Raw genomic sequence first — 71775 nt, forward strand, 5'->3', positions numbered from 1 at the left:
GTGCCCGCTTAGCAAAGAAGCCAGCCAATGCAGGCTAGTGATAACATTCAGAACTCATAGCGTTTTTGATACCCATGTAACTTCTCCATGGTTGTTCCTTTTGTCTTATCAAGTCTGTTTCTCCTCAGGGTAAAATGCTAAGGTCCTGAGGGCCTGGATTGGGCACAGTGGATTGTCACATGCCCTTTTCTGAGTTCATACGTTGAGAACATCATGATGTGTCATGTGAGGTTCCTGAGACAGTTAAGAGACATTTCAATGCTGAAATTGTCTTTTGGTCAGTTCACTGTAGAGGGGGCCATGAAATAAATGATTGCAAATGTAAAATCTAAGCAACAGGAAAGAATGGTGATGGTCAGATATTTTGGGAGGAATGATGGTATATGCCCAAGTGAGCAAGCCAGATGTGGTGTCCACCCACCTGGAGAGCAAGTGTGTGTGTGTGTGTGTGTGTGTGTGTGTGTGTGTGTGTGTGTGTGTGTGTGTGTGTGTATGTGTGTGTGCTGGAAGAGGGAGCAGACAAAAGCAGGCAAATAGATACATGAATAAAAATTAAGAAAAGAGTCATGGAGATAAGGGGCAAGAGGCTGTGCTAGAGAATGAGAGGGAGGGAACCAACTATTTCAGCTAGTTGGTCACGAGGAAAAAATGTTTAAGAGACTTAAAGGATGAGGATCCGGGCTGTGAAGATCAGTGAGCAATTCTGCATGATAAAGGGAGGGACAGCATTGCAGACAAAAGGAATTACCTTCAAAGTCTAAGCAGGCTGGGGCTGGGAGGGAAAGCCTGGGGAAGATGGCATGTTGTTTAGTAGGTCAGTAAGGGGCCCACTCACACAGGATCTTAAGTGACTGTGTGTCCTGGTTTGCCTGGCATAGGGTTTAGATGATAAATTTTATGGTTACCTTACTTATAGGCTATGGTGAACAACATGAATGTTAAGAATATGAATTTTATCCTAACTACAATGGAGAGCCATGTGTTTTGGGGAGAAGATAAACCTTGATTAGGACAATTGATTGGGCCACAAAATAACAGAAGGTTTTACATAACCAGCCGGACTGTTTCAGAGTTTATCAAATTCTTGACAGTGAGGTATTGAAGTTCCCAGCAATTATTATATTGATTTCTAATTCCTCCTTCAGATGTGTTAGTATTGGATTAATATATTTAGGTGCTCTGATGTTGAGTGCATGTATATTTATGATTATATCCTCTTAATGAGTTGACCCTTTATCATACAATGACTTTCTTTGTCTCTTGTTACAGCTTTTGAGTTAAAGTCTATTTTCTCTGATATAAGTGTAGCCCTGCTCTCTTTTGGTTCCAACTTGTGTGGAGATACCTTTTTCCATTTCTTCAATTTGAGCCTATGTGTTTCCTTAAAGCTGGAATGAATCTTTTGTAGGCAGCATATAGTTAGGTCTTTTTTTTTTTTTAAATCCGTTCAGCCACTCTGTGCCTTATGATTTGAGAATTTAATCCATTTACATTAGAGTAATTATTGAAAGTAAGGACTTACAAATGCCATCTAATTTTTTCTGGCTATTTTGTAGTTCCCTGTTTCTTTCCTCCTCTTTTTCTCCCTTCCTTTGTTTTTTTTAAATTTACTTATTTAACTTTTTTTTTAATTTTAATTTTTGGTTGTGTTGGGTCTTCATTGCTGCGCACGGACTTTCTCTAGTTGTGGCGAGCAGGGGCTACTCTTCATTCCAGTGCGTGGGCTTCTCATTGAAGTGGCTTCTCTTGTTGTGGAGCACGGGCTCCAGGCATGTGGGCTTCAGTAGTTGTGGGATGCGGGCTAGAGCACAGGTTTAGTAGTTGTGGCGCATGGGCTTAGTTGCTCCGCGGCATGTGGGATCTTCCTGGACCAGGGCTCGAACCCGTGTCCCCTGCATTGGCAGGCGGATTCTTAACCACTGTGCCACTAGGGAAGTCCCTTCCTTCCTTTGTGAATTGATGATTTTCTATAGTGGTATGCTTTGATTCCCTTCTCTTTATCTTTTGTGTATCTACTGTTGGTTTTTGCTTTGTGGCTACCATGAGGCTTACATAAAACATTTTATCAACACAGTGGTCTATTTTAAGCTGATAACAACTTAACTTTGAGTGCATACAAAAACTCTATCTTTTTACTTCCCCTCTTTTATGTTTCTGATGTCACAATTTACCTCTTTTTATGTTGTGTATTCATTAATAAATTATTATAGGTAAGTTATTTCTAATACTTTCATCCTTTAACCTTTATACTAGAGGTAATTGGTTAACCCACCACCATATTTTATATTATAGTATTCTGAATTTGAATATATACTTACCTTTATTGGTGTGTTGTATATTTTCATATGTTTTCGCATTACTAAACAGCATCCTTTCATTTCAGCTTGAAGAATGCCTTTCAGCATTTCTCATAAGGCAGGTCTAGTGGTAATGAACTCCCTTAGTTTTTGTTTGTCCGGAAAAGTCTTTATCGCTGCTTCATTTATGAAGGATGACTTGGCTGGATAGTGTATTCTTGATTGATATATTTTTTTCTTTCAGCACTTTGAATATATCATTCTATTCTCTCCTGACCTGTAAGGTTTCTGTGGAGAAATCCGCTGATAGCCTTCTGGTGGTTCCCTTGTAAGTTACAAGCTTTTCTCTTGCTATTTTAAGATGCTCTATTTGTCTTTGATTTTTGACAGTTTTATTATAATGTGTCCTAGAGAAGAGCTCTTTGAGTTTGTTTGGGGACTTATGAGCTCCATGAACTTGGGATGTCTAAATCTCTCCCCAGGTTTGGTAAGTTTTTAGCCATTTTTTCCTTAATAAGCTGGGGGTGCCCATGGCCAGTTGGAGGGGATCTATCTGTCTGCAAGACATCCCCAGTAGATCATGGGTGAGCTTCTTGATGGAGTCTGTGATGTAGTTAGTAGGGTCTGCATCATTTTAATGCCCACTGAGAGTCCTATCTGCCACTCTTCCTGCCACTTCCTACCCCAGTTGTGAGCTCACAATTCTGTACTCTGGATGGAGTGAGAGAGAAATGGACCTCTTTGGCAGCATCCTGCACAGCTGGGGAAAATGGGTGCTCACTCACATACTCTCATTTTCCCCTGTGGAAGAAATCACAGGCCAAGAAGGTATCTCCTGGCCCTGAGCTTTGCTGCTTTGGGTGATGCACTAAAGTCAAACTGTTCCTCTTACCTTCCCCAATGCATCCAATCTCATTTATTTTTGCTCTAATGTTGTGCTGGAACTTCTCTGCTGGACTCCTGGACTTCAGCAAAAGCTCTCTTGTCCATGGGTAACTGCCTAAGACAGTGTTCTCCAGGGGCTCCTAGACCACAGCCAAGAGGGGGTGCAGCCAGCTCACAGTCCATTGAGGGTCCGCGGCTGCAACTGAAGTCTGTATGTCTATTACCCAATGCACAGATGGGCGAGACTCCACCCAGGTTCCTTGGTGTATGGTGCTGGATCCCACAGCTCCCACAAAGGCACTTTTTTCCATGGATGGATGCCAAATTGTTATTGTTGAAGAGGGGATATGAGTGAGGAACTTCTTATTTGGGCATCTTGCTGATGTCACTCCCCAGGTGTTGGTTTCAAAAGCTGTTTTCTTAGGCTGCTGGTTAAAAAAAGATGCCATATCCTATGACCAAAATTCTTGCTTTCTTGGAAAGATAGCTTTTTTTCTTTTTACAGGCTCCGAACGCACAGGCTCAGCAGCCATGGCTCACGGGCCCAGCCGCTCCGTGGCATGTGGGATCTTCCCGGACCGGGGCACGAACCCGTGTTCCCTACATCGGCAGGCGGACTCTCAACCACTGCGCCACCTGGGAATCCCCTCTTCTTTTTTTTTTTGAGAGGTGGCTTTTGAGACCTAATCCCTTCCCCAAATCAAAAAACTCCAAATCAAAAAACCTTAAAGAAGACACCAAAGGCAAAAATACTCCCGCTTAACATTTTCTAAGGAACTGGCTGATGTAATAAACACTGTGGTCCTGACCACAGCAACTTGACTAAAATTCAAGTGGAGCAAAGTGAATGACCTGGTAGTGGAAACTTCTTGTGGTTCTGTTGCTGAACCAAGTTTGGTTTGCCTGATGGGCTGAGATGCCAAAGTTTGCAGCAAAGAGAGGGTTTTACTCGCAAGACAGCCAAGCTAGGAGACAGGAAAGCAAATTTCAGACCCACTTCCCTGAAAGCAGGGGGCTTGTGGTATTTATGGGATAAAGAATAAAGAAGCAGGGCGGTCTGAGGCTTGGGTAGCATGGGAAGAGGTGATTGGAAAAAGGTGTGGGAACTGTGGTTCTGCATAGGCGTTAACTAAACTACAGGGCTCGGCACCTTCACGAATGGAGGTGCTTGGCATGATCTGAAGGTGGAGTTTTCGGCTCTCTGATGTCAAAAGGTCAGTGAGTGGACGCCCTTGCATACCCAGTTGGAGGGTCGGTGGTCCTATCCAGTCTTCACCAGCTCAGCTTGAACTAGACACAGCTGGAAAACAACTCAGGCAAACATCTTACCGTTTAGGCTACCGGCCCCTAGAGGACACGAAAGTCTTTTGTAGCAACAATTGAAATGACCTTGATTAGTGAAGGCAGGTGAAACGATTTGACTAAAGATTACCCAGGGATTCAGTAACATGTCAGAGGGTTGGAGGTTGGGTAAAGTTTAAACACCTGAGAAAAGAACAAGGCACATTCTCTCCCATCACCTCCTTCACGCCTGTGAACCCATTTACTGAGTGCATCATACTCTTGACAAGTGTAATCACTGGAAGTGAGGACCCTGCCCAGGAGGGGAGAAAGAGGAAAAACTGCTTTGGAAGGAATTGAAATAAATTAAATAAATTAAAATTTATAAATAGTTGTTTGCCATCTGCAAGCAGTATGTACACACACTATTTTCAGCGCTTCAGTGAAACAGAAGAGAAATACTGACCCCATCTGGAGACTTCCATGTTTCTTCTGGCTTCCCTCCCCTGGGCTTTATTTATAACCCTTCTTCAGGGACTTTTAATCCCCCTAGGTCCTCCCTGTGGAGCTTCCTAAATCTACCCAAATTAACTCCACTCTCTTATGGACTCTACAGCTGAAGCCTTTAGGGGATGGTGTTTGGGATGCCTACAGAAGTCTCCCCCTCCTTTGTAAGGCTCAAAGTCACCTGCCCTTCAAAAACTTCCACCCAACAGATAATTCTTTTTTCCTTTCTAGTGTCCTGGTACATAGATATTAAGATGGAGACCTCTTCAGGGTCAACCCACTGGACCACTTGAGAGGGGCCACATTCACAATTTCATTCTACAGCTTTCCCCACCTACCTTTGGAGAATATGATGGAATTACTGGGATTATGTCAATCAAGTAGCCCTGCTCTTATATTTAAAAAATGAAAAAACCTGACTTAGAAAGTAGTGTTTTTCTTAAATTGGAAAAAATCTGCATTTTAAGATAGTTACCAAAAATAATACAAATAGCTAAGATTTATTGAAGATTTGTCATATGCCAGACACTGTGCTAACCTTAACTCACTTCAAATTTCTAATTCTCACAGCAACCCTGTAATATAGATATTTATCCCCATTTTACAGATGAGGAAACTGAGATTTAGGGATGTTAAATAGTTAAATTATTTGCCCAAAGTCACATAGCTAGTAATCAGTATAGCAGGAATTCCAAACCCAGTTTCTCTTTTCCCTGAGCCAGGCCTCTTACTCAGTCAGTATATACTCTATTAAAATACAAGAGGGTCCTAATTTCTCAGCCCTCTCCTAGCTCCACACACATACAACACACACATGCACAAGTTATTTTATTGGCCAGGATTTTAAAGGCCATCCTCTCTAATAATAATTTTCATTTCTTCCGAGGCTCAATCAGGTTAATATAAATGGCTAATATCTATAAATAGAACGTCCCGCTTCCATTTAAAAACGTCCTCCAGCTCCACTAGAGAACACTTCTTTCTATTTTTCCCCCTTAATTAATCTTTCTTTAAATCATGGCACTGGTTTGAGTTCTCAAGCCTGTTGTCCTCTTAACTTCACCCTTCCTCCAAAGAAAACCCACAAGCCACTCACTGAGGATTGCAGAGAGAATAAAAACAAAAGAAGGCAAGAATTGTCTAAATTTAAAGTGCTGGAAAATCCAACATTTTATTTACTACATTTTGGTGACTACATAAATGCTGAAACATTTTAACACTGAAAAGCATGATGGCATCATCACTTGCTTTTTTTTCTTTTTTTCTTTTTTGCTTAGCAAACACAGCTGATGATATTGCACGGCATAAAGTGAGAACAGTAGCGAAGCTTAAAACAAATGAAAGAAACCTTAATGCGGTACAGGAGATACTCATAAACCAGAATAACGCCTAATTCATTACACTTTTTGTTGCTACACACAAAAATACAGAAGAAGCATTGGACAGAGAGAAAGAGAGACAAAATATCAGCAAACAACCATAACTGGGTACAATAATCATTTAGTCTGAAATGTAGATGCAACATAGAAACTACCACTGCTTTCTAATTGACAAAGAAAATGACAGCAACATTTGTCTTTTATCAAAAATCTTCTAAGCCCCTCATGGTTAGGTTTTAAAATTATTATTTAATTATGTATTTACCTTTTTTTTTCTTTTTTTCATTGCTAAGGAAGAACTCCCTCTGCTCTTGGAAGATTTTCTACTCTACTGATCTTTTTTTTAATTTAATTTTTTTTTTTTTTTTTTACCTGATGATTGTCTTAGGCACCCTCCTTACATAATAAACCATCAAGCTGACTTGAACAGGGAAACTGAGTCACACTCAAACAATAGCTAAGGTCAAAGGTACTGAAAATAGAAGAGGGGGAAAGGACAGGTCTAAGTGAGTGACAGATGGGCTGACTTCAGAAGGGACAGGAAACACAGGGAGATATGAAGATAACTACCGAAGCAAGTGGAAGACAATGTTTTAAAGTTTATTTTGTTAAAAAATACTTGTCATTTGGTTTAGATGGCAAATGTAAAATGAACCCACAATGATTATGTAATAAATGCAGAACATACCACGAAAAAATCGAGACTCACACAGACACAGAAAATACGACCTTGTGAATATAACTCTGTTCAGCGTTTCATTGCTGATGGTAAAAGTCTACTCCCTCAACCATTTTCCTGGGCTTTCTATAATTCACTGCACAGCATTTGTATTAAAAACAAGTAATTAATCAATGCTTACCAACAGAGCACTGAATGATCCTGCAACTCAGAGCAGATTTATTGCCCTATTAAAATACATAACGAGTATAAAAATGTTTCTAAGAAAATGTAACATTTGACCCAAAGTCTAAACCCTCCCTTTCCTTCCCCACCCCAAACACCCCTGCAAAAGAAAATAAGGTAAAATTCTTGTATTGGGAGAAAAAGTATTTACATCTATGGATTTATGCCATGTACTTGAAGCAACTTATTTTAGCAAAACAAAACGAAATAGTGGGCACCGGGTGTTCTGAGGATGCCCTAGTCAGCTGAGAATTCTTCATGTGTGCTGATCTGAAGCAGGGCCAAGTATCTGAACAGCCTCAATTAAGGGGGCCTGGGGCAGGGACCATCTTTAGTGTGGACAAGAAAACTAGTGGGAAGATGAAGAGTGAGAACTGAAATAAGTCTGAAGTTCATTCACCCCTGGGACTCTGACATTTGAGAATTCTTCTAATTCTGGGTGTGGGGAGGTGGTTTGGGGTGAGAAGGGAGTAATTGTGGGTAGTAGATTCCAAGAAAAAAACGTGGGGAGGAATACATAGCTTTGAAACATCTTTCTTAAACTTGATTGCTCATTGGGGCTCAGCAATCGTGTTTTGCTTCTTCCGTGGGTTGGCTAGACAGGCAGGGGCCAGGTCAGCTGCCCCTTACGCTTGACTTTCTCTGTATGGTACGGAACCGTGATACTCTCTTAGCTCTGTGAAAGGAACTGTGTCTCCATGCCCTGTCCCCTGCCTTGAAGCAGTTCAGAAACTTGGTGAAACTTAAGAGGATTTCCAAATTCAAGTTAGCTTGTCTCTTTGGGTTTTTACACTTTTTACTTCTCACACCCGGGGGAATGGTTAAAAAAAAAAAAAAAGTAGCAAAGCTTCTCACAAATGCCGGTGCTTTGAAACATTAAACAAGTCTTAAATTCTTTGGAATTTCAGGTCTAACCTGCAAAGGAATCTTTTCTTAAAAAAAAAAACTTAATAAATTAAAGGAAGAACAAGAATAATGCCTTTCTTCTAAGTGACAAAAAAAAAAAAGACTACCTCAAAACATCCATTTTGGCATGTACAAATTTTTTGAGGGGGGGGCCTGGCAGTGTTCACAACACACATTGAAGTGCCTGCTAAGAAGAGCTAAAGATACACCCTGCAGTTAAGAGAAGCTCTTGCCTTCAGCTTATCTTAGCATCGAGAACAAAAAGATTGTAACGTAAAGCTTTGGCCATTTCCATTCTACTATATACATTTTAAAAACAACACAGTCATAAATTAATGCAGTGATTAAATAAGCTCATATAAAGTGTAATTTAAATTAAAAAAAAATCACAGCACATTATAGAGAAAAATAGGAACCAGTTTCACAAAAAAGAGATTATACATACTTTTTTTACCCTGTGGAAACAAATTTACTACGAAACACAAAACTTCATAAGTAACCATCAAAATGAAAATCATTTCTTATTCCATTCTTGCATTTTTACACAACCCTTAACCCACCTGGGGAACATTTCCAGAAATTAAGTCTTCCTTGAGCAACAGAGCAGTTCTTCTGAGAAAATAAACCCCAAACCGAAGTGGGGGGCGGGGGACATCCCCAACATACAAACTACAAAATAAATAAGAATTATAAAGTTTTTTTAAAAGTAACCTTAACAGTTATCAAACTAGTGAGTTCTGCCTTATCACATAGACTCTCTATACAACATAACCCTAAAACTTTCTTACTATGAGGTATTTGGAGGAATTGGTAAAAGTGATGCACGGCCTGCCTGGCGAAGGGACTCGGTGAAGTGGGGGGAAATCTGAGAGGGAGCAAGGAGGAGGAGCTTTGGTCTATCAGCAAGAAATTGGGGGAAAAAAAAGTCATCCTTTGGTATCAAAGAAAGTTTCATTGCATGGTTGCACGGAAAAAGCACCACGGTGAATAATTATTCCTTTTTTTTTTTTTTTTTCATTAGTGGCCTTTCTAAGAGGCTGAGGTATTCAAAGAGTATAAGGTGAGAGAGGTCAACAGCGGTTTAACACTTTGGTTCAAGCAAGGCACTCGTCCTAGGAGTTTACAAAGGTTGCAACATGTTTGCCTAGAGATTTACAAGTAGAGCTACCAGTAATAAGAGTAGTATCTCCTAACGTTGTTGTTATTATTATCGTATTATTATTATTAAGAATGAAGACAAGATTACACACTGAGTGAAGAGTGAGGCGGGGAGAAGAGGCGGGGGGAGGAGAAGGGGCGGAGTTCCCTCTGCAGAACAAGGCCGTGCATGAAAATATCTTTGGTATTCTTTGGTATCATCAATGTGATTAAAATCACCAATGGAAATCGAGTGAGGTAGCGTCTTTGGTTCACACTATAAATAGTAGATCTTTACACTTTTTTTTTTTTTTTTAATACACATGGAAGTAGCTATTTCTTACCTTCTGCTTCTTTGTCCTTACTATTCAGGAAATAGTTACCAAATGTACTGTAAAGCTAACCACACCACAAGAATAATCCAGAAGGCCAGTCGCATCTCAAAACGGCCTCCGGTGTTTGAACGCACCCTAAACAACTAGATAGGAAAGGGAGAAGTGCTTTCTCTTTGTTTGCTAAATGCATAGTTTTCATCCTTTATGTACAAAGAAGGGAGAACCTTTCTTAGGGAAAATGTCTTTATAGCTCATGTGAAAATGTCCTAGGACTCTTTGGTATAGCAAAGTTTGCATTTAACCTGCAAAGACCGGTCGTTCACCTGGGGTAGCAATGGGAGTGGCATGAATCCAAAAACAGCACAGAGATTTTACTTTTTTTCCTGGAAAATTATGCTTTTGAGGGGCAGAGTGAGTGACATGTTCAGTTAGAACTTCTAAATTTCCCCACACATTTTCTTTGGGTTTGGGGGTCTGTTCCAGCTGCACCCAGGAACTGGAATACTTCAGTGTCTGACATGCAGAATCCTTTTACCTGAACATTTACTGATGTCTGGGCTTTTGGAATGTCCAGACATCACACCTCCCACTCTTTCTCTTGGCCCCCTTTCAGGGAAGCTTCCGGTCATGAGAGGACCTGAATGATTTATGGCCCAAACCAGTCTAACTTCCATTCTACCAAAAAAACCCAAAATGTGTTATTTGGAGTGCAGTTTTGGAATAAACAGGCATACAAAGAAAAGAGTGAGATATCTTTTTAGGTGAATTTTGCTAAAGGATTGAGAAACGATGCATGAACAAATGGCACGGGATCTGCTCTGTAGAGTGTGGTAGGTGAAGAAACCTGAGTCATAAATTAACGCTAGACTAAACAAGAATAGAAGCATTTTCTATGTGCCAAGTCAGAAGCAATAAAGAGTCACTCATACATGATGTAATACATGTATTGCTTGTGAGAAGCTGAGTTTGTCCACTAGGATTTCTAAAAAGCAAAGGTTGTGGGTATGCTTAAACAGTCAAGTAAAAAAAACTGCTTTTCAGGCTCTGATTTGTGCATCTGTTTATGAGAAAATATATCTCTAGGCCCTGAAGTTGCATAATGGGTGCAAATTCAATGCTGGTATGAAAATTATCTTTGGTGTTAGCAAGTAGGATCACTGGTTATTTTTCAAAAAGAAAAAAAAACATTATGGGGACTTCCCTGGTGGTCCAGTGGTTAGGACTCCATGCTTCCACTGCAGGGGGCAGGGGTTTGATCCCTGGTTGGGGAACTAAGATCCTGAATTCTGGGAGGCGCAGCCAAAAAAAAAAAAAAACATTATGGTGGGAAGATTAAAAATGTAGCAATATTCTTTGAGACTGTGTCTACACAGTACCAAAATAATTGGTTGAAAATGTAAATCACAGATTAATCTGAGGGGGTTATATAGGAAAAACAATGCAAAAGACATGGTTGTCTGAATTCAACTTTTGTTTTTCCTGGGGTATTGAATTTGGTAAGATTGTGTGTAGACACAACTTGAATTTCCCTGCATTTAAAATGCTCATGTTTTAAATAAATAAGGCTTTCCTCCCTCCTACATGATAAATACATTATACAGCTGTACCCTGGCCCCTTCCTTTCCTGGAGAGAGAGAAAAAGTTCATCAGTTTTTTTCTTTTTCATTTATGTCATTGACAAGATTACATTTTTAGCAAATCTCGAAGGGTGGCCATTTAAATGATCTCTTTTAATAGCTGAACTATAATTGTGCCATATTTAGAAGGGAAAATTTAAAGATGGAATTTGGGGCGAGATTAAAAATAATACTAAGACAAATGTACTATTTGTAGTAGTGCATTTTGCCTTGCATATCATATCAAGGCATATGCCTTGCATATCAAGGCAAATGCACTATTTCATCAAAGGAGAAGTATGTCTTGGTTTCCTTTTCTCATCCCACAGCAGACATGAAGGAGACACAGATGGCCTGTGGGTTTAGCCTCATCTCTCCAGGTGCCTGCTGCTTCTAGACCTGGACAAGATGCTGAGACTTGATCCTAAGGAGTTAGGTTTTGTGTCAAAATAGTTTAATTTTTTTCTTTAGCATTTTAACAAATCTCAATAAACAGCTTACTGTTGAGATAATATTTAATTTTATATTTCTAGTTAGGTGTGGTGATTAAGAGCACCCAATTCTTTACCTATTAGTACAAAAGGCATCTACTTACGTGAGTTACAGTTCAACTGAATCCAGAGAGAATTTTCCTGGGAATCAAGCAATTCACTTGGGTACTACCAAAACAACTGTACTACTATTATTATTTTTTTTGCCTTGATTTCTATAGCCCTGGTTAAGTGATTTGGAAAAATAGAAATTTAAAATTTTCTATTTGTAAGTTCAGGTCTAGTTTTTAATCTGTCCCTGTTAGAGAGTGGAATCTATGTTATAAAATTTCCAGCTTAATGTGGTAGCAAGAAAGAATGTAGTATTCTTTAGAGGCTATGCTTAGTGAAATAAATAGCTTAATACCTATGGAACCCAAGGTCTTGTCTTCCACTAGAGCTCTTGCTTTTTCTATGCAGTTCCACCATTTCTCTGTTGCACTTGCTATTTTTATTGGTGTCCAAGTCACAAAATGTCTGGGGTTGGCAATAAAATCAGTTGATTATATTTTCAGGATATAATGAACTGCATAGTTCATTTTAATAATAATGTTGGTCTGCTTACTTTGTGTGTTTGTAAAGTATTTCAAATAGGTATTTGGTGTCAAATGCATAAAGCAAACTTAAGTCGAATTAACCTAAGTATGGGGTCCTTTATTCAGTGGCCTTTTACTGAAGAGCATTACTTTGAACAAATTTTCTAATTTAGTTACCTGTCCTGTTAAACTTAGTTTTCTGAGTTTACAAATCAGTCCTACTTCAGAAGAATCCCTAGGTTTTCTCAGCTATGAACAGACCATGGAATCATGTCTATATGTTTACTTAAGTGACATTTATGGATCTCGAAAGGGAGGGAGCCATCTGGATGTATATGTATACTGCATTGACCTCTCTGTTATGATATTGCTTCCCTGAAGCTACATTCTTTCTTGCCAGTTCTGCAAAGTAATATTTCAAATGCTTCAGGAGTCATAAATAATAGTCATGATTCTACGTGGTATGTGTATTACAGCTAGATCAGTTCATACGTATAACTTTACATAGTATCTTGTGTAAAAATAGCTTTGGTTATTAAAATCATTGCAATAAAATACCTGCACTATAATATTGTGTTCTTTGGTACCTAGGTGATTTTGTTTTTTAATGGATGGACTCTTGTTTCATTTCTTAAAAAATATCTGAACAGTCCTTAACAAACAAAGAGAATGCACTGGTTTAGGTGTCATTCAAATTTCTTTGCTGAGTTTGAATCTGCATTTAGGTCGCGGGCCTGCAGGTTCAAACGCTAGGCTAGACGAGCAAAATCACTCCTAAGCCAATGAACTCAGACAACCCCACACTATGTTGGTTGCACCCCTACAGCACAACCCTTCCTGAAGACCAGCCCTGCCTAAGTCCCTAACCACTGGTGGTGGTGGAGGTGGTGGTGGTGATGGTGGTGGTGGTGGAGGTGGTGGTCGTGTGTGTGTGTATGTGTGTATATTCGTGCACATACCCACACACAGTACTGAGACACCATACACCTTCGTGGCGCAGTGGAGTGGATGAGAAAGTCTGATCTTAAAGATGTCCACTCAATGGCTCAAAATCACTATGCTCCAAACCACGAAACAGCCAAGCACAGCGAGGATGATCATGGACTAAAGCTGTAAGATCCAGTGGTGTCTTCCCGCTAGTAATTTTTCTTGCCAAGTCATCACCTGGCTGAAGTGTGTGTCTCCAAACAATGTCCGAATGCAGGTGAGCTAAGTCTTTGGTTTCTTTGGACTATAAATAACACTTTATTTTCTTCAAATATTTCTAAGTATAAACCTGCTATCTTGAGGTCCTGGTCTTTAAAAATTTTTTTTTTTTTTCATTTAAAGCTTTTCCACCGAGGTTTCAGTTCGTGGTTATTCCTTCATGCTTTGGTACAAGTGCTTGATGAAGAAGATGAGTTGCCCGAATTGGAGCTGCCCTCGTCCTGCCACTTGTCCAGACTCCTCCTCCTTGCGTTCATGAAGAAGTTGCTGACGGTGCTCAGCTCCAACCCCAGCTGCTGGGAAATGGTGATTTGCAATTCTTTGGATGGACGCTTATTTTCCTTGAATATTGCATGTAGAGTTCGACGCTGGACATCTGTGAAGACCAACCTGGGCTTTTTGGGTGTGTTGCCTCTATCTTTCCCGTGTTCTTGCTCTTTCCTTTTGCATGCTGCAAAGAAGCACAGAGGGTGTTAGAAGAGACTGCCTGGGAGAATCGAGAGTAGAAAGGCACAGCCCATAACATCTGCTGACCTCTGACTTTAGCACCATCGTGGTCTGCGAGGGAAGTGTACCAAAAGCATGGAGAGTGAGAAGAAGGTGGAGTTCTGTGAGTCCTGGGCATGGGTCCTGGCTTTGATGAGTATCTGTATTTTGTTGGTGGTAAATCAATTAACCGACACCTGGGCCTTGATTTCTCATCTGCAGAATGTTGGGTTTTAGACAAATGAACTTATTGTTTGAATTTTTATATCACTATCTGTAAAGTGGATATAAGAACATCTACCTTGCTGGGTGTGCTAAGCATATATGAAATAATATGTAAAAGATAATGTTAACTAAAGTGCTTTACAAATGCAAAGTTTTATCACCTAGACGTGGTTGTAGCCCTCAAAGGATTTACGGTCTGCTGCTAGTGGAATACTAAGAGCTTACGTGAGGGTGTAAAAACCAAATAAAAAGGAATTGCATTTGCTCCCTTTCTGATTTTTTGTGTTTCCTAAGAAACTGTATGTAAGAAAACTCTGTACAGAGTGTCCTACCATGCCCATCAAACAGTTTTCCACTGATTCTTCAGTGGAACCAGGACTTGGGGAGCTGTGGTGAAACCCACTTCCTCGACACTGAGGCAAAACCTGTGACATTAGCCTCATTCACCTTTGGGGTCTCCGTGTGCCTCTCTTTTGTTCTTCACGAGAGTCTTACTCTTGGAGTCCCCCTCTTCCCTCACCTCATCTCCACTGAGAAGGCCCATTCCCTACGCACGCCTTTTGGTCCTGTATCATGAAGCTGCCTCTAGGCTGCTAGAGCTATTCTGGTGCATCATCTCAGTGTGGTCCTCACGTCCGCAGGGTTTGGTGCTGGATCAGGGTCTCCTCACCTCAGGTGCTGTACTCCTCTTTCTCGCCTAATGTAGATCACTAGCTTCCACCTGCCAAAGGGGCACTGAATTGCTAATGACTCCCTCCCACTCCCCGTCCCCAATCTCCACCATCAATGGATCCCTGCCAGTCATCCCCAAATAACCATGCAACTCAAGTAAGAACAGTGCTCTGGTTAGCTACTACGCCCTAACTCCAATTAGCTTCCTGTCCCGCAGCTCCCCTGTGTAGGGGTTCTGGAGCAGCCGTGGCTACCGTCACACCTGGCTGGCTACACTCTGATGTGCGCTCCAACCACAGCGAAAGGCAAACAGGGCAGGGCGTCTTCCTGGCGGAGGTAGGGACTGTCGCTCTTTCATGTCGCCTCCAGCTGGCTGCCCTGCCTACTGCTCTCTCCTGCTCCGCCCCCACCCCCCACCCCGTCCTTTTGTATCCCAGGTTCTCAATTCCTCCTTAGATGGTTCACCAGCTCTGGCTAGATTCAGCCTCTGTACTCTCCCCAGGTAGCCCTGCTCTTCAGCCTGCCCCTACCTTTCATTCCCAGTTGCTCCACATCGTGGATTCCCCTAAGGCCTTAGGTGCCCGTTAGCACAAATTAGCTAGGCAATCAGAGCAGCTAAAAAGCTAAGGGGTAAAGGTTGAAGAAGCCTCCAGTCTTTGGAGTTCAATCTAGGAGTCTCCAGGTTTTGTTTTTTTGTTTGTTTTTTTTTTTTGCCGTACGCGTGCCTCTCACCGCTGCGGCCTCTCTCGCCGCGGAGCACAGGCTCCAGACGCGCAGGCCCAGCGGCCATGGCCCACGGGCCCAGCCGCTCCGCGGCATGTGGGATACTCCCGGACCGGGGCATGAACCCGCGTCCCCTGAATCGGTAGGCGGACCCTCAACCACTGCGCCACCAGGGAAGCCCTCCAGGTTTTTTTAATCATGTGCTATTTAGTAAAAAATGTTTTGAGTATTACATTGCCTTACATTATTTCTTTATAAATGATATGCATGTGTTACTATACTACTGTATTATTATACAGTAGTATAATTAAAAAGCATACACAAAATATAGAAAATTTTAAAGGGGTAAAATAACATAAATAGATATAGAAATTCTCTTCTACAGGTGCATCAGCTTGCCCAGGCCCCAGAGTGCATTTGCCTAACTCCAGGGACCACAGGTCCAATATATCAGGAAATATAAGAATAAGAATTTCAGAATGGACATGAGGGGAGACCTCAGTCATAAAAGAGAGATTTTTAGGCTAGTCAGGTCTCCTTTATAACACATTCCATAGATCATTGGCTATGCCCTTTGCCCACCATGATGGAAAGCATCAACATAATGGGAAAGATTTATTAAACACCCAGCTCCCTCAGAGCATTGAGCTATATATACTAAACTAGGTGAGAGTCCCCAAATACAGTCCCTCCCCACCAGGAACCCATAGCCTTCACTGGGCAACTAGATTAAGTCCCTGAAAATAAAAGCTGACTAGGCTGAAGTCAAGCCTAGTTAGTTTGAGTCAGCCCATGTAGACACAGCTTTATATAATACTGATACACATGGCTGGTTGATTCATTCACTTACATTCAAAGATGAATATAACACAAGCCTTTCTGTTAAGGAGGTCAGTCTAGTGGTTATGTAAGCAAATAATTGCAAAAGCATGAAAAGAGTATATGGGATATTATCTCTGCTTCAGGATATTAAGGAAGGCATCACACAAGAGGGGTGCTTACACTAGGCCCTAAAGGATGAATAGGAGTTTGCTAGTGAGAAAAGTGGGAAAAACTCATTCCCAGCAGGGGGAACAGCATTCGTGAAGGACTGATAAGTAGTAGTAGATTGGTAGTGGGGCAAGAGTACACGCAAGCACATACATACTTCACAGGTAGACAGAGATCAAATTTGAACTATCTTGTAGGTAAGGTTTTGAGTAAGAGTGTCGTGTGATTAAATGTGGGGTTAGAAAAACCCCTCTGGTGGTGGTGTGGGGGATGAATTGGAAAGCATGAAGATTCAGGACCAGTGCGCTGTGTATGCCATTCTGACCCCCTTCAGGACTAAGGCACTCACTCATTCTTGTACCTGCTGGAAGAGGCTGGTGGCTCTCAGCTGAGGTCCATACTGGGAATTGCCCTTGGCCAAAGGTTATGCCACCCTGGGGTGCAGTTGGGGGACTAGCCACACCCAGTGGGGGATGGGGGGAGTAGGGGCTGGGAGTATGGATGGTGGAGGCTGAAGAAAGTAGGGATGTGTTGGTTTAAGGCTCCCCCACCCCAAACCCTTGCATCAAGTGGGGACAACTCTGAAGGGTTATCTAGTTCCAGAGCACCCTGTAGGATTGGTTGAGGCTATTTTTACAGCTACATCAAAGTTCAAATCCATCTGCCTGGTCTTACTTCCTCCACTCCCCCTACAGGGGTTAATCTCCATAGCCCTCTTCGATAACCTTCCTGCATGCAAGCCTCAGAGTCTGTTTCTCAGAAAACCTGACCTAAGACAGAAGCCAACTAGAAAATCAGTGTAACGAGGACCCCAAGATAGACAATGGCAGTTGAAGATGGAAAATAGGAAGCAAATGTAAGAGCTTCTTGGAAGGTAGAATCAAGAGGAATCAGTATTAACAACCTGGCTGGGAGGCTGGAGTTCGGAACATCTCCTAGGTTTCTGATTGGATGGTAGTAATAAGGCCATTAGGGAATGCAGATGGAGAAATGAGTTTTATGAGAGCAGTAATCACTTCTATGTGGGACAAATCCATTTGAAATGCGTGTTGGACATCCTATTAAAGATCTCCAGTAGGGGGTTGTCCAGCTGACGGCAGGATATATGGGGCCTGGAGCTCAGGGAAGAGATCTGGGTTAGGAATACAGACTGGGAAGTCATTAGGGACCTAGATGGAAAATTGCACAGAACACATACCTATGGAAAAATAAATAACTGAGCATCGGGTGCAGACTCAACTTATTTATCATTCAAAAGGCAGAACAGGAACTTCCCTGGTGGTCCAGTGGTTAAGACTTCGCTTTCCAATGCAAGGGGTGAGGGTTCGATCCCTGATCGGGGGGCTAAGATCCCAAATGCCTCACAGCCAAAAAGCCAAAACATAAAACAGAAGCAATATTGTAACAAATTCAACAAAGACTTTAAAAATGGTCCACATCAAAATAAATCTTTAAAAAAAAGGCAGAACTAAGGGAAATCACAAAGAGATATCTACTTTCTACATAACTAGGGTATCTGAATGACTTCAGTGTGGTCCTTAGCATTTGGCAGGACTGAGTGGGCTGAAGCTACTCCAGAGCCACCCTTTCCCAAACGGCATCAGAGGCATGATATTGCCTCAAATAGGAGTTACTTGAAAAGATGGTTTGCAGGCCAAGTACATTTAGAAAAACCTACTATATAGCCTCTTCCTCAAAACGCGTAATACGTGGGCTTCCCTGGTGGTGCAGTGGTTGAGAGTCCGCCTGCTGATGCAGGGTACGCGGGTTCGCGCCCCGGTCCGGGAAGATCCCACGTACCGCGGAGCGGCTGGGCCCGTGAGCCATGGCCACTGAGCCTGCGCGTCCGGAGCCTGTGCTCCGCAACGGGAGAGGCCACAGTAGTGAGCGGCCCGCATACCGCAAAAAAAAAAAAAAAAAAAAAAAAGAAGAAAAGTGTAATATGTGTTTAACAAATATAATTTTGTTTCCCAAATTTATTTAATTCCAGAACCTTGTTTGGTAGAGACTGTCTATCAGTGTCTCATATAATACTAATGTTGTGGAGATGCAGTTTGGAAGTTCCTGACCCGAGCTCTCAATGTTAGAACCTGGAAAGTGGGATTCTCCTGGAGCAAGGAGCCTGTCTCTCCAGGGCAGGCTGGCATAGTGCCTGGCTATAAGGGAAGCTCAGTACCCATATGGGTGCTGGATGGGGTGGTGTCTGTGACTAAATGTGTGTGGTTTTACCTGGAAAGAACTTTGTGCAGAAGTTGGAGTGGCTGAATAAGGAAGCAGAGATATCTGTAGAATGGAGAGTGGACTAAAGCTTGTTGACAGTCAGTGGGTAACCTCAACAAGGTGCCCAGGAGAAGCAACCCACAGAAATAAAATCATGCTTCTAGAAGCTTCTACAGAATTATAGTTGTGAGACCTGTTAAGAGAATATAAATGCTTTGGCATTCCCATGGAATTCATTTCAAGGTAGAGATTACCCATTATAAGGTAGGAAATCAGCAACTGGTCCACACAAGTGTGCAGTGGAGAGAGAGAGAGAGAGTGGGAGCAAAGTCTGACAACAGGAACTGCTGCTTAGGGAACAGCATTGCATGTGTTTTATGGGTAAGTTATACTTTTTTGTGTGGGTGTACAGTTTTCATTAAAGATAGAATAGTTATTATAGAACTGGATTAAAGGGAAGAAGATTCCTGTTGCACGTGTAAGGTAGTACTGAAGAGGAAGAAGACCCGTCATGAGTCACCTCCATGAAGGTGGGCAAGCAGATATGTTTGCAGGATGCAGTGGCAAAGTGTAGTGGGGCTGTCTCAGGTGACTTTGATCTTCTCTGGGAATGAGGTCACCTACAGTCAGTACTATATGGGAGACAGAAGCAGACGTGGAATACGGTAAAAGGCAGAGAATGATTTTGTGCACCACAAGAATAAAAGATTATAAAGAATTTTTTTTTTAAAAAAAGCAATGCATGAAGCTGTGGGCAAAGGACAAGCTTTCATCTCAGGCATGACTGGGGTCTATGCTTTGCCCATAGTTGGCAGGACAGAGCCAAGGGTATTTCAAGAAATATGAATTCTGCAGGATGTTGAAAGGCATTCCATGAATATTGAGTTTCAAGGTCAGGCAGTTTGGGAAATGCTGAGTTAATTAATGATTAAGCAAGCTTCTTTAATGCAGGACTTCTCAGAGCCTTTAATATGCTAATGTGCACTGATACTTTCTAGCGTATTGGGTCTCCCAAACTTATTTGATTAAGCAACTCTTTATTCAGGGAATTTCTCTCAGGAATGGTGTTGCTTAGAACAGTGTCTCTCAAAATGTGGTTGCCAGACCTATGTTGGTCTGTAAACTGTTACTGACCTGCGGCAAGATCAGAAAATTGAGAATAAGCAATTATAAAGTTTTGTGGCAGTTTGACATTGCTCCAACATTCTGATTATTGTTTTAGTAATACATTTTTTATTGTATTATCAAAACTATTGGTCCAGAACAGATGGAAATTGGAAACAAACAACTACTCCTTCACTGTTTAAGAAGCCCTGTCTTAGAATACACTTTATAAAACATGATATACAGTAACATCCTAGAATCGGCTGTCAGCCAAGCATTTGTATATCAACTTATATTCATTTTCCTGATTTAACGTCACAAAGCACATTACAACATCTAAACTGCTGATTGAACTATGCAAAAGTCTGCCAAGAATTTGTCTGGGAACAAGCAGGCACATTGCTCTACACCTGAAAACAACACAACGTTGTACATCAACTATAGTTCAATAACAATTACCAAAAAAAGATCTGTTGTACCAAATTAAAAAAAAATAAGTAGGCACAGACATGTGGGCCTGGGAGACATTTATAAAGCCAGACGGACTTACAATACAACTTCTTAGATGAACCTGGGCTCACAGGACACAAGCTCAAGGCCCAGCTCTGTGGCCACTGATAGATGTGTGATCTTGGGCAAGCCCATCGCCTTCTGGAGCCTTAGTTTACCCAGCTGCAAAACAGAGGACAATGGCCTTCCTTCCTCACAGGATTATAATAAGCGTTAAATAAGATAAGCTATGCTGAAGTGATTGTTAAAACTATAAACGCTTAAGAAGTGTTTTAGATGTTTGCAAATTAATTTTCAGATCCTTCCTTTTTTCTTTGGTCAAGATGCAAGTATAAACATTGAATTTACACAGCAGGCTCAGGTCTTTGCTCTGTCTCTAGCCTGTGGTATAAACTTGGACACATGACTTGATCTGTTTTTCTGCATCCTTTCAATGAGCAGGCAGTATTCTAAGGCCCCGGCAGGCTTGAAAGCCCTGTGAGTCAATGAATACACCCCTGTAGTGTCTTTCCTGGTTTCCAAAGTCTAATATTATCTCAGTTAAAAAATTTCCAAGGTAACCTTACTCTGTCTTTTAGAATATATAGCCACTATGTTGACTATTCCATTTCGCCTTCTCCATCCTTATGGCTTCTCAAAAAGAGCAGGTAATGGCTCTGCATGGACACCAGCCAGTCCTGCAAATAATCCAGATCCACGTTCACCTGAATGAAGGTGATCAAACACAAACTCACATTCCTCACAGTTGTTTCGACCTCATAAGCTTTAGAGATTAAAACAATAACAACAGCAACTACCACAGACCCTGTGAACAGTTATGCATTTGCCCTCCTAGGACTCTGAGCCATTAAACAATAGGTACTCTATATTTTTACTAGTTTCTACTTTTTCATTAAAAATGTAGGAAAATTTGCTTAACTTGCTTCCTGAGGTTCTTGGCATATTTGTCCCAGAGTTGGCTGCTTCACATAGGATGGAATTGTGGATTAGAAGAGGCTGTCTTCCTGGGGGCAGTAGTGTATGTTTCAACATGCCCTTATGGAAGGAACGCCAAGGGTCCAGGTAGAATGAGGGTGTACGTTATATTCCCAGTCTATGAGGGAGGAAGGTTCTGTAAAAACACTGCTCTAGTTGTCAAAAGTTTAGGGTTCTGGCTCTGTCATTAATTAGGTGAATGGCTGGGTTAAACCCGTTAACCAGGCTGGGTCCAGCTTCCTCAACTGTATAATGAAGGGACTTGACTAAATAACTTACAACCCCTTCTAGGTGCAGCTCTATGACTTGACGTATGTAAAGTCAACATGACTCCAGAGGGAAGATGTACAGTTCAGATTTCTATGTCATAAATGGGCACTCAGAGAAGTGTGAGCGTTGAACGGTTCACTCTAGCTGGCCCCTCCCGGGCCCCCTCCCCCCTTTTGTAAGGCCATCCCTGTGCCACCACCTCCTTCTCCCTCCTGGCAGGCAGTGGGGAGAGAAGACTTTTGGGGCGGAACACTTGCAGGTGAGGTAGGAAAGGGAACAAGACCTGTGTGCTTAGTAAACAATACTACCAGGTAAGACCCGAAAATTGAACTTCATAAACTGTAATCACAATTTCACTGATCTTAGTTATACTGAAGAGGAATATGGAGAAATGTGTGTGTGTGGTGGATGCACAGACAAGTGACCGAGGAGCCACAGTATCTGCTAGAATATGATGGGGATGCAGCCAGATGAATGGTAATCCATGGGTCTGTCACTGTAGAGACATTATTTAATTTTAGCAACAGCTCTGTGAGGCATCGAATCTAATAGGAAATTTGGGAATTTAACCTGAGGAGAGGACAGTTTGGGCCTCAGGGTCTGGATGGTGAATCCTAGAGAGGCAGGATGAAAGGCCTGCGCGGGCAGGGCTGAGACAGAGCCAGGCCTGGGTGATTCAAATCACATTTATTTGGTGGTCTGACTCTAAGGGACTGAGGAAGGAGACTGTATGCCTGCAGCTTCCCCAATCACATGTGGCTTCTACCCTGAGAGTCCTTGCACTATGGCCGTGTACTTCCTCCATACAACTGCTCCAGGGTCTGCTGTCCTAATGTGATTGAGGCGAGGTGGGCCAGGGAGCAGTAAGGGAAAGGGCTGGGATTCCAGGGCATGGTGAAACTGCCCTGTCATCTCAAGGGGCCTGCTAGCGACGCAGTGTCTTCCCCCTGAAGGCCGGTGCCAGTGCTGAAAACTGCAACCTGCAGGGCCAAGGGCTCTTGAACAGGTAAGCCTGTGATGTCCCAAGTCACTCAGGGGAGGTCCGGCCTGGATTTGGAGGAGGCGGGTCCAGGCAGCTGCTAGGGCCCTCAGCTCCTTTGCTGCTCCAGTGCCTCCAGGGAAGGTAGGGTGCACTGGGAAGGCAAAAAGCACACTCTGAAATTCTACCCAGATTCCTGACCGACTTGGTAGTAACATTCCTGCACACCCAGCTCCAGGGAGCTTGGGGCTTCGGGGACAGAGAAAAAGAATAAAAAAGCAGCGGGGCCAGAATAGGCAAATCCGTAGGGACAGAAAGAAGTTGGTGGTTGCCTGTGGCTGAGTACGTAGTGGGGGGAAATGGGTGGGACTGCTAACGGGTATGGGGTTTCTTTTGGGGGAGGTGATAAAAAGGTTCTAAAATTGATTGTGGTGACGGTTGCACAGCTCTGTGCGTATATTAAAAACCACTGACTTATACTCTTTAAATGGGTAAATTGTATGGTATGTAAATTACTTCTTAGTAAAACTATTTAAGAAAGAAGTAGCTGGGCGTGCATACAGGGTGAGCCCTCTGCTCTCACTTCCCACTTGCCACTGAGAGGAAACCTCTTCTGGACTGGGGCAGGGACAAGGGGGGGGTTGCTGTTCACGTCTACTGAGCCCCCAAACACTGTCTCTTGACAGCTGAAACTGCTTTTCAAAGTAAACTCTACAAGACAATACATGTTCGTGGAGGAACAAGCATACAAATAAAACAGATTTCAGTAAAACAAGAATGGAGGAACCATGGAAGTGAACGTGGCAGGTTCCCAAGTCCATTTTACAGGCCAGCACCCATCCTGTGGAGATCACAGAGCCAGTGGGTGGGCTGCCACAGCTTCAGGATTAGAGCTCAGACTCCAGGAGTGCTGGGTCATAGTGTTATCTGCTTTGCCTTGACTTACTGTGCTGTCCTGTGCATATTTTTATAAGCCAGGCCCCCAGTTGTTTTGTCAGCTCTTAAGCAGCAAATTTGGAGAACACAGTATAAAGTACAATTTGAAAAGCTACTCCAGTGAGTTCTAACTGATATGGCCACGGGCAGCCTTTACATGGGAAGGGAACTCCTGCACAGACTATCTGGAAACGGTGATGCCCAGGAGAGGGAGGTGGGGCCGATACAACCTGCTGGACACAAGCTAGCTTTTCTGGTATCTGTGACTTTGTGGGTAGCTCAAGCACCTATGGAAACTCATCTGGGCATGAGTGTGAAAGACCTAATAAAAACATGCAAAGAGCAGACGTTCTTAGTCAAGAATGATCACTAGAACTCACCCCTGTACCTTGCTTTATGGTACTTAAATCACCTCCATTAAACCTTCCCACGTGATCCCCACAAAACTCAGGTGAGGTAGAAATGGGTATGATGTCTTTTTCTGTAGGCGAAGAAACAATGTCAAAGAGGTCAGGAGACTCGCCTATGGGCACGCAGCTGGCTCATTGGGTGACCTCCAACTCCACTGTGCCCTGGAGGCAGATGCCAGCATGGTGGACACATCGTGAAAACTTTCCCTAGGATGGTTACACAGGCAGGAGTAGCTGGTGAGGGGAGCCCGGGAACCCAGAGCCACAGTGCGTGGGGTAGGAGCAGGTAGCCGGCCAGGCAGCAGGCCTGTGGTCAGCCAGAAGGCTCTGGCTGAAAGGTTGGCAGTTGGCCCATCCAGGAAATCGGGCTGCATGAAGGGAGCTCAGGCCGGGAAGGGCACGGAAGACCCACGCTGGCCTGGGAGGGGGACCAGAGTGAGTCTAGTTTCAGTAGGGGGACAGAGGAGCACTAGACGCTGTCTCCGTGTGGATATCGGCTCTGAGAGGAAGCAAAAGAAAACTGAGCTGACCCAAAGGAGAAGGAAAGATGGGGAGCAGCTAAAGCCAAGAGCGGTCTGCTGCATCACACACAGGCTGGAAGAGTCGCCCGAACCTCTCACAACCCCACCCTGTTTGCTTCTATAACTGAGCTGTCCAGGACAGTGACCTGCCTTCCCTCCCATCTGCTGCCTGGAGTCCTTCTGGAGACAGCATATAACATATTTCCATCAATCTCTCTTCTCTAGGGACAGCTCCACAGCTGTAGCCCAAGAGGTAGGGCTACTGGACTTTATGATCAAAGGAGGGCAGAGGCTGCCTGGGCCTGGGGGGGATGGAAGAGGATCAGCTGAAATGTACAGCTGCTTCCCCTGTGCTAAGCCACACACATGTATCACCTTATGATGTCACTCAACAACTGTGGGAAGCAGGTGCTATTACAGCTGTAGGCTACTTCCCTGGGCAGCCCCACTGCTCACAGGTGCCCACGATCTGCACTTCTTCTGATCTCCACCCACCTGTCTGCCTAACCTGGCTTTAGACTGAGCATTTATTTAAGAATAAAATCGTGGTGGTGGTTAAAAAAAAAGTTTACGTTTGTTTACAAATGCGCAGCCTGAGGCTCAGAGGTTAAGGGATTGGCCCAAGGTCACCCTAATAGTAAATGGTGGATCTGAGAAAAGTGCCAGGGCAGGGTCCAGTGACAGTGTGGAGGTGATGGTGTGGAGAAGGCGATGGTGTGGAGGTGATGGTGTGGAGGAGGCGATGGTGTGGAGGAGGCGATGGTGTGGAGGAGGCGATGGTGTGGTGGTGGTGATGATGTGGAGGAGGCGATGGTGTGGAGGAGGCGATGGTGTGGAGGAGGCGATGGTGTGGTGATGGTGATGGTGTGGAGGAGGCGATGGTGTGGTGGTGGTGATGGTGTGGAGGTGATGGTGTGGAGGAGGTGATGGTGTGGAGGTGACGGTGTGGAGGAGGTGATGGTGTGGTGGTGGTGATGGTGTGGAGGTGACGGTGTGGAGGAGGCGATGGTGTGGTGGTGGTGATGATGTGGAGGAGGCGATGGTGTGGAGGAGGCAATGGTGTGGAGGAGGCGATGGTGTGGTGATGGTGATGGTGTGGAGGAGGCGATGGTGTGGTGGTGGTGATGGTGTGGAGGTGATGGTGTGGAGGAGGTGATGGTGTGGAGGTGACGGTGTGGAGGAGGTGATGGTGTGGTGGTGGTGATGGTGTGGAGGTGACGGTGTGGAGGAGGCGATGGTGTGGTGGTGGTGATGGTGTGGAGGTGACGGTGTGGAGGAGGCGATGGTGTGGTGGTGGTGATGGTGTGGAGGTGACGGTGTGGAGGAGGCGATGGTGTGGTGGTGGTGATGGTGTGGAGGTGATGGTGTGGAGGAGGCGATGGTGTGGTGGTGGTGATGGTGTGGAGGTGACGGTGTGGAGGAGGCGATGGTGTGGTGGTGGTGATGGTGTGGAGGTGACGGTGTGGAGGAGGTGATGGTGTGGTGGTGGTGATGGTGTGGAGGTGACGGTGTGGAGGAGGCGATGGTGTGGTGGTGGTGATGGTGTGGAGGTGACGGTGTGGAGGAGGCGATGGTGTGGTGGTGGTGATGGTGTGGAGGTGACGGTGTGGAGGAGGCGATGGTGTGGTGGTGGTGATGGTGTGGAGATGATGGTGTGGAGGAGGCGATGGTGTGGAGGTGGTGATGGTGTGGAGGAGCTGGGGTCAGGTATTCCTCAGGCACAGACTGGGAGGACATCAGAGAATCACACCAGCTTTCACTTTCCATGGCTCCTGAAACAGCCCTTTTTGTGTGATTCTAGACTACCTTAGTTCTGCTTTGTCTTCTCTCATTTTTTCAGTGTTCCCTGTGGTACAGGCTGAACATGAAACAGAAAGGTGAACTGAGAATCCTGTTAAATGAATGCATTTTCGTACCCCTGTGATACCTGCATCCATCCTCTTGCTGGCCATTCACTGTCACATGCACACATTTTCCTGGGCACAGGCCCAAGCTTTTTGAGACTCACCAGAAGAGACATGACCACCAGACCCTTCCCTCCTCGAAGCTCTTTCCCTGCATTGCAGCTTCAGAAGAACCGGCGGGAAGAAAAGCTGCTGCCTCGCACCTGCTCCTTCAGTCAGTAGCAAAAGGTGATGTGGCTCTTTAATGAAAGGTTGGCTCAGGAATTCTGATTTTTAAATTCCTAAACTTCTGTTAATGCCTGATCCATTGGGGTTTTATCACATCAGTCTCCCTCATCTTAAAGAGCCCCTCAATAGTTTGGGCTATAATAATAATAATTGGAAATATGTGATATCGATGCCCTAGTTATGATGTTGATTCTGCAAAACAGTCAAAACAAATGGCAGACCTGATGAATTACATGCTTATTATGCATTATTATCTCATGCAGGCCTATTGTGAATTGTAAGTCTTAGCTTATTGATCCCATTTCTTTAATTAATAGCCATATATAACACTTTATAATATTCACAGCAATTGGAAGTTATAAAATGGAACTCCTTAAAAAATAACCTACAATTTTGACTTTTTGCCAAGTCATCAGACGTTTTTCACAGTTACTTTCAAATTAGTGGTTTTCCTTGTTTGCATTTCTGGAAAGTCATCTGTAGAGTCAATTGTAAATGCTGTTCTCCCAATGACACACGTAGTATACAATTGGCTTCACAAGGGTCTCTAGTAAGCTTGAGAGGAAAGCCCTTCTTGGCCGCTCCATTAAGATATTCAAGGACCTTGACCCTCTGACCCCAATCACCTTTTCCACTTCACTTCCCGCAACTGCTCACCCACCATCCACACTGAGCCACACTGTTCAGAAGTCAGTCCTAAATACATTATGAATGTCCACACCTCTATTCCTTTGCTCAAGCTCTTCCCTCACCCAGAATGTCCTTCCTTCTCTTTCTTGTCCCTATGTAATCAAGGCCCAGCTCAAGCATTTCATTTTCTATTAAGGCTTCTCCATCCCCTCTCTCATCTGGGGTGAATTGTGGTCTCCTGTGCCCATAGAGCTCCCCAGATAATTAGTTATTACCTACCCATCTCTCTCACTAGGAATCCATGGATTCTGTAAGAGTAGACCATGGATTATTTCTTTGGCATACTCAGCATCCTTGTTGGATAAATAAGTCAGATGTGGCCCCAGAGAACATGGGGAGACATTCGAGACACAGTCCTTTTAGAGTCCCCAGGTGATTCTAACACATAGGCTAGGCTGAGAACCACTATTCTAAATTAGTGCTTCTCAAACTTGAGTGTACAAACTTGAGTCATTTGGACATTTTGTTAAGATGAAGATTCTGATCCAGCAGCTTTGGGCAGAGCCTGAGATTCTGCACATTTAACAAGCTCCCAGTTGCTCACTGCTCAGTTGCTGGTCCAGGATGGCACTCTAAGTAAACAGGGTCTAGAGTCCAGAGCAGAAATTGTAAAGCGTGGGTCAAATACATCAACATCACCTGGGAGCATGACGGGGAGGCTTGCTCAAAATGTATATTCCGGAACCCTATCTTATCCCTACTGAATTAGATTCTCTGAGAGAATGGAATTCAGAAACACACATTTTAAACAAGTTTCCCAGGTAATTTAGAATAAAGTGGGAGGAGATTCTGTCATTAACTGATAGAACTTCCTAATGCCAAGGGGCAGAGGGGCGGCTGCTGTGGAGCTGGAGAGCACCCCCTCTGGCAAATGAGGGTACTTCACACCCATGCCTCCCTCTTCCTCCTGATTATCCACCAGGCTGGCAACGGAACAGAAACAAATAACTGGGGGCTTATCTTCTTTTACATCACACCTCCACACGCATGCTGACAAAAGGACTGTTATTAGTCTGCACTGCACCTGTTTTATGGTTGCTACATTTAGGATCTTTTAAAGTATTATTTTACATAATAACATGTTGGCACAAAGGCACACACACACACACACACACACACACATATCACAAACCTGTTCTGCATATTTCAGGCTGTGCTTCTCAAACTTTAGTATGCTTTAGAATCATTTAGAGAGCCTGTGAGAAGACAGATTACTGGGCTCTTCCCCTGAGTTTCTGAATCAGCAGGATTTCTAGCAAGTTCCCAAGTGATGTTGGGGCATATGAATGGGGGAAGAATTGAAAAATTCAGAAATTGAAAAATACAGAAAAATTTTTTAGCAGGTTTGTTTATTTTACAGGTATGGCTGAAGCAATTTTGAAATTGCTTTAGATGTATTTTAGGATTGAGCAAATGAGTAAGTGTGTGTGTGTGCTGGGGGGTGGATATGTTATTTAGTGCCAGGGTTCTCACTGTAGAGGAAGGGACACACAATTATGGAATGAGGGTAGGCAAGAAGAAATCCTATGGGGATATATTGCAATTAGATGTGGAGGTACTTGTGCGAACTCATGATTTTAAAAATATGTATGTAAGCATGTTTATGTGCACATGTATATTATATATGTATGAGTGCATATGTATATTTGTGGTGTGTGTGTGTGTGTGTGTGTAAATATACATGCATATTTTTCCTGGATTTTTCTGAGGAGGCCAAAAAACAAAGTCATGCTACTAGCCATGAGCACACCTAGTGACCAGGCCTTCTTGGTCTCTCATACCATTCCCCACCAGAAAAAACCAGGGCTCATCAAGGAAAGGGCAGATTCTAGGGCTGGGACAGGGTAGGTAACAGATGAGCTTGGAACATCTTATTATGATGCCAGAAAGTAAAAGAAAAAAAAAATGGAGGAGAAGGAGGAGGAAAAGAATGATGGAAACAAGTCACAAGAACAGAGGAGCCAGATTAAAGGGGCTCCCACTGTCAAATGTGAGACAGCTTGAGCACCAAAATAGGTAAGTACAGAACTGAATTAGAAACCATTGGGAAAAAAGGAATGTGTGAATCTTATCCAATAACAAATGGATACGTAAACGAGAGAGAAGGGGCTCTTCCTCACAGAAGAAAGCTGAGAGCTGACTGTCAAACAAGGCAGGAATGCCGGAGATGGAAAATCATTTTGAAGTCGTCGTGATAAACAGGTCAGGCAAGAATCAATAGATGCTAAATCTGTGGGGAATTCTGATGAAGAGTAGGATATCTGCATAATCTTAAAGTATCTCCCCACAGACTGCTTATTAGCTGTAAGAGAGAAAGAGAAAAAAATATGTGGAGAAATTAGGCAACACCTCGACCAAGTGATCAAAATTAACTCTCCAGTTAAGTGGGAGACAGACACTTCATGGGCCTCCAGATGTGATCCCCAGAGAAGGACACACCTCACCCATGCAGCGTTCTGGGCAAGAAAGCATCGCCTCAATCTAATCACGAGGAAACATCAGATAAACATAAAATGAGAAATATTTTTTTTTAAAGTGGGGACTATATTCTTCAAACATTTCGATGTTATAAAAGGTTAAAAAAGGCTGTGGAAATGATTAAGATTAAAGAAAAGAAGAGATATAAAACTTAATCCCAGACTGGATCCTCTCCTGGAGAACAGTGCTGTGAAGGACATTACTGGGTCAACGGACAAAAGTGAACTGTAGCTACAGAAGGGAAGGTTCATACTCGTGGAAATACATTCTAAGGTATGTAGGGGTGACGGGCCATGATGTGTGTAACGTACTCTGAAACGGTTCGTGAAAAAAAATTCTGTGCATTTGAGAGTGAGAGAGAAAGAGAGATTGAGAGAGAGAGAGAGAGCATGCATGTGTGCACAGATGATAAAGCAAATGGGTCAAAATGTTAACAACTGGTCAACTGGTGGGTAAATGGTTTATGTTCTTATTTTATTTTTGCACCTTTTGAAAAATTTGAAAAAAACTTCCAAATAAAATTTTCTTAAATCATGCTTTTGAATAATATTTAATGACACTGAGGTAAGTTTGACTGTAAATTCTTTATGAGCTCAATTTTGTGAAAAATTAAAATTAAAAATGTATCTTATTTACGTAATTTAAAAAAGCTAGAAGGAAACAAACCAACACATAAGCAGGTACCATCTCTGGGTTATGGGATTATGGATGATTTGATGCTGTCATATGTTTATAGTGTTTCATATTTTCCAAAGTTATGAGAGAAAAATTATTTTTGAAAGAGGAAAACAAATATTCAGAAAAGTTCTGCATATGTTGCTGACTGCTGTGCCATTGACTGATAATAGCAAAAACAAAACAAAACCAAAAACTTGAAATCACTGAAATGTCCAATGAAAGGTTGTTGGAGAGGTTATGTAAATTATGATGCTTCTGAAATATTATATAGTCATAAAATTTATGTTTGCCCAATCAATTTATGGACCAACCTAAGCATCCAAAAATAGGGGATTCGTTAAATTATAGCATAGCTGTAAAACATAAAATGTGCAGAAAGCTTTTTGATCCAGAGCGCTCCAGGAGCAGAGGGAGGGCTTTGACCTCTTTGCTGTCTTGCAAACTGTAAACACCCTATCTATACATATCTGCTAAATGAATAAGTGCTACTGGTGAGGTATTTGGGGGGGGGTCAGGAATGGTGGCATTACCAGGGGTTTTTATTGTCTCCAGTTTTCTTTTATGTATTTTCAAATATTCTATCATAAATTTAATAACATGGAATTTTTAATTTAAAAAGTTATAATATAGTATGTATGGATCATCTCATTGAGAAGAGATTGGAAAGATATTCACAAAAAGGGGGTTATCTCTGTTTGGGGGTGTTATGGGTGATCTTGTCACCTTTTTTCTTGATTAGTAGTAATAATTTTACAAAGAAGTTATTTTTAAAAGGCACTGGACCATCATTAAAAAGTCTACAAATAATAAATGCTGGAGAGGGTGTGGAGAAAAGGAAACTTCTTGCACTGTTGGTGGGAATGTAAATTGGTGCAGCCACTATGGAGAACAGATGGAGGTTCCTTAAAAAACTAAAAAAAGTTATCATATAATCCTGCAATCCACTCCTTAAAAAACTAAAAAAAGTTATCATATAATCCTCCAATCCACTCCTAGGCATATATCTGGGGAAAACTCTAATTTGAAAAGATATATGCACCCCTATGTTAATTGCAGCACTATTTACAATAGCCAAGACATGGAAGCAACCTAAATGTCCATTGACAGATGAATGGATAAAGAAAATGTGGTGCAGGGGCTTCCCTGGTGGCGCAGTGGTTGGGAGTCCGCCTGCCAATGCAGGGGACGCAGGTTCGTGCCCCAGTCCAGGAGAATCCCACATGCAGCGGAGCGGCTGGGCCCGTGAGCCATGACCACTGAGCCTGCGCGTCCGGAGCCTGTGCTCCGCAACGGAAGAGGCCGCAACAGTGAGAGGCCCGCGTACCACAAAAAAAAAAACACAAAAAACACGAAAATGTGGTGTAGATATACAATGGAATATTACTCAGCCATAAAGAAGAATGAAATAATGCTATTTGCAGTGACATGGATGGACCTAGAGATTATCATATTAAGTGAAGTAAGTTAGACAGAGAAAGACAATATCATGTGATATCGCTTATATGTGGAATCTAAAAAATGATACAAATAAACTTATTTACAAAACAGAAATAAACTCACAGACATGGCAAACAAATTTGTGACTACCAAAGGGGATAATGGGGTGGGAGGGGGAGATAAATTAGGAGTTTGAGATTAACAGATACACACTACAAAATATAAAATAGATGAACAGCAAGGAACTGTTGTATGGCATGGGGATCTATATTCAGTGCCTTGTAGTAACCTATAATGGAAAAGAATCTGAAAAAGAATATATATTTTCTCCATCTCTGCTGACAATGGCAGGCAATCCGACCCTCATCATCTATTGCCACCCTCCTAGCTAGTCCCCTGCTGCTGCTACTCCTCCTATCGGCTCACACTATGCTGCCTTTCAAAAGCACAGGCCTGACAACTTCACTCTACTAGAGGTCACAACTTCCTTCAGCTCCTGCTGTCACAGACCCAAGTCCCTTGGATGGCACAGGCATACAAGATCCTATGTACTCTCTTTTCAGTCTTCTTTCCAGTTTCCTCCCTGCTCCCACATAACTGTTTTCCTGCCTATCCCAGCACTCATCAAGGACATTGTAAGTATTTGTTTCCCCACACACGTCCTCCCGTGAGCTCCTCCAGGATATGGCACATTGTGCCTCTTTTGAGCCCCAGTACTTGGCCCAGCACCCTTCACATAGGAGGTACTCCATCAGCCTGAGGGCAAATGAAGGAAAATGGACCTTTTGAATGATGTAATATGACCCTCAGTGACTTGAATGTGCACATGAATCTCCTAGGGATCTTGTCAAGGTGCAGGTTCAGATTCAGTAGGTCTGGGGTGGAACCTGAGAGACTGCATTTCCTAATGTTCTGCTGCTGGTCTGGGGACCACACTGAGTAGTAAGGACCCAGAGAACAGTAAGAGTTTTTCAGATGGAGGAGAGTATGGATACAATCATTCTTATAGGAATATTGAATTTTTTTAACATCTTCATTGGAGTATAATTGCTTTACAATGGTGTGTTAGTTTCTGCTGTATAACAAAGTGAATCAGCTACACATATACATATATCCCCATATCTCCTCCCTCTTGCGTCTCCCTCCCACCCTCCCTATCCCACCCTTCTAGGTGGTCACAAAGCACTGAGCTGATCTCCCTGTGCTATGTGGCTGCTTCCCACTAGCTATCTATTTTACGTTTGGTAGTGTATATATGTCCATGCCACTCTCTCACTTTGTCCCAGCTTACCCTTCCCCCTCCCCGTGTCCTCAAGTCCATTCTCTACATCTGCATCTTTATTCCTGTCCTGCCCCTAGGTTCTTCAGAACCTTTTTTTTTTTTTTTTTTAGATTCCATATATATGTGTTAGCATACGGTATTTGTTTTTCTCTTTCTGACTTACTTCACTCTGTATGACAGTCTCTAGGTCCATCCACCTCACTACAAATAACTCAATTTTGTTTTTTTTATGGCTAAGTAATTAGGAATATTGAATTTTTGAGTGAACTTTTAACCTCAAAAGAGATAAAAGAAGTAAAATATTATGTAATGATATAATATTTATATATATTATATATCATTAAAAAATATACATAAAACTATGGAACTATAGGTTATTCCAGAAAAAGGGTAAAATAAATAACAAAGGGGCAAAAATGTAAGTCATTTGCTCTTAAATTCTCAATATCCTTTTTTTAATAGAAGTATAGTTGATTTACAATGTTGTGTTAGTTTCCGGTGTACAGCAAAGTGATTCAGTTATATATATATATATATATATATATATATATATATATATATATAATATATATTTTGTTTTTCAGATTCTTTTCCATTATAGGTTATTACAATATATTGAATATAGTTCTCTGTGCTATACAGTAGGTCCTTGTTGTTTATTTTATACATAGTAGTGCTCAATATCAATATTCTAATTATCAACTTGGAGTTATAGTAGAATCACCTGGGAGGCTTTTTAATCAGCATATATTTTCTTGCCACCTCTCTGCCACCAACCTGATTTGAGGAATATGAAACTCTCCGCCCACCCCTCCCCACTACAAAAAACTACAGCCTTGGAGAAAGCTTTTGTTACTGATGGGAAGGCATCGTTTCACTCAGCCGTGCTGGGGAAGAAACAAGCTTCCAGCTATACAATAATTCTGATCCAAGAAATCTTCTGCAAAGGGGTTTTACCCACGGCATCCACACATGCTATTGTTCCCTCTGCCTGAAAACCTCTTTCCCCATTTCTGACCAAGTCCTGTTTTTTTTTTTTCCAGAGCTTCAAAACTATTCCTTCATCATACCCTAAACCGTTCCTTCTTGGCACAAAAAAGCAACCAAGCTATTTGTCTCTCTTCCCCCCTAGACTATGAGCTCCAAAAGATTTGTTTGTGCTCAGTACATCCCTAGTACTGAGCACAGCACTGTCATGGCTGTACTCAAATGAATAAAGAAAAAACCACTCTTTCCATATCTAATGAAATTTCCTCTTTCACATCTTATGCCCTGTCCACAGTTGGCCAGATATAATTCCTAAGAGAGCTGACATTTAGTACAGGGCTAAGAACTGTGTAAATGACAACTGAAATGTCCTGGGGTTTATTTGGTCCAAGTTGTTCGGGCTGGGGAATCAGACAGAAACAATCTTTTTCCTCCCCAAAGTTAAAATTAAATAATACTTACCTGTTACAAAACATGTATATTTAAGATAGGAAGCACAGGAACTAAATGAACACTGGTGAAGGCAGCACCTGACAAAAGAACTAGAACATCTGCTGTCTGTGAAGCTACAAGGGTGTTCTCTCCTTTTATCTCTAGCCTTTCCCTACTGGAGGTACCACTCTTAGGAACTTGAGTTTATTATTAACTTGTTTTTCCACATACTTACGTATCTCTAAACAATAAGTTGTTTAGCATTTCTTGCTTTTAAGCCTTGTAAAAATGGTATTGTTCTGGTGTGATTTTCTACAGCTTGTTCTTTTTTTAAAAAAAAAAAAGAAATTCAACACTGTTCCTAAGACTCAACTATGCTGTTGTGTATAGCTGTGGCTCATTCATTTTCATCACTCCAATATACTCCTGCATTATATGACTACAGCACAGTTTATTCCTGCATTCCTCGTCAGTGGGCATTTGGGATGTTTCTGGTTATTTGTTCTTAGAAGCAACGCTGTTACAGACCATCCTTGTACTCATCTTCAGGAGCACCTGTGAGCTTATCTAGGGTATATACCAAGGGGTATCTAGGGTATATACCAAGGGGTAGACTTCGTTCAGCTGTGGGTTCAGGTTTATAAGCCAAATTATCTTTTGAAGCAACGGTGGCAATTTACATCCCCACCAGCAGTGCATGAATTCCTGATGATCCATATCCTTACCAACGCAGGTATTGTAACCTCAAGCTGAAATATTTTTGTGCCAGAAGGCAGTGCTCCTGACTGGAAAGGCTCTTTCCTACTGGCCATCTGATAGGAGAGCCTGATCTGAGACTCTGCCCAAGAGATGGGCGCGCCAGGGACTTACACCTTGTTGAATCCTGACTTTGGGACAGAGCATTACATTGAGAAGAGAGACTGTCATGGATACACAGTCATCATAGAAGGCAATCATTCATAGAATGTGGGATCTGGAAGGACCCTAAGGCCAAATCCTTCATTCTACATTTAAGGAGACTGAGACCCAGAAAGGTTAAATGACAAGGTCGCAGAGCTAATTAGTACAAGAACCTGTCTCTGGGGCTCTCATTGCTTAGTCTAGGGTTTTTTTTTTTTTAAATGTGTTTATTTGGTTTAGTAATTTAAGATAACACAATCTAGTAAATTAAAAATGACTCCGTAAATATTCAAATAACTGCCAACTTATCTTTAAAAGGTAGTTATTTGACTTCCGTGACTGATGAATTTGATAACTTCAGCTTCTTGTGAAGTAAACAGTAATACTGAATTTCAATGGGATAAATAGGGGAAAGATGCAATCTCCATAGTAATGGTTTTCAATGGGCAAATTTAACAGTATTAAAAGACACTGATCCCCTGGGGAAATTAATTCCCAATTTTTTGGCGGATCATCCTCATCCTTGGATCATCCCCCCAGGCAAATGATAGGCGTGGGCTTAAGAAGCCATTTTATGAGGAAGGCCAACTTCAAATGCGGTGAAATTTCAATTCATCCTCCTCTTCTGAGTACTCAAAATTAACCTATCGTAGGAGGCTGGGAACTGTTTGTGGATATCATGGCAAAAGAGCCTCAGTAATCCGATGGTATATAATCTTAGATGCCTTTACTTGTGAATCTCGGAAAACTCTGAAAAGAGACCAGTTTGCAGCTGAGGTACTTAGTGCTCTTCAGAGTGTGCCTAAGAAGCATGATGTGTACAAAGGAATCTGTCCCCACATACGAAGCAGTAAAAATGCAACTGGGGAGGGGAGGAAGACTGCCTAATAGGAAGGGTGTCTGTGAGGAGGAGAGTGGCTTCGAAAGCCTGCAGTGGAAATCTTCATCCTGGAGCTGTTTCCTACAGGAAACCCTCCCTCCACCTCCCCTGTCCAAATGCCTTGCTCCTCTCTACCCCAAAAATCCATTTACCATTTGAAAATATCTTTGGTTTAACAATGTCGGCAGGCTGGCAATAAAAGCTTTCCAAGAGGCATCCCTCTTTTTTTTTTTTTTTTTTACGGTACGCGGGCCTCTCACTGTTGTGGCCTCTCCCGTTGCGGAGCACAGGCTCCGGACGCGCAGGCTCAGCGGCCATGGCTCACGGGCCCAGCCGCTCCGCGGCATGTAAGATTTTCCCAGACCGGGGCACGAACCCGTGTCCCCTGCATCGGCAGGCAGGCTTTCAACCACTGCGCCACCAGGGAAGCCCGGCATCCCTCTTTTAATGTCAAGATAAGACTCAGGAGCTGCTTATTGCTTTGGGGCGGGGGGCGGGCTTGGGAGGAGGGAAAGGACACCAAGTAATTTTGCTAGGAATGCTGACCAAACTGTACCGAGGTACTCCTGGTTCAGGTTTTCCTCCCAGCAGTCATTTTAATCAGCACTTCCCCTATTTAATGAGCTTGTAGTGCCATTACATAATCACCCAGCTCACTGGATTAATGACGAAAAGAGGAACTGATTTTTCCAGTTGCATCATTTGAAGTAAATGTTAACTTTCTTTCTGAGTCCTTAGTTAACCGCATTAGTGTGACAAATATGTCTTTGTCTAGCATAAGTAATTAGAATTTAATCACTTTAACTGCATCTTAATTACCCTAAATGAATTGAAAGGACATTTAATAGTAAAGATTAAATTGCCTTAATGAACGATTTTTGTGACTCCATCAATACTTGAATCGCGTTAGCCACTCCTCTCACGCACTTCACCTGCAGTGAGCAGACGGGTCACTAGGTGGCGCGCTTCGCTCGTTTATTTATTTAATTTCCCCCATTGATCTGTTTTAGAAGACATCAGGAAAGAAAGCGAAAAGCATAGAGTTTATTATGTTCCTTTGATAACCTCTCTTTGGGACTACGAGGTCATCACCAGATGCAAAATGAAAGCAGCGATTTCAGAAACTGTCGATTCTGCGTACCCTATGGCATATGCAAAAGGAGATGAGAAACGCATGGGTAACTGGAAACTTGCGGTGCTTGAGGGAAATTGTAAGTTGCCCTCTGGATGATTGCCAACATATATACAGAGTTTAAGTCAATTTATTATTTTTTAGTGCAGAGTCCTAAAACATGAGTAACAGGCAAGCTTGGAATAGCAAGACAGGCACTGATGTGAAGCCAAGAAATATAACTGCTGTGCAAGTGCAGATCAGAACACCAATGCCTGAAAGAATGGGAGGTTTGGGCCTTTGGGCCCTCCTCCAGGCTGGCTCCCAATGGACCAGTCCTACCCACAGAAAACATCTAATGAGATGGGTCTTGCCTGTGAATAATTGTTTAAGTGAACAAATGGATGGAGAGACTTGGGTTCCACGTCTAGCTCTGTGACTGCCTCACATTCCCTCTGGCTGCTTCCTCAAAAGAGAGCAATAAAAAGTCTCTCTTATAAGTCTTGAGTAAAAAAGAAATAAGTTTCCACAAGTAACTCTCTTTGAGAGTCCCAGAGGGAAGACACACATTTTCTAATTTCAAGATCTTATTATGCAGAGACTTTCCAGATTGGTGTTTATGACAGTGGATCAGACATTTCCACATTCTGGGTCCACTGACTTAGTGGACTTGCACCCATAATCGAGGCACAGGGTGGAGGGTAAGGGTGTTCTGAGCTTTGAGCTGGGAAAGCTGAGTTCAGGGTCTCAGTGATTTCCAGCTCTGTTACCATAGGTAAGTTATTCAACCTCATTGAACAGAGAAACAGGAAAAATAATGGTAATTGCCCTGTAAACTAGCAGCTCCCAAACTTTGCTGCACGTTAAAATCACCTCAGAGCTCTTAAATATCCTAGTGCCCAGGTCATGCCCTATACTACTGATGCCAGGATATTTGAGGTTTTAGCCAGGAATCATTTTTTTTAAAAGATCCCTAAATGATTCCAATGCATAGCAAGATTTGGGAGCCACTGGCACAGACAGTGAGTATTAAATGAGAACATCTATGTGCCTAGCACAGTACCTGACTAATAAAATGTACACAATGGACACAAACTCCTTCCTTATCACTTGCCAAGACAAATGTGAGGGTTGTACTTCAAGGTCTGGTTCTGTTCAGCTGTTATCTTATCAAATTGTCTCACCTAAAGGAGAAGAAAATTTCTAGAAGCTAATTTGTTCCAACTTTATGATCATGTAACATCTTTTGGGAGGAACATAATGGGGATGATTCTATAGCAAGACCCTGTGATAAGACATAAATTTATATGTTTGTATCAAAATAATAAGATTGCCCTGTGATTGGTCTGGTCATCTAAGCCAATCCTACAATTTCAGAAGAAAATTAAGTTTCATTAGTATTAACATACTTGTATTAAAATAAAAGTCTGTGCAAATCTGTTGACAGAAGACAGTAATTTACGATTATGCACTAAATTCATTCACATTAGAAATCAGTTTTTTCCTTTTTGCTAAACTCTGTGAGGCTGACACTTTTCATGTAAAAATAATGTGGCTTTCTTCTTCCAAAGGTGCTTACCCATCTTATTTAAATACACACAAAATGAAAATAGTATTTAATGAATACTTGTTGAATCCTTTATCTAAGATTATAGGAAATCTATCCTCTAACTACTATGACTTCAATAGGACCCTCCTTCTGTTGCTACTTTAGGTTGGGGACCATTCAATTTTGCCAAGAGTGTGGAAACTGCTGTTTTCAAGGGGACTGAAATGAGACTAGTCACTTCTCATCCAATCCATCAAGGCTCCTTGGTTGGCTTAAAATAGTAAATTGGTGTTTAACTATTCCAATATATGGAATTTACAAAGAACACTGAGCACTCTTACTTGAAGGGCAAGGCTTCTAACTATGGATTTTGAGGAGCAAGACACCTGAGAACCTCCTTTTTAATTACCCACCTTCATTAGACTTGAGGATTTTCTTTCTTACAAGGAAATCAAGAATAAATGTTACCGATATACACCGTAAGAACTATTTCTTCTGAGAACTTTGGGTAGCAGCGTCTGTTTGATTAGCTGAATTTGCCATGAATGTGGAAATGATGACATCAAAACAGCTCATGTAACAACCTCCTCAAAGACCTTGTAGATTAGAGATGACTATAGATTTTCCCCAGCACGGATCAAAGGGACTGAATTGAACGTTTTAGCTTAATGATCCAACCCCTGTCACACCCATAGGGACTCGAATTCCGATTGTATAAGCAGGTGTGCCCATGGACTCAGACGCACACAGAAAGCTGCTGGAGAGGGAGGAAAAAGATCAACCACCTGATCGACGAGGATAGGTTTGATCTTTTCCATTACTTGACCGTGCCCGTGTGTACTACTGGTGGGGCCTCACGATTTCTCATAAACTTCGAAATATTAGCTGTTAGTTTTTGTTTCCTCATCACAACTGTTCAAAGCCATCCTAGCCACCCACCAGGGGCAAGAGAAACCCTGGCAACAGGCCTGGCTAGGCCCTGTCCAGGGTCCTGACTCCGCACCAGGGCTCCAGGCCGCTAGGCCTCCCAGAGCACTTCACCCAGCCCACCAGACAGCAAACAAAGACCTTCAAGCTCAAAGCCTCAGGGCAGGCTTCTAACTCCCATCAGTTAGCTGGAAGGGGAAACAACAAAGGGAACGCTAATCCACCCTCCCTTCACTACACCCCGAGCCCCAACCTCCCATTTCAGACTGCCAGGGTCACCTTCTCTACTGTGACCCTGATAGTCTCAAACTAAAACATGCCAGCAAAAGTATAATTTGGATATAATTTCCAAACATGCATCTTGAGAGGTTAGAGTTGGGGTATAATTTGGGAGGATGGCAATTTTGTCTCATCAGTGGGGTAATACCCAGGAATTGTTTAGGAGCAAGACAGATCCGCTAGGTATCCTTTTCTCCCTCCACTACACTCTCTACTTGTCAAAATAGTTCTCATTTTGAAAATCACTAAGACATCAATGTTCTAAAAACAAAGCCTCTCCTCTCCGCAGCGGGTTGAACCACAGAGGCTCTCTGGGTGCGTGGCCTCGCGGCCCGCAGGGGGCATGCGCAGCTACTGGGGAAGATGAGTCCACAAGGAGGGCATCAGTGAGGGCACGAGCTTAGCTTCCTGTGGTGCGCTGAGCGCTTGAAGATAAAGAAAGATGCAGCCTGGGCTTTGAGTTGCTTTGCTGCTACAACACAACGGTGCTATTGTTGGCACAGACTGTCCCAAGTGCCAGCTGCAAAACAGCGACGGTAGGACTGGGTCTCTACTGACCCCGATTGACCACTGGGTGCTTCCAAAGGGCCTGGGGCTGCACCCGCTGGCGGGAGAGCCAACCACCCTCGGGACAGGCCGCAGGGTTTATTGTCTCAGGCAGCCGGGCTCGATGCTCTGACACCAGGTCACCACAAAATAACCATCAGGCCTCCTCAAGCCACAGCAGCAGGTCTCCTCCACTCTAGTCAAACTCTCCGCTCCAACCTTCACCACGTGCACACTTCTTAACTCCATGCGCCCCTTCCTCTCCTCCCTGGGGTTTGTGCTCCCCAGTGGGGGCCGCAAGAGAGAACTATTGTTCCACACCCTCCAGGAGTCAGACATGGGCTGTGAGAAAGGCCCACGCAGAGCCTTCTGGGGATTGTCCCCAACAGCCAGACCTGTTCGGCTGGCGTGTGTGTGTGTATGTGTGGGCGGGGGTCCCTAGCCAACTCTCCAGGAGCACGGGCGACCCTTAGGCCTGAGTTGGTGAGGGGACTCTGGAACTCCTCGGCCTCCGCCTGACGACTGGCTGGCCCCCAGGCCACGCTGGGAGGAGTCTAGCATAAAGCTTCGGAGGTGGCTCTCGTCCGGGGCAGCCAGCCCCCATGGCCCCCAGGCTGCTAGGCGGATGCTGTCGGCAGCGCCCCGCGGGCCCTTTGTTCGGGCCGCAGCCGGCTGAGAGCAGCTGCACTGCCCGAGAACCGCCCCGCAGAGACGCCGGGCGTGGCGGGGAACCAGTCCACTTGGCACCTTCTCCCCCGACTCTTGGGCCCAGGAACCCTTCCAGTTCCTGCATTCCACACGCCCAGTTGTGGCTTTTCTCCCGGCCCAGAGTCTTCGAGGACTGGAGAAGTGGAGTTCCCAGGGCCCAGCATCGAACTCCTTCTGCTTGGCTCCCATGGCCCAGAGAAGGGAGGGGACAGTTGAAACGTCGCCCGTTGGTATAAATATTAACAAAAAGCAAATGGACTTGCGCGGGAGCCAGTTAGTTATCAATCAACCAGGCAGCAAGGCCACTTATGGCAAACATGGCCCATGTTGGTCCGGGCGAGACTTTCTCATGGCCACCTCCTGGTCAGACTGCCCCCCCCCCCACGCCCCCGGGTCCCCGGGTGGTCCTGGGGCAAATCCCGTCCAGGAAACAGGAGCAGTCCCGGGTGCTGGAGACCCGTCTGGCTCCCTGGCGCCGCTGTTGGGAGGTTTCTTCGCCTCCAGGTACCGCAGGGTCGAAGCGGCGCACCACCCACCCCTGCCAGACCCCGGGCCTCGCCTGCTGGGTCTCTGCAGCACCCGTTGGTGGGTGTGCAGTGGCAGCCTCTTCCTGCGCCGGCAGCTCCCCCCTACTGAGGCCGGAGCCTTCTGGAATCTTTAATTGGAAGCTAATCTCCCCGCGTCTTAATAGGCGCCCACGTCAGAGGCGGGGCACCCACCCACCGGCACAGCCCAGCCCCCCCCCACCTGGGATGAGACGCAGCGTGAGCCTGGTTGCGCTGCACTTTAATGGGGAAGCAGCAAGTGTTACATTGAGGGAACATATATTGATTTTTTAAAGGTAGTTAATTTGGTGAGAATTTCCTCCTGTCTCCCGTCGTCCGCCAGCCGATGTAATTTCGTGAAGAGAAAGCGCCTCTCCAAACACGCTGCCGCGGGCGGGCGGAGGGTTTTGACCCTCCACACCAGGCTGTACGGAACCCGGGGTACCAGGAGGGCATGAAGAAGCCACTCTCCCGCTACCCAGCGAAGAAGCCGACCTCGATGGGCCTTGCCTCGCATGGGGTAGAAACGAGTTTAAGGGGTCTTTGAGTGCAACGGCGAGCAAGAGCTGCAAGTGGCACCTCCCTCCGTGCACGGGAGCTGGCAGTGGGGAGGAGGGCGCAATGTCTCACAGCTGCGTCCAACATGCCCTGCAATCCGTTTTTAGTCACCTGCAGTCAGGGCCTACCAGAGATCATTTGAACGGTTCAGGAAACGGCCTCGTTCCGCCCGCCCCCGCCCCCACCACCAAATTAAAATGTTAGCGGGAGGTCTTGTCGTTCTTCGGTGACTTAAAAACAAGTCTTGGCTCTTGCTGCGTAATGGGATTGATCCCGGCTGGCTCCGCACGCGCGCTCATCCCAGCCCGCCCCACCCCTTTAATGAAGTTAAAGAAAGGAAAATGGGAGAGACAACCCCGCATCCGGGTCTTAGGATAACGAGTTCGCTGGGGGTTTGGCGCCAAACTCACGTCCCGCCAGGGTCTCCGATTTTCCTTTTCTTTTTTTTTTTTCTCGAGGAAAAGGCCACGCGCCTCCGTCCAAAGGCTGGGCAGGACTTTCTACGCGCTGCTGGGTGCCAGGCAGCGGCCCCTTCGATAACTTCCTGGGTCCCGTGAGCCCGGGCGGGTACGTCCACCGCACTTCCCGTGTGCAGGTAGCAGTACTAGGGCTGCCCATGCGAGGAGGTGAGAGGGCGCTCGTACAGGGCAGGGCGCTAAGGCGGGTATCCAGGGCTCCGGGGTCGTCCCTGAACCTAATTTATCAGTTTGTCTTTCCAGGGGACAATAGGAGTCAGTGGGGAAGGAGAGTCATTTAAGTCCTGAGCAAGCGCCTTCAGGAGGTGGGGTGTTTGGAACGAGCTTCCCTGGGGGTGGGGGGGGAACGGCTCTCCATTTGCATCCCCTCCCTCCATTCCCCCAGCCCCACTAACCTGCCTGTGTGTGCACTGCCTCGGTAAAAAGTCCTGAAGCCGGGCTCGAGGCTGGCGTGTGCGTGTGAAAAGGCACTACCTTGGACGCCGGCATAGGCATATCAGCCTGGGAGAGGAATAGCGTTTTCGGCCGTCCCTTCCAGAACTTCAGCTGCCCTCGGGTCTCGGTCTACCCATGGGATGGGGGCGATCTGGTGGCTGCACACAAAGCTAGAGAGTGGAATTGCGGGAGCCCCAGAGGGTACCCTGTCAACCTCTTTCTTTCCCCTCCCGTCCCCTTACCCCAGCCTCTCCTGGCTTCTGGGCTCAGGCTGCAAGAGTCCTCGTGGGGACTTTGGAGCCAACGAGCGCGGGGTTGGACTGGAAAACCTGGCGGGGCAGAGGCTCAGACGGTGCGGAGTTCCAGCAGGGAGGCCACAAGAACCCAGACCCCAGGACTGCTTTGGGTCGCATCCGGCTGGAGTCGCAGGCTCGCGGGGACGCCGGCACCCGCTTCCCTCTAGTTTCTCATTGGCCCGCACGATGTGGGGGAGGGGGCCCTGGCCTCTTGCTTTGATTTTAGACTGTGAAACGGCTCAGTGCCCACGGCTCTGCGCGGATTGACGGTCTCTCGTTCTCCAGGGACGAATTAATGGAGAACGATCAGTTAATTAACAAACCCTCATTCCGGCTTTTACCTTCTTCTTCGCCAGGACTCAGGCTAGGTCGCCGGGCTGAGATTGGGTGGGGGTGTGGCAGCATGTACCCCAGGAGTCAATCAACTCAGCCCGGGTCTCATCAAACCGAGTCCACCCTCAGCTGCCCTTGGCTGTACCTCTCCGCTTGTCCTCCGCCCTAGGGGGTCGCTGAATCTGCTTGAAATCCCCCGTGTGATTCAGGCTGGGGTCAGTTGTCCCCTCCGCCGGTGGGCCGGCCAGAGCCTTCCCCTTACCTTGGCTTAGAGAGGCTGGGGGAACTGGGCGCAGTGTCTACGCAGCGCCGCCAAGACCTTCCCGCTCAACTCGGAAACACCAGGCCCTCGGGGTGTTTGGGCCCGGAGACCTCTGCTCGAAGACTTGTTTTTTTCCCTCACACTCCCACCCCCTGCATGGAATTCAGACGAAAATTCATGCAGAGGAATAAAACAAAATGCGAAGCCCTAAGCGAGTCGGCAGCGAAATCGGTTTCTGGGCTAAGCTAGAAGCTCCCTTGTTGCTCGGCCGCCCTCACCTGGACCTTGGCACGATCTGCCTCCCTCTCTACAGCCGGTCACAAGCGCAGAGTGCGTCCTAAACCTTAACGGAGCGTCTGCGCCACACACCCACCGCCGCGCGGCTTCGGAACCTTTGCTGGAACTCCCAGAGTGCGCTCCCCACCCTCCAGCCCCCCACCCCGCCCCGCGCCACTAAAGTGAGCGCGGGAGCGGGGTCACCGCAGTGAGTTCAGCTAAACATTGGCGGGCAGCTCCCGCACGCTCCAGCACAGCGCCCGGGTATGTGCCAGGGATACTGGCTGGCAGCACCTGCGCGCAGTTCCACGCACGCGTCGCCTCTCTCGCCCCGCAAACCTGGAGTGCCAAACCCAGAAGCGATGCACAGACCGTATCCAGCCAGGTGCTGGGATTTCTTTCCACCTACGGTCGTGCGAGCTTCCTGCGCTGTCTCCCAGCACAAATGCTCCTCTGCAATCACCCAGGCCGCGCTGCTCAGTTCCCGGAGCCTTCCACAGCCCAATGCACTGAGTCCTGGAAGAGGCTGTCTGCTCCCGGGAGCCACGCTCTGGCTCTTCCAGGCCTAGGGACCCCCCTCTCGGTGAAAGGAGGACGGGATGAAGCGTGCACAGAGCTCTCTCCTTCCCTGCCTCCTTGGGTCCCTTCAGCTTCCCCAATACCTTATCTCCCCGCGCGCCCAGCTCCTTGGCCCGCTCACCTGCTAAGCGGAGCGCAGACATGCGCTGGAACTCCGGCTCCTGCAGCCACTTCCACATCCTCCGGAAGGTCTCCCGGCCGGATTTGAGTTTGCTCCAGGGTTTGGGGTTGCGCAGCAGGTCCGAGAGGGTCCCTTGGGAGCGACAGAGCACCCTCTGCGCGAAGATGGCCTGTGGTATGCTGTAGCGCTTAAGCTCGGTGGTGATACGCTGCGCCACCTCTTTGGTATTGATCTCTTCCATCTGCCCTGAATTACTTCCATTGCTGACCTGCGCACCGGTTACCGAAGGGTTGGGCTCCCGGGCCGTGCCCAGGAGTTGCCCGTGGCCCTGGGCGTTCAGGTGGGCGTGTGGGTGGTGTGGAGGAAGGCCGTTGATGGGAACCATGCCGGCCGAGGTGGGCGTGAGGTGCTGCTCCCCGTGACGGCCGAGCATGGCCGGGTGGTGGGCTTCGAAGCCATTGGGGGTGAGCATCTTGTCGGTGGGCATGGCGGCGCCCGGGTGGGCATAGTGGGGGAGCCCTTGCTGGGAGTTGTGGATGCCGCCCAGACCGGAGCCGGAGAGGGGAGAGAGGCTCTGGCCCATGCCGGCCACGTCCTTGTGATAAGGGGTATAGAGGTTATTCATGGAGGCCAGCCCGCGCTCGTCCCGCATGAGCGTGAAGCTACCGCTCACATTGCCTGCCAGGCGCTGGTGGTGGTGCGGGTGGTGGTGGTGGTGGTGGTGGTGGTGATGGTGGGGGAACTTGTCCGAGACGGTGGAGATGGGCGGCAGCGGCTGCAGAGGGGTTAAGGTGGTGTAGGTGGTGGGCATGCTCATACCTGGGGGAGTCTCGCAGGCCATGGTCATGGTGGGGTGCAGGGGGCCGGCCAGGCTGTGCTCGGGGGCCCGGTGGTGGTGGTGGTAATCGCCGCTGCCGCTGCCGCCGTCCAGCAAGGACGCCATGCCCATCGAGCGCGGGTGCGCGGGGGGCAGGTGGCTGCCGCGGTGCGCCACGGAGCTTCGCGCGTGGGGGCTACCGCCCAGCAAGTCAGCAGGGGCAGGCACCGGCTCATGGCTCACGCCGTGCAGCTCCCCGATCGCCTCCATGGTCAGCTGCGCGTTCATCGTGATCTGGGCGAGCGGACGGCGGACACAACATCGATGAGGCCGGGCAGAGGCGGCGAAGGGCGCACGCAGTCCGGTCTTCACATCGGCTGCTGGCGACTGCTGCCTTCCTTCCTTCCTTCCTCTCACTGTGGGGCTCTGTCTCCCTCTCAGTGTGTCTCGCCTTCCCTCTTGCCCCCACCTTCCCCTCTGCGTCCTCGGCTTTTTTTTTTTAAATATTAATTTCCAGAAAGGATCCGCGCCGTTGGGCGAGCGCGGTGCCCCCAGCCCGCCCGCCCCCGGCCCCCTCACGTCCCTCTCCTTCCTAGAATTGTGAGGCCCCCGGCTCCCCTGACGCACCCCTTGCGCCTTCCGCGGCTGCTGCCTGCCCGCGCCGCTGGCCAGCTCCAGCCATGGCTCGGTTACTGTTGCAGACTCTGTGGCCGCTGTTCCGCCGCCGCCGCCGCGGCCCGCCCTCACGCCCGCCGGGTGCAGCGCGCAGGCGCGCGGATCAGCCCCGCCCCCTCAGTCCCCGCGCGCGCGGCCGGTGACGTCCCCGTACAAATGAAGGTGGGGGTCCCAGCGCCGTTCGTAAGGCGCTGGGCTGCGGGGGAGCGGTGCGCACGTGCGAGTGTCTAACGTAGAGCGCGATCTGGGGCTGCTACCGCAACCCTGGGAAACTTGGGCCCCTCTCGGCTCCCTGGCTCGGGTGGGCTCCCTTCCCAGCCCTCGGCCACACTTGCTGGGCTCGCCTCCCTGGTGGCGCAGTATGCCTGGAGAGCCATCGCCCCTCTCTCCAGTTGCTGCCTCCCGGTGCAGGTTTCCGGGGAGCCTCAGCTGGTGTCATCACTCCTTCCACCCTGGCTTGTTTCCCGGGAGGGCCTCTGGGAGTCCACGCTCTCCCCATCTTCAGGTGCTTGGTCTTTTGAGGGGGAGGGGAGCAAATATTTTAAAGGCCTTGGTCAACCTGGTGGCTGTTGACCCGACAACCTCTGTCCTCCCTGATAATTCTCTGCCCACCCTGACTCTTCCATGCTCTGCGAAGAGGTGAGCTTAGTGCCAAGAGTCCCAGCCCCGGCCATACCTCGCTGTCCTCCTCCGCCTGGGTCCTTCTCCGGCTCAGCGTGGGGCCGCCGAGGCTTGGGCTGTTCCTGCGGTTTCTTCATGGCCCTCCTGGTAAAACACCAAGAGGCCGCTGCTTGCGGGAAGGACTGACGCCGGCAGGGTGGACCAGGCGCGCCGGTCTCTTCTTGGCCCGTAGGGACGCCCTCTTCCCGGCGTCCCTGCGAGAAGCCTCCAGATTTGAAAATCAATTCAGCTTCGGGCGTAGTTGTTCGCTTCCCACAATCACGGTCCAATCCAGAATCGAACCTGGTCCTTGGGCCTGGTGGGGACGCGTGGGGAGGCCCCCAGTGTGGGACGTATACCCGGCCGCCACATGCCGCGGCTTTCTTTCATTTACAAAAGAAAGGGGAAAAAAAACCGTAACAAAAGGCAGAGCGTGTCTGCTTAGGTGCTTTCATCCCTCAGAGAAAGGACAGATGTGCCCATTGTCCAGCCCTTGGCAGTTATGACCCGGTCAGCGCCGAGCCTCAGCCCCGGGCGAGTGGTGGTCACAATGGGGGACAGCTTCTCAGAACCTGGGTATATGGGTTCGGATATGGAACAAAGTTAGTGTGGCCAAACTCAGATTGTATGTTCCTTTCCTGGGGCACCGGGTCGGAGCCCACCACCGGTGTCTCTGCTGGGAATGTTCCCAGACTCTAGGAGAGGTCAGGGTGGTGGAATGGTAGTAGTAGTGGTGGCTGAGTCCCTTAGGCAAAAGCTTGGGCCAGTCTATCCTTGGGGGAAACTTCTCACCAGCTAAGGCATGAGCAGGCCAATCTCTGCCCAGGTCCCTACCACCGCCTGGGCAACATCAAGATCAAGGTAGGTCAAGGCCAGTGGGTTACTCTACCTGCCTTCCTTGAAAGTGGTCATGTCCTGAGATCGGTTAACCTGGTTGGTTTCATCACCACGGACATTCCTGTTTTGTCCAAACAATGCCTATGGAGGTCCTGGAGATGGGGGTCCATCTCAGTGGACTTAGCATCAGCTTGCACAGTGAATATTTAGGAATTTAAAACCTCCAGAGAGCAGAACGTCTTTGGGAAAAATACAGTGACAAAAAGGAACTCAGAAAACAAAATTACTCTGTTTAAAGTTACTCTTGTATCTACATCTCTCTAGTCATACGTACATATATGCAAACTTAAAACATATTTTCTGCCTAGTGGATCACAATATGTTGGTGGGAAGCTGAATTCTTGGCTCCTTATTGTTTCTGTTCTCATTTCTTACAACATAGAGCATGTAGCCCTTATATGAGACCAAACAATGGGTTAACGTAGAAGGCAGACTTTGAGCTAAACCGTTTGCCCCCCCATATTTTAACCCCCCTGAAGTGATCGATTTGCCCTTATGACAACTCTCTTTCCCAAAGGCAGTTTGTTAAAAGAAAGAAGTAAATACCACCAAATGCACAAATTGTTCATGGTTTTCTATTTGTGTAACTAATTAGGGACTTGATCCTGGAAACGCTCCTTCATGTGAGGCTCTCGACTGAGCCCCTGGAGTCTACCTGAAGAGGGCTGGGATCAGGTGAGCTTAACTCCCTCTGTCCCCCCAGCCCCACCCCACCCACGAAAAGGGGGTCTGGTTCAGTGCTGGTCCCTAAAGGAGTAGCCAAAGTAAAAATCTGGATAAGTATTGTATATGGTGGACTAATGTGAGTGCAGGACTTGCTTGGGGAGTTTGCAAATCTCCCTAATCTTTCTTGGCTGTTCATTCCTTTCATTTAACCTTTGTTTTCTTGTAGTTGACTGAATTGCAGTAATTTCTCAGAAACATTTTATTCTTATTCAATGTCTTGGAAAACTTTCCTATACTAAGAATGTATGATGGGTGGGATGGATGCTCTTAGGCCTAGTTAGGGTGAATGCACATGTATGCGTGTGTGTGTGTGTGTGTGTGTGTGTGTGGTGGGGTGGGGGGGAAGGACAGGAGGGCTAGGATAGCTTTTTGTCATTTTGTCCCTCTCTTCCCTTCCCTCTTCCACTGCCCAGCATAACATCAGGTGCACTATGGAGGATTAAAGAGGCCAGGGAGGGGTCTCTTGAAATTACTCAGTGGGTCTAGTGTATGTGATTACAGGATACTGTACAGTTCTTTATCACAGCCAAGAAGCCTGAGGGGAGGGCTCATTGTCAGCTGGTTAGATTTTGAGTAGCTGCAGGGAACTTAAAGAAAAAAATAATGTCAGTCACCACCCCATTTCATACATGTATATATTTAAGAAAAAGGGAAATAAGACTATGGGCTGGATGCTTGTGGCTGGCAATGTTTTCAGTGTGGAAACAAATATTTTAGACTACTTATTTTGTAGATGTTGGGGTGCTGCTGGTGGTGGTGAGACAGGTGCAATCCTTCCTATGCTGGGTGGGCTAGAGCTTGCCAGGTGACCCCACTAGGCTTAGAAAAGAGAATGAGAATAAGGTCTTTCCTCCAAATGCTGGCCACACAAGGTTCTTTGAGAACCTTCCGTGAGTTTCAGAGTTACTCCTTTAGTGCTTTTTGTGAGTAACAGAGATGTAACATATGGCCCAGTCCCAGTTTTCAGGACCATTCCAAAAAACTGTTTCTAGCCCCTCTGAGCCATCAAATGCTAACTTCCCATTTGTTGACCGCACAAACAGCAAACCTGGGTGTCAGGGAAGATTCCCTCACCCAGGGCTCCACGGAGAGTCTGACACCTTGGCCAGGGCCTCAGAATGTAACTCACCAGCATTTCTTTCTTTTTTTTTTTTTAAAGCTCTCTCTCTTTTTTTAAATTAATTAATTAATTAATTTTTGGCTGCATTGGGTCTTTGTTGCTGCGCACAGACATTCTCTAGTTGCAGCGAGCGGGGGCTACTCTTCGTTGCTGTGCGCAGGCTTCTCATTGCAGTAGCTTCTCTTCTTGCGGAGCAGGGGTTCTAGGCGCACGGGCTTCAGTAGCTGTGGCACGTGGGCTCAGTAGTTGTGGCTCGCAGGCTTCAGAGTACAGGCTCAGTAGCTGTGGCGCACGGGCTTAGTTGCTCCGCGGCATGTGGGATCTTCCAGGGCCAGGGCTCAAACCCGTGTCCCCTGCATTGGTAGGCGGATTCTTAACCACTGCGCCACCAGGGAAGTCCGCTCACCAGCATTTCTGATGCCTGTAGCAAGTCTAGAATTAAACTCTCGGTGAGGAACCATTTTTTTGGTGTCTGGCACAGTAGGGCACTTGATAACTGTGGGTGAAGGATTTGGTCCTGGGTGCTTCTGGCCAGGTTCTCCTGTCTTCTTCCCACCTCTGCAGATTTTTGTTTTTCCCCCAGAAAATTGCTATTGGCTTACAATGGAACGCCAAAAAATTCAGAAGAGGGTGGCCTGATGATTCATTATTGACAACAGTTTAAAAAAATTAGTCAATGGCTTCTCTCCACTTTATGGGGGCCGAAGGAAGCGGTAATCAATTATTCTAACCCTCTTCATCAAACTTTGACCTTCATATACTTTTTATTCATCTGTTCGGTTTCCTTTGTTCCTTTTTAATGTAAATTACGGTTTTTGCTCATAACAATATATTTTTTTATTCTGTGTTTTGCACTCTCCTTTGTTCCATCTCCTAACCACACCCTCCACATCCCAGAGAAGACGCTCTGGTGAAGAGCTCTTTGACAGCTGGTGCCAACCCCAGAGGACTCCAGGTTATAGGAGGTGCACAGGGCGGTCGGGGCAGCGCTTCTAGGACCTCAGACCCCTCTGGGAGCATCTCCGGTTACTTCCATTCTTGGGGCATCCGATAAGCTAGAGGCGGCTTCTCTTGGACTTAGATTCATTCCAACGGTTGCCCACTTCGGCGAGGGCTTTTCAAGGTCTCCAGCTGAGAGCGCTGAAGGGATAATGGGTGTCCTGATGCCGTGGGGCTTCGGGTGGGGTCCAAGGCTCCCAGGTGGGACACGCTGGCTTCAGGACCCCGCTGCGGACGCAGCCAGCTAGATGCCGGGGCAGGTGACCTTCTCTGGCCAACCCTTCAGTGGATTTTCTTTCTCGGTCTTATCTTTGTACTGTTGAAGTATATTACAAAGGAGACCTATCCGGGCTGCGGGGTAGGGTAGGGGCAAAGAATTTACCAGATTTGGGGAGGTGGTTAATGCTCTTCCAGTGCCTCCCTTCTGGGGCTCTACTCTGGGTTAGCCGCGCGCCGCCGAGGTAGAGAATGCCAGAGCTGGAGGCTGGGGAGGCCAGAGGCAAGGGAGAGGGGGGCCCTTTCTCTGGAGCAGATCAAAGCGACCCAAAGTGTGGACAACTCAGAGCAAAGGGGGCGGGCAGAAGGCACAGTGGGCTCAAGAAGGTCCCCAGGTGGAGCAAGCTCCGGACCCGGAGGACAGGAAGGGCGGAGGTAGCGGGGTGCGGGCCAGCCGGGAGCCTGAGGCTGAAGGGGCGTGGACCCGCGCCGACAGCCCCGGGCCGACTGCGGCCTCCGCGGCCTGGCGCGCGGCGCGTTGGCCGATCTCTTCCGCAGCCTCGCAGGATAACGCCGACCCGGGCCCGAAAGCAGCTGCCCTTGGGAAGGAAAACTCTTTAAACAAATCATTTTGGTGTCTAATCAATTAGTGTTTGCGAAGTCAAGTACCATAGATTTAACAGAATAATCGTTACGGCCCTTGTCTTTATTTGACCCGCAGACACCTAGAAGATTTAAAAATGAAACGCCGGTGTTCTGGGCTCCCCATCCCTTGTTTGTGCCTCCCTCCCGGGCTGCGCCGGGCCTTGTGTTTTCTCCAGACCGAGCCTCCTTTTTCCCTCCCAACCTTCGTCTCTCCTTTCCCCTTCACACTTTCCACACGTTTCCTTCTTTTCTTGCCCATCCGGCCCTGTCCGCCTTGCATGTCTCGGCCTCCTCATCCCTTCACCCTCGTGGCTGGCACGAGATGCAGCCTCTGGCTGTGGGACCCTCCGGCTCTGGGCGAGCGCCTGCCCGAGCGCCATTCCGGCGAAGGATTATGGAGTCGTCAGGCGCCCAGAAGTCTCTCCCCCACCCCCATCCCCGCCCTTTAACCCTGAAGCTCACCCTCTTGCCCCCTTCTGAACCGTCCAAGGCCCAAGGGATTCTGTGCAAGCCCTTCAGGGTCGGTGGAGCTCGGAAAAGACCTTCACCTTGATGCGGCAGGACCTTCGTGCGTGAAGGTATCTTGCCCCATAAATGCGGTGACCCAGGGCGCGGGAGGGGGGTTGGGAAGAAAAGCAGAGTGTGTGACCTTAGAACCCCTCTCCCCCAATGGCAGGGTGAGGCGGCAAGGCCTGCGGGGGTGGAGGGCGGGGGCTGGGATTGGGTGAGGGAAGACGACCCTGGGGACCGATATGGGGGGAGGGGCGTTGTCGCTGAGCACGCTTCTCAGGGCCGGGCCAGCACCCAAGGTCCTGAGTCAGGCCGGGAGGGTCTCTAGGCGTCTCCCTCCCCACCTCTTATCTTTTTTTCAGGCCTAAGGTTGTAGATGCATGTTATGCATGTACTTGATGTACTTGTGTAGGCGCAGGGGCTGTGCTCCCCTCCAAGCCTCAGGCCACTGACTGGCATGTGCGAGTCCCCAGCCCTGGGGACTCTTGGTCGAGACCCAAGGGGGTTGATGGGATGGTCACCAGGGCCAATAGACCTGGAGGCGGGGCTAGGAGGCTGTGGGGGAAGATGCGTGGGGGAGAAGTGAGGAATTTTGGGTGTCAAGAATGCCTCCACCTCTCAATTTCTCTAATCATCATTTAACCCAGCAACAGATTGAGCCCGACATACCGGGGTAGTGGGTTGGTTAAATAAACCTGTAATTCTAAAAGGAGAGGGGAGGGAGAGCGAGCTGGAGTTGAGGTTGTCTTCTCCCTACACTGCCAGACCCTGGGGGATCTCGGATGCCCTTACCTGGGCCTGGATGGTCTTCAGCCCCTGGAAGTGCCTCATAGTCCTGAGCCTCCAGCACTCACCTGAGAAAGGTCGGTCTCAACAATAGATGATTACAATGTACTTGACTAATGCCTGCATTTCCCTGTTTAACATACATTAATCCAAGTAACAAAAAAAATCAATATTGCTAACAATATGGCAAACAAATCCTAGTCTCTCTCACACAAAACCTCGTCTGATCGTCAGATCTTCAGTCACTCTGACCCACTTGAATTTTGTTATCTCTTCTAGCCCACTGGCAGCTCCTGGATAGCCTGGAATCCAGACCTGGCTTTGAATAGCTTTTCTCTAAAAATTCTATTTTTTTCCTCCATGGGGTGTAGGGGGAAGGACTTGGGACCCTCCCAATCATAGCCTCCTCCCGCTTGGAGTCCCCTTGAGGACTCTGAGTTTACCTAAAACTTTGTTTCTTCTGCAACCATCGAATGCCCAAAGTCACTACCCAATGATTTTGGATTTTGTTGTTTTCTCTTCCTAACAAGCCCCCGCCCCCGCCCACCACCACGGGGCAGCTCTCAGCCCCTCGGAGGGCTGAAGACCCCATACTCCTCTCTTCCAGCCAATCAGCCCCCACCCTTGCCACCCTTCGCTAATTGCAGACAGTGGTTCCTGGGAGTTTATTATGATTCTTATTATGATTATTTTTTAGAATTAGTGTTTTCCACCTGGAAGGAACAAACCGGCAGGGCTGGCTAATGAAGGAACTTAGGTTTGCAAAAACACTGTAAATAATTTAGTATTGTATTTCAAGGAAAAAAAATAGCTTTCTTAAATCATCCCTGCAATATAAATTGCAGACTTACAGTATGGTCCTGGTAAGTCTAAATTTTTAAAGGAGCAATATTCAAAGAGACATAGATGTCTGTATTAATTATTTATTCGCCGGTGCCTTCCTTCGTTTCTAACTTATTATTAATTAGGCGCCTCTAGTCTTTCGCAGAGCGCTCCGCCGAGCCGGTTGCAGCTTTAAATATGAATTAAAAGCAAATCCAAGCTACTGTAATGCGAAAATTATTCCGTGTCTTGCATGGCAGAGATGAATAGCCGCGTGGATCAATACCGTGAAACTCGGCTCCGAACGACAGGGTTATTGATAGCTTATATTAAAGATGTTAATGATGGAAAAAGGAAAACAACGGCCCACCCGACTTAGAAACTTTTTAGCCGCTGAAACCCCGCAGTAAAAACGGGAAGGGGGCAGGAATCGGGCTTAAGTGTAATAAGAAAATTATTTATGAAACCGGATGAATGACTTCAGAGCCTTGATGCATTTGAACCTAACGCTCTCGGCTCCTGGCGGGCCCGGCTCCAGCTGGGGAGACCGCGAAAACCCCAAGCCGCGGGGAGCTGGGGGCGGGGGGTGCTCCGCCAGCCTCTGCAGCCTCCGGTTTGCCGCCCACCTTCCCCCGGTCCCCGCCGGGAGAGCCCTCTGGGGCGCCGGTCGCAGGCGCTTTCGGAAGTTAGTGGAACGGGGCAGGCGCTAGGCTGGTTCCTGCTGTCCCGGCAGGGATGGTGAGGCAATCAGCTGGGCCCGGCAGCACGGACTTTGGCTCGATTTCTTCACTGGTTCTCTTGGCACCTATTCCCACAGAGGAGTTAAATGCTTCGGGCTTGAGGGGGGCACAAGTCTGACTCTGCACTGCCTCCCACCTTACCAAAGCTCTTCGTATCCCCAAAATGCAAACGGGTGGCTGGTGTCTGAGGGGTGCGTGACGCTTTGAAAGAAGAGAAACTGCTCTAAACAGGGCAGAAAAATGGGAAAGAAGTCCACTCTCTTCCTACGTGCCTCAGCGGGTTCTTTACCAGGTACGGGGTTTAACTGGGCCTTGGCATCCAGCGCCGGGCAAGCGAGGGATCCATGAAGCTGGGTTTTCTGGGCGTGGGGAGCAGAATGAGCACGCTGGTTTGGGCCCCATCCTCTTGCAATTCGGCCTGGGCGCCGCCCGCTCCTATGCTGGTCCCAAATATTGACCCACTCTCCCTAGCCGAGGGCCACTGAGTGGCGGGGGCGGGGAGCGAAAGGTTAACTACTGACCCTGGAGGACGGCGGAAAAGGTCAGAGCCCTAGGGTCACTCGAAGGCCCTAGGTTCCATCCCCCTCTGCCAGGCATAGAACCGCCAGGTCCCCTCCCCCAAGCCAGGGTCCTAGGCCTTTGGAAGCAGCGGCAGGGGTCGGGGGGTAGGGGGGAGAGGGTGACCTTTGCCATTCACCGCGGGGGGTGTGGGGGGCATCGGCGGACGCTGGGTTAGTAGGTGGGTCCCAGCGGTCTGTGTGCCCTGAGTCCAGCCTTTTGGATTGGGGTAGGAGTTGAGGGTCTTTGAATTTATGCTCGGGACTGTCATTTGTTCTGTGTTACAGTGGGGAGGAGAAACCACCCGGACCTGCGGGAAAAGTCCCAGGTAGTCCACAGAGCAAACAGTCTCCCTCTTAAGGATGGGGTACTTTTATTTTTTATTAGGTCTTTTAAAATCTATTTTTCCTTTTTCTTTTCCTTTCTTCCTCTCCTTCACCGTCCTTTTCACTTCTCCTTTTCCCTTTTATTTCTATCTTCCCCCTCTTCCTTCCGTTTTTCTTTCCTCTCCACCTCTTTTCTTGATTTCTTCTTTCCTTCCTCTCTCCACCTCACTCTTTTCTTCTCTGCAGCTTTCTCCCCTCATTCCCTCCCTCCTTCTCTTCCTTCTAGAGCTAGGTGGAGGCCTGGCCGATCTCTCTGCACCTCGAGACTTTCACAAGAGAGGTGCCAACTCCATTTGGCATCAACATCAAATATAATATTGTTTTTGAAAAAAGAAAGAGAGCACCAGAATTTGGAGGAATCATCCATGCCTCTGAGCCCTTTGGCAGTAACTGGCATCCCCTGACACTTCTCCGCTGGGCCTTTGCAGCAGTCCAAGATTGGCCAGCTCGGGGTCATGCCCATTTCCTGAACTTGGGGCTGCTGGGAGAGTGCACTCCCCTTGCTAACGCTCCTCATGGTGTTGTCTGGGCCCTTGACATTATCAAGATTTTGGGGGTTGTTGTTTTTATTTTTGTTTATTTGATTTTGATTTTGAAAAAAATTAAAATGAATTTCTGAGGCCATAACTCCGAAAAGCACCAGTTGAGCCTTAAATCTGTCCTGGGGCACCAGGCGAGGCCAAGTTGAAACCATTATCTAGATAATTAGACAAAAACCAAACTTCCTGCCACCCAGGAAGAGCCCCCTCTCAGCTACCTGGCTTCCAAGTCCACAATCAACTATATGTAGTGAAGTCTTAGAGCCACACAATCTACCAGCAAATGGCCCTTCCTCGGAAAGGAAATACAACAGACACTGCACAAAATCACTTGATTCTGGAAAAAATCAATATCGAAATTAGGTTTATTGTCTGCTTATATGATTAAAAATGACAAAGTGTTGCCTTTTATTTTCATAAAAAGACAGAAGTCTGAATAAAATAATTTACTATCGAGTTCTTCTTGTTTCATTTGCCTGGTAAAACCTGAAGGAGGCTGAAAAAGCAGTTGGGAGGTGCAGTGGCCGAGCCAGAGGCTCCCTGGGCAGGGGTGATCTTGCCATCAGAGATGTGTGCTGCTGTGTGTGCGAGGAGAATATATTTCCTAATGTCCAGATTGCGGCAACTCCGGGCCAGCTGGGTAGTTCTCAGTTCCCCCTCATTCCAAAGAAATGCTCGGTCATTTGTCACTTGCCCCTACCCTCTTTAGCTCAAACCTAGGTCCCAGGTCTTTCTTCCCAAAATAATTGTCAGGATTGCGCTGCTTTAGTGGTTGCACAACTCCGGCAGCGCCAGGGCCTCCCTCAGTCGTAGCCTCCCAGACCCCCATCTAGCCACCCTGGATCTTCGATCCTACGAAGCACTGCCTCCGTCTGTGTGTGTGTGTGTGTGTCTGATCCACTACTTGGCCCGGATGGGGCTCCCTCCCCCGGAAGGCTCGCGGGGTTCCAGAGCCTGGGATGCAATCAGGAAAATGGGGTTTCCGAAACCACTGTGGGCTGGATTCTCCAAGTGTGGCCGGCGGGGCGCGCATTCGAGGAACACGACTGCATTGCGCGCGCGCGCGCGCCTGCGCGCGCGCGCGCGCTGGTTACACCAACGCCAGGGTTATCTATCTACGTTAAAAACAAAAAGAAAAAAACAACAGCAACTAAAAATCCACTGTGTGAATCTCAGCGTAAATACCCCTCCCTTATCCTTCCATCCCCACAAGCCGAGTTAGAATCTACTCTCATCTCTAGGCCGCTGCTCTTGGGTGAGAGTCCAGCGTGCGCAGAGCATGCTGCCAGCCCGTTACTACCTTGTTCTAGAACAAAGTAGCTCCCAAACGCGTGAGGGTTCATGGAGCGCGGCCCTCGAGAAAGTGCGAACAGTTTCACGCACACTTAGCACCGTTAGGAAAATAACTGCCAAGACGGATCCCTTAGAGCCCCAATTGTGCCTTCACCTTTGGAGTTGGAGCTGTTTGGTGGGCTGCACACGCTGACTCATTTGTTAAAGTCGGTAATTGGTTCTCCTTTTGTTCTGGAACCGAGGGGACTTATCTCCTGGTGGTTGTGGAAATGAAACCCAACCGAACCATCTCCTCCACCGAGTCCCCACGGGCATGGCTTCTCCAAGGTCGTCCTTCCCTTCTCTTGGGGTCAAGGGCTTATGGGGTAGCAGCCGTGGATTATGTATTACTGGGAAATGTGACAGGCCTGGCTGGGCGCCGACGGCGGGCTAGCAGTGGTTGAGCCCCACCTGCTGCCGGGCTCGACGTCTCCCTCTTCCCCCCGGTAGTGTCAGGTCAGCGCACCCTCAAGTCTTTTTTCATGGAGACGCCCAAAGGGAGGCCGCGAAGGCGCATGGGTCCAGACACGCAGGTCCGAGGAAGCCACCCTGGGGAGGCGGAAGGCAGCCCGAGGGTTGAGACGTCGGGTGGCCCCTGCTGTAGGGCAGCTTCGGGTTCCTTTCGGCGTGAAGGCAGATTTAGCCACTAACTTCTTGGGGAAGAAACCTGGCCTCTCGTTTCCTCTCCCGGACCATGTCTCCAGGCTCTTTTTCCTACCTTCGTCCCTCTTCAGCCTTGAGTGCCCTGGAGCTGCTAGCCCTAGGGTCAAAGGTCAGGCCTTCACCAGGCCGGGGTGGGAGAGGGCACATCCTCGTTCAGGCACTGGCCAAGTACATGAGTTGCCCGGGCTATCATTCGGGGCTGGACGCCCATTGCCAACTAAAGAGAGAACGGACGCTGAACTCAGAGCTCCCTCCTCCCGTACTTAGCCCTCTTTGATGACATGGGGTCTTGAAGGGGATGGCAGCTTAATTTAGAAAATTATATCGAGACTATAAAGTCACTCATCTGGATATTTTAGGAGTTTTTTGGTGGGGGGGCGGGGGTAATGATTTCCGCAGGTGTCCACATAGGGGTGGTTTTGAGCACAGGATTGATCACAAGAGCAGGCTTTCATTGTGTCATTTCCCTTGCCTTAACCCTGGCCAGAGCTAGAAAGAAGTTGCCAGAAGGGGTCCAGGAGAGGGAAACGAATGCCCAGCCTCCTAAGAAGGCAGATCTGTTCCAAAGGGGCCGACCTTTTGCATGAGTGGGGGCAAGGCAGGCAGAGTAAAAAGCAGATCTCTATGCATGTTCATGTGGCTCAGTGTAATGAACACATCTCCATCAATTCCTGGAGGCTGAGGGCTCAATTTACTTGGGTTTTAGCCGAGGAATGTCCTCAGCCTCAGCTCTGACTACAGAGAAGCCAGAGTAGTTAGAATTCTCTCTCCAACGAAAGCGATGGTCAATAGAATTCTCGGTATCAAATGAGCAATAATTTGCTGTGGCTACATGCTGGATAATGAAAGATGTTAGTGGGATCAATAAAAAATGAAAACACTTTTACTTACATCTTGAGTTACTGTTTTAAGAGAGTGAGAGGGATGCAACAAACCCAAAGCTAGGCTCAGAGCCTCTCCAGACCCCCTCAGACGCACAAAGCTCTGTCACCACCAGACAGTCTTTTTGCCACCAGGGCCTCTAACTTCCAGATTCTGTGCTCACAGGCAAGTAGGTTATTTACATCAAATTAACCCCTTAGAATCTGGTAATAGTTTAACTGTCAGGATTTAAAAATTTTTCTTCCTTTCTACAACCGGAAGTAAATCTTAAATTGTTTTCCGTCAGAATTAAACTGGTTGTAGTTTATGGAAAAAGTAGGAAAGCACCCCAAAGCTGACTTGTCCTTTGAAATGCCTCAGAATGTGCACTTGACCAAGAAACCCAGGAGTGCCTGTGTTCTTTGGTTGTGAATAAAAAATACACAGGTAAAAGAATAGATTTAATTCCTTTCAATTTGTTATGTGTGGCCATTAAATCTGAAAAATTCAGACCTTAAAATTGCTCTTGCCAGACCAGTTAATTCCCTCATCTTCTCTCATAATCATTTCCTCTGTTCAATTTGTTTTCAATTTGCATTGGGTTTATTTGTACATTCCAGTCTGCTTTTCTCACCATCCAATCCCCAAAGCTTCCCTACATGTCTGGTTCTTAAGAAACCTATTGCAAGACGATCGGGAAAGCATTCTCTCTCTCTATATATATTTTAAGATACAGGACTAAAAAACATCCCGAGTGCTCTGCATGAAACAGGCACAACGAAAAAGCTCATGGTCAGACAGCTTGCAGCACCCGAGCCGATATAAACAAAGAACATTAGGAAATCTGTGCTTCTTTTCGTCATTAAAGAAAAAAAAAAAGACACGAATTTAGCTGCTGCTTTAAGCTGTCTGACCAGAGGAGCTGTTTCTGCCATTGAGATAACGGTCAGTGCTGCAAGGACAGTGGCCTGTGATCATCCTTAGCAGGTTTGGGCTGGATTTGGAGAGACAGCCAAGCAACCTGGGAGATTTAGAAAGCGGCAACCGGCCTAGGGAAGTGTAGACAAGTTCTAATTTGGGGATTTCCTCGGGTCAGTGAATCTGGCTAGCTGCACTTCTACGACGCGCACGACAGCAGGTGCGGTTCTGCCGCCTCACGCGGCTTCGCGGGAGAACCGCGCACAAACCGCAGACGCGCGCTCGCATACCCGCCACCACGCTGGGCACGCCCGGATTATTTACACCCTGTTTGGGAGGCCTCCTCCCCGCCCTCATTTGCTGCTTTAAATTTGCCAGGAGGACTTGTTAGCGGCCAAGGCCGTGAGGGCAGGCTGGGAGGGGGACGCCCTCGTTCGGCTCGCTGGCCGTGACGCGGCTTCTGCCCTCCTCCCTCGGCTCCCACCCTGTTTGCGTGGCTACAGGCTCAGCAGGACCAGCGACGCCGGGACCCTGGAGCCCCTGCCCCGTCCTACCCCCCACCCCCACCCCCGCACGCGCCTGTGAGACTGGCTTACCCTGGTGGGCGAGTCGCTGCGCATTAGCGGATTTCATGGCAAGTTGCTTCTGTGACAAGTGATCAGGTTCGCGTTTAAGGATTTGACCCCTAGGAGGAAGGGAAGCGAGAGTCAATCTGCGTAATTTCAAATGAGAAAGAAACCGGGAAACGAAGCGGGGGAGCCCAATTTCTAGTCCCCTAATTTCCCCCTCCCACGTATCCTATCAGCCACCCCCCCCCCCCCCAGCCAACGCACAGTAAGAAAAAGTGATCTGCACACGTCGCCGGTGATACCTTTTATTGCTCTCATTTTAAAGACAGGGACGGGATGGCTCCCTCCATGAAGCCTTTCTCGGCAGCTCGGCCCCGGGCAGGTGGGTCAACCAGGCAGCTCCAGGGCCCGCAGATTGCTGCAAGGTCGCGAGGTGAGGGGTGCGGAAAAGAGAGACCTCGGGCTTCGTGCCAAACGGCCCCCTTCGGCGCCCGGGGTCTGAGCTAGGCGCACAAACCCAAATTCCCTCCAGCGTCTTCGGCTCCATCTTTAAGTCCAGGCAAAGATCAATTCCCCCTTTCTCTCGCACGCACACATTTGCAGCCATAAATAAACAGCTCCCAGCTAAATCAGGAACCCGAGAAGAGAAAGAGAGAAGAAAGAAGAAGAGAGAAGGATGAGATCCAGAGCAACGGTCTCGCTTCTCCCGGGCGCCGTATGGCTGTTTTTGGTCGGGCCAGTCTTGCATTTGGGGTTGCATCTTGCATTTGAATAGCTGCCTGGGCTTGTTACGGACCCGGGAAAGCACTGAAAGGGAATCACTATGCAAATTGTCCCAGTTACAATCGAAAGGTTCGATCTCCAGGAGCTGCCTGACGGAAGTTGATGTCAGCTATCTATGCATTAGGATTGCATTACCGCCTTCGCCGGCCTCCTCAATACCCCCGCTCGCGCCTGCCGGGGAGGCTTTTTTTTTTTTTTTTTGCTTATGTGTATATTTCCCTCAGTAATTTAAAAAAAGAGAGAAAGAAAGAAGACAGAAAGAGAGAAGAAAGAAAGAAAGGAAGAAAAAAGAGAGAAAGGAAGGAAGGAAGGAGGAAGAAAGACAGACAGAAAGAAAGAAAAAGAAAGAAAGAAAGAAAGAAAGAAGGAAGGAAGGAAGGAAGGAAGGAAGGAAGGAAGGAAAGAAGGAAGAAAAGAAAGAAAGAAATAAAAAGAAAGAAAGAAAGAAGGGGAAAAAGGGCTTAAGGTGGCTGTGTAGTGTGTAGTTGGCTCGGGCCTGGGAGGCCCACGGGCGGAGGGGAGGAGGTGGGGGCAAAGAGGAGGAGGGGGGTGGTCGTTCTTTTGCAGCAGGTGTTGATGGTGCGTTTGAAATCAAACATTTGGAAACGGTTTTCTAGCGCTTTGCAGGACTAGGCGGCGGCGAGGGGTGGGGGCGGCGACGTCTGCCTCCGCCCGCCTGCTTGATCCTACAATGCCGGCTGCGGATCAATACCCGCTCACTGTAATCCCAGTAATTGTAGGGCTCGCAGCTTTTATTTTAAAGAAATAGGACACTAGAGCGCGGGCGGGCGGCTGAGATAGCAATGCTGGACCTTGGTGCCTCCGGGCGCCTTTTGGGGCGCCCATCTTTTACCCTAGAGCCCTGAAAGCTCCTCGCAATGGGGTAGTTCCGGGACCCCAGCGTGCGAACATCAGCGTGGCTCGCGTGGCCTCAGGCAGGGAATGGCGCTCGCCCGAAGGCGCTCGTGGTGGCTCAGGGCAGGACGCGTACGGCAGGGCATACGGCGTGGAATCCGGCCTTTTCCGGGCCCGATCGCCGGCCCAGGCGGATGGGCAAGCCTGTGGGTGGGCATCTTGGGCTTGGACGCTGCCCTATCGGTCTCAAGCCGCACGGATCCCAGACCTCGACGCTCTGGGCCCCCGGTTGCTGGAATATGGGCCTTCCGGCACAGACGGCGAGAAGTTTTGACCCTTTTCGGCCGCCTTCCAAGGCCCAAGGCCTAACTTGGGACTACCTTGTGTCGGGCGGTTTGCCTGAGAGGCAGGGAAGGACGCTATAGGATCCAGAGGTTTATCGCCTGCGCGGCCACTTAGACCCTTGGTTACTCAGGGGGTGCGGAGCCGCGCGTTTGGCCTAAGCCCACCGTCCCCGCCGCGCCAGCGGGCCGCCTGCTGCCTCTGCCGGCCCGCCCCTTGCTGGCAGGGCCGGGGCAGGACCGCTGGGGCCTGGGGCCGCAGCCCCCGCGCGGCTGGCAGCTCGCAGCTTCTGGCGCCCCAGAAGATGACCATCTGTCATTCAATTAAGGTTTCAGGGCAGCTGATGGGGGAGCCAGGGTCAGCGACCTCAGGACAAAACGGCCTGCTGCCTTGGATAGGAGAAGTTCAAATGTTAAATGCAGAACATTGTGCCCTCTCCCAGTCCCGGCCCCCACCCGGCCTCAGGTTCGGCCGGTGGACAGCAGCAGGGTGAAGGGCAGCGGTCATTAGCACTTAGATTTCAGCTCTGGGCCGGGCTCCTTCTGTTGGGTCATTTTGACCAGAGAACCTTTAACCCTTTCACGCCAGCCCGCCCTCTAGGGAAGGCCAGCTTGTCTGATGGAGGAAAGAAAGAGGGCGCTTAGATGCACCCATATAAAGAGGGGTCAGATTGTATTTCGGGTCACTTTTTCATTGGAGAAGAAAACCTACAAGGTAGAAGGAAAACAGTTCATTATAGCCAAAAAAAACCTATAAGATCTTAATAGTTTTATTTTTTAAGTTTTAGCTTTGGGGGAGAAGTACATTCATTAAATATCATCAGGGAACTACTGGGCCAGTGTGGGGAGAATGGATTTGTAAAAAATTCCAAACTCCACCCATAATTAAGTGTATTTACCCAAACATGTGTGAGTGGTGATGAGCCACTACAGACAACCTGTAGTCTTAAGCCAGCTACAGACAACTTCCTTGAAGTATTGGTGACGAAGTCTCCACTGCAGCCAGCCTCATCTACAGTTGAAAATACATTGGACGGTTGGGACTTTCTGATAATAAAATGAGGTTAAAATAATTTTAAAAGGAATTCGTAAAATACATTCATTAAGCATTCACAGGCTGTGGGCATTTAGGTGTTAATATTCCTGGCTTCCCTACACTAGACAGGAGAAGCAGCCACATACTTAGCAGTTTTCAGCAGAAGTTCCAACTATTCCTCTCAATTATTAACCATGAAGCCTGAAAACAACTCTATTAGCAAGATATCATTTCAAGGCTTGGAAAACTAGGTCCTTCAGCAGGCTAGTTAGTAATAGAGGAAGGAACTGGGGCTTCTGGCTTCCAGCCCCACTTCTCAATATTAAACCTAGTCTTTACTTTTTGGAAGTAACTATCAAGAAATCAATTAATCAATCAGATATTCAGCATTGAAGCACCTTAGCAAATTTTTCATTGGATAACAATGAATAATACATGGCCCTCCAGTATATTGACTGTGGTAAATGGTCTTTAAGGTAAGGTGCTGCAACAAGTACCTTTAAATAAAATCAAAATAAAAAGTTTACCACAATCATAATAAATTGTTCAGTCATCTTCCTATTGACTCACATAGCATCTTTCTTCAGGGGCATTTGGAGTTATTTTTTTCCCCCTTACAGACCAGAACAAATTGATGAATTGAGCTTTCACTATGCTAATTTAGACATTATAAATATTTAATTAACATCCCTAATAGCCAGTCATAGAGGGCCCCGCTCTACTTTACACTGTTCTTAATCTAAAGTAAATGCTTTTCCCATTAATAGCCTGATGCCATATTAGCAGCTTCCTCAGTAAAAGAGCCCCACTTAGTCTAAAAGGAGGCAGCATTGAGTAGTCTGCATTAGATAGGGGTTTATTCTTGTTTGTAAAGGATCCAGGGAATGGTATCAACTCTCTACAAATTCCACCTTTCCCAGTTCTTGCTTAGACTATTCTAAGAATAGGGACAACCTCTCAGTTTCACTTTTCTAGACAAGGTAACCTTTTGAGGTTGTACTAGAATAAAAATGAATTTATTTTAGTAAAGCTTACATTAAAAAGTGAATCACAGGTAAAGGATGACAAATTGCCAACTGTGGAATGTACTAGTCTTTTCAACAGAGTGGTGCAGTGAAAATAATTCTGTACCAGGAGTCAAAGGACATAAGTTCAAATCCTGTGACACTCAGTAGCAGTGGGACCCTTGGGCAAGGCATCTAACCCCTCTGAGCTTCAGTTTTCTCTTTTAATGAGACAACTAATGCCTATGCCACAGGGTTACTTTAATGATTAAATGGGAGAATATATGTGAAATTACTTGGCATATAGTAGATACTCAATATTGGGTTAATTTATAAATGACTGCCAAATATTCATTAACCTTTCTCTCCTCTTATGCCTATTTTTGTCTTCTCTAAATTATGCCCTTATCATAATCTAACATTATCTTTGCAAATGTGGTTTGTCTCATCAATTCTTGGATCTAGTTTCTATAATGAGAAGTGGGGAAAAACTGGGAGGCCTAAACCCTGACCAGGAGACAGTGTAAGAACAGATACTAGAATTTAGACTTTCAAAAGCTCTGAGTCATAAACTCTGATCACTGATATGTTGTTATACAACAGTCCTTGTGTGATTTAGAAAGATTCCAGAAGCAGCATTATATTTCCCAGGGGGCAGGAATCAGGCCAGAACTGAGAGACCAAGAAATTAGAAACTCTCCAGGCTGATCTAACTCTGGGACTAAAATCCACAGATGCCAAACATTAGAGTAAACAGCTGAAGAAAGGAAAAGCAGCTTCAGACAATCTACATTTAAAACATTAGAAAGATAAGCCATCTTATTGTGAGAATATTTCTCAAAGAATCTGAGGAAAAACCAAATTGACTTGTTGGATGTTGCTGGTTACAGAGACAAGAGAAACCCTGCATTATTCTTATTTGCCAGAACAAAATAAATACTACTTAATGTAATATAGGCACTTATATTAATAAGATAGACATTTATCTAGATAGAGTAAATATCCTAGTAAAATCACACAATTTGGATTTTTGTTACAACCCAAATTTTCCTTTTTATTTTTGGTCAGCAGTGGAAAATCCCAGAGAGAAGGATCAATGGGAAAGGGGCAAGGCATTGGCTGGGATGATTTCTCAAGGAAAAGGCAGTAGTAGGAGGTATAGGCAGACAGACAGCAGAGTCTAACATTGAATAGCTCATTCTCTCTTCCTTGCACTGCTCTTCCTCTCTCCTGCTCTCTCTGTTTTTCTCTCACTTTCTCTTTATGCTCTGTGACGATGCATTAAATCAGCGGTCCCCAACCTTTTTGGCACCAGGGACCAGTTTCGTGGAAGACAATTTTTCCATGGAAGGGGGTGGGGATAGTTCAGGCGGTAATTTAAGCAGTAATGGGAGAGATGGGAGCGGTAGATGAAGCTTCACTTGCTCACCCACCACTCAGCGCCTGCTCTGTGGCCCGGTTCCTAACAGGCCACGAATCACTGCATAAAATAGAAAGGGAAATATTTTTTATTGTCCCCTCCCCCCAACATTTTGTTTTGAGATATCCATGAGGAATGTTTTTGACAAGTGGCTCCCAGGAGTGTCCCAGAGTATACTTTCTGAGGACACCATTCATTCTATAGAAATTCCTATAGGAATTGTATAGGAATGGGCTTACAGAACTCTCATTACCTATTTCTTGGGCCTCCTGAGTGAGGGCGATGGGCCTCTTGTAGTTAAAATATGGGAAGTTGCCCTGATGCTCTTAGGAACAGAGTGGAAAGTGATTTGCAGTATGGAAAGCTTCATGTTTGCTTAGCCATCCAATGCCTGTTGCACAGGGGTTAAGAGGAAGCCAGAAGTGGTCCTTGTTCCTGATCCGAGGGAACTGACAGATATTTAGGTGCTATTTCAGAGATCTGAAGAAAGCTGTAAGAATAGAGAGGATGGGCAGCTATCTGGGTAGGGAGTTTGTCACTGATGGCTTTCTCAAGGAAGCAACCCCTCAAACTCAGGAGGAGAGATGGAGTTGGGCAAGTGAAGATGAGGATGGGGGAAGGACATAGAAATAAAGACAATGAATAATATGTGCAAGGGCACTAAGGTCTGAGAGTTCAACCTAGCCAGTGTGAGAGTGTACAACTCAAGAAGAAAGTCAGCTAGGACATGTGAAGGGCCCTGTTGCCAAGTTCGGTTTGGGTTTTATCATTTAATCAACAGGGAACCAACAGAAGTTTTTTATTTTATTAAAAAATTTTTTTATTTAATTTTATTTTTTTTATACAGAAGGTTCTTATTAGTTATCTATTTTATACATATTAGTGTATACATGTCAATCCCAATCTCCCAGTTCATCCCCCCCACCCACGCTTTCCCCCCTTGGTGTTCATACATTTGCTCTCTACATCTGTGTCTCTATTTCTGCCTTGCAAACTGGTTCAATTGTACCATTTTTCTAGATTCCACATATATGCGTTAATATGTGATATTTGCTTTTCTCTTTCTGACTTACTTCACTCTGTATGACAGTCTCTAGGTCCACCCATGTCTCTACAAATGACCCAATTTCGTTCCTTTTTATGACTAATATTCCATTGTATATATGTACCACATCTTCTTTATCCATTCATCTGTCGATGGATATTTAGGTTGCTTCTACGACCTGGCTATTGTAAATAGTGCTGCAAGGAACACTGGGGTGCATGTGTCATTTTGAATTACGGTTTTCTCTGGGTATATGCCCAGTAGTGGGATTGCTGGGCCATATGGTAATTCTATGTTTACCTTTTTAAGGAACCTCCATACTGTTCTCCATAGTGGCTGTATTAATTTACATTCCCAGCAACAGTGCAAGAGGGTTCCCTTTTCTCCACACCCTCTCCAGCATTTGTTGTTTGCAGATTTTCTGATGATGCCCATTCTAACTGGGGTGAGATGACACCTCATCGTAGTTTTGATTTGCATTTCTCTAGTAATTAGTGATGTTGAGCAGCTTTTCATGTGCCTCTTGGCCATCTGCATGTCTTCTTCTGAGAAATGTCTATTTAGGTCTTCTGCCCATTTTTTTTTTTAAATTGGGATAGAGTTGTTTTACAATGTTGTGTTAGTTTCTACTGTACAGCAAAGTGGATTTCCCTGTGCTATACAGCAGGTTCTTATTAGTTATCTATTTTATGCAAATTAGTGTATACATGTCAATCCCAACCTTCCAATTCATCCTACCCCCCCCTTCCCCCCTGGTGTCCATACGTTTGTTCTCTACATCTGTGTCTCTATTTCTGCCTTGCAAACTGGTTCATCTGTACCTTCTGCCCATTTTTTGATTGGGTTGTTTGTTTTTTAATATTGAGCTGCATGAGCTGTTTATATATTTGGAGATGAATCCTTTGTTTGTTGATTCATTTTCAAATATTTCCTCCCATTCTGAGTGTTGTCTTTTCATCTTGTTTATAGTTTCCTTTGCTGTGCCAAAGCTTTTAAGTTTCATTAGGTCCCATTTGTTTATTTTTGTTTTTATTTCCATTATTCTAGGAGGTGGGTCAAAAAAGATCTTACTGTGATTTATATCAAAGAGTGTTCTTCCTATGTTTTCCTTTAAGAGTTTTATAGTGTCCGGTCTTACATTTAGGTCTTTGATCCATTTTGAGTTTATTTTTGTTTATGGTGTTAGGGAGTGTTCTAATTTCATCCTTTTACATGTAGCTGTCCAGTTTTCCCAGCACCACTTATTGAAGAGGCTGTCTTTTCTCCATTGTATATCCTTGCCTCCTTTGTCAAAGATTAGTTGACCATAGGTGCATGGGATTATCTCTGGGCTTTCTATCCTGTTCCATTGATCTATATTTCTGTTTTTGTGCCAGAGTAACATATTGTCTTGATTACTGTAGCTTTGTAGTATAGTCTAAATTTAGGGAGTCTGATTTCTCCAGCTCCATTTTTTTCCCTCAAGATTTCTTTGGCTATTCAGGGTCTTTTGTCTCTACATATAAATTTTAAGATTTTTTGGTTCTACTTCTGTAAAAAATGCCATTTGTAATTTAATAGGGATTGCATTGAATCTGTAGATTGCTTTGCGTAGTATAGTCATTTCCATGATATTGATTGTTCCAATCCAAGAACATGGTATTTCTCTCCATCTGTTTGTGTCATCTTTGATTTCTTTTATCAGTGTCTTATAGTTTTCTGAGCACAGGTCTTTTACCTCCTTAGGTAGGTTTATTCCTAGGTATTTTATTCTTTTTGTTGCAATGGTGAATAGGATTGCTTCCTTAATTTCTCCTTCTGATCTTTCATTGTTAGTGTATAGGAATGAGAGATTTCTGTGCATTAATTTTGTATCCTGCAACTTTACCAAATTCATTGATTAGTTCTAGTACTTTTCTGGTGGCATCTTTAGGATTATCTATGTATAGTATCATGTCATATGCAAACAGTGACAGTTTTACTTCTTCTTTTCCAATGTGTATTCCTTTTATTTCTTTTTCTTCTCTGATTGCCATGGCTAGGACTTCCAAAACTATGTTGAATAATAGTGGTGGGAGTGGACATCCTTGTCTTGTTCCTGGTAGAGGAAATGCTTTCAGTTTTTCACCACTGAGAATGATGTTTGCTGTGGGTTTGTTATATATAGCCTTTATTATGTTGAGGTAGGTTCCCTTTATGCCCACTTTCTGGAGAGTTTTTATCATAAATGGTGTTGAACTTTGTCAATAGCTTTTTCTGCATCTATTGAGATGATCATACGGTTTTTATTTTTCAATTTGTGAATATGGTGTATCACATTGATTGATTTGCATATATTGAAGAATCCTTGCATCCCTGGGATAAATCCCAGTTGATCGTGGTGTATGATCCTTTTAATGTGTTGTTGAATTCTGTTTGCTAGTATTTTGTTGAGGATTTTTGCATCTGTATTCACCAGTGATATTGGTCTATAATTTTCTTTTTTTGTAGTATCCTTGTCTGGTTTTGGTATCAGGGTGATGGTGGCCTCGTAGAATGAGTTTGGGAGTGTTCCTTCCTCTGCAATTTTTTGGAAGAGTTTGAGGAGGATGGGTGTTAGCTCTTCTCTAAATGTTTGATCAAATTCACCTGTGAAGCCATCTGGTCCTGGGCTTTTGTTTGTCAGAAGATTTTTCATCACAGTTTCAATTTCATTACTTGTGATTGGTCTGTTCATATTTTCTATTTCTTCCTGGTTTAGTCTTAGAAGGTTATACCTTTCTAAGACTTTTTCCATTTCTTCCAGGTTGTCCATTTTATTGGCATAGAGTTGCTTGTAGTAGTCTCTTATGACGCTTCGTATTTCTGCAGTGTCCGCTGTAAATTCTCCTTTTTCATTTCTAGTTTTATTGATTTGATGAGTCTTTTTCTTGATGAGTCTAGCTAAAAGTTTATCAATATTGAGCTGAAGCTCAAAGAACCAGCTTTTAGTTTTATTGATCTTTGCTATTGTTTTCTTTGTTTCTATTTCATTTATTTCTGCTCTGATCTTTATGATTTCTTTCCTTCTACTAACTTTGGGTTTTGTTTGTTCTTCTTTCTCTAGTTCCTTTAGGTGTAAGGTTAGATTGTTTATTTGAGAATTTTCTTGTTTCTTGAGATAGGCTTGTATTGCTATAAACTTCCTTCTTAGAACTGCTTTTGTTGCGTCCCATAGGTTTTGGATTGTCGTGTTTTCATTGTCATTTTTCTTTAGATATTTTTTGATTTCCTCTTTGAATTCTTCAGTGATCTCTTGGTTATTTAGTAACATATTGTTTAGCTTCCATGTGTTTGTGTTTTTTCCCCTGTAATTGATTTCTAGTCTCATAGCATTATGGTCAGAAAAGATGTTTGATATGATTTCAATTTTCTTAAATTTACTGAGGCTTGATTTGTGACCCAAGATGTGATCTATCCTGGAGAATGTTCCATGTACACTTGAGAAGAAAGTGTAATCTGCTGTTTTCAGATGGAATGTCCTATAAATATCCATTAAATATATCTGGTCTATTGTGTCATTTAAAGCTTGTGTTTCCTTATTAATTTTCTGTCTGGATGACCTGTCCATTGGTGTAAGTGAGGTGTTAAAGTCCCCCACTATTATTGTGTTACTGTTGATTTCCTCTTTTATACCTGTTTAGCATTTGCCTTATGTATTGAGGTGCTCCTCAATACATATATATTGAGGAGCACCTCAATATAAATATATGTATATATTTATAACTGTTATATCTTCTTTTGGATTGATCCCTTGATCATTATATTGTGCCTTCCTTGTCTCTTGTAACATTCTTTATTTTAAAGTCTAGTTTATCTGATATGAGTATTACTACTCCAGCTTTCTTTTGATTTCCATTTGCATGGAATATCTTTTTCCAGCCCCTCACTTTCAGTCTGCATGTGTCCCTAGTTATTGTATTGTTCATCTCTGTTTGTTTGTTCTTTAATTCTTCTAGGTGTTTGTTCTTTAATTTTTCTAGGTCTTTGTTAAACATTTCTTGCATCTTCTCGATCTTTGCCTTCATTCTTTTTCCGAGGTCCTGGATCATCTTCACTATCATTATTCTGAATTCTTTTTCTGGAAGCTTGCCTATCTCCACTTCATTTAGTTGTTCTTTCTACTTTTAACTAAGATTGCTTTTACTGATATACCCAGGGTATAGGTTTATATTCTTATGATGTTTAATTTTGCCTCACATGTTTTCAGAATTTTTTTTAAAAAAATATTTATTTATTTATTTATTTGGCTGCACCGGGTCTTAGTTGCAGCTCATGGGATCTTCGTTGCTGCGTTCGGGATCTTTTAGTTGTGGTGTTTGGGATCTAGTTCCCTGACCAGGGATCGAACCTGGCCCCCCTGTATTGGGAGTGTGGAGTTTTAACCACTGGACACCGGGGAGATCCCTTCAGAATCT

At 46.0% G+C, this 71775-nt stretch overlaps 1 protein-coding gene across 1 annotated transcript; it reads right to left on the minus strand.

The window, feature by feature from the left end:
- Positions 1-13677: 13677 nt before the first annotated feature.
- On the minus strand, positions 13678-46542 carry ONECUT1 (one cut homeobox 1). The gene is made up of 2 exons (XM_060169295.1): positions 45438-46542; positions 13678-13970 (listed from the first exon to the last, which is right to left on the minus strand). Exons 1-2 carry the CDS (start codon positions 46540-46542, stop codon positions 13678-13680), a joined length of 1398 nt encoding a protein of 465 aa, XP_060025278.1.
- Positions 46543-71775: the final 25233 nt, after the last annotated feature.

The sequence above is a fragment of the Lagenorhynchus albirostris genome, chromosome 1, assembly GCF_949774975.1.
Source record: "Lagenorhynchus albirostris chromosome 1, mLagAlb1.1, whole genome shotgun sequence".
Classification (NCBI taxonomy): Eukaryota; Metazoa; Chordata; class Mammalia; order Artiodactyla; family Delphinidae; genus Lagenorhynchus; species Lagenorhynchus albirostris.

What these genes read in the sequence shown, in the direction of transcription:
- ONECUT1 (XM_060169295.1), bottom strand. Translation starts at nt 46,542, where the DNA reads ATGAACGCGCAGCTGACCATGGAGGCGATCGGGGAGCTGCACGGCGTG. An exon ending in GTCTGCGCTCCGCTTAGCAG is followed by an intron (nt 13,971 to 45,437) that starts GTGAGCGGGCCA and finishes GCTTCTTTGCAG; the next exon opens with CATGCAAAAGGAAAGAGCAA.